This window comes from Molossus molossus, unplaced genomic scaffold, assembly GCF_014108415.1.
Source record: "Molossus molossus isolate mMolMol1 unplaced genomic scaffold, mMolMol1.p scaffold_m16_p_3, whole genome shotgun sequence".
In the NCBI taxonomy this organism is placed as follows: domain Eukaryota; kingdom Metazoa; phylum Chordata; class Mammalia; order Chiroptera; family Molossidae; genus Molossus; species Molossus molossus.
Genome location: NW_023425366.1, coordinates 19,559,639 through 19,631,727, shown reverse-complemented (window position 1 = coordinate 19,631,727; position 72,089 = coordinate 19,559,639). Strand labels below are relative to the sequence as shown.

The 72,089-nt window shown below is 35.6% G+C and overlaps 1 pseudogene; it reads left to right on the top strand.

Annotated features, from left to right (window-relative positions):
* Window positions 1–19,554: 19,554 nt before the first annotated feature.
* Window positions 19,555–67,187, top strand: LOC118641579 (annotated as a pseudogene).
* Window positions 67,188–72,089: the final 4,902 nt, after the last annotated feature.

Genomic DNA, 72,089 nt, shown 5'->3' with positions numbered 1-72,089 from the left:
AATGACATGTAGACAGAGAGACTACACGATATTGTGAAGAAAGCATAACTTTAGAGTCAGACCTCCTGGTCTATTAGATTGTAATAGGAGCTTAATTAGGAAAAAGTAGACATTTGGTAATAAGAATTCATTACACTGTGCATGCACATGTGTATATGTGCAGTCTTCACAGTGTTTGTACAAAGAAAGAATTTTAAAGACATAGGAACATTCAAACAATATTTTTTCATAAAAGAGATTGGGATAAAGAGGAGAAAAAGACTAGTCTGCATCTAATATATAAAAGATACTGTAAGTTTTTCTCAGTGTTGTCACAATGTTTCTATGGCAGTAGATGGACCAGAAATATTAATTAAGACAGAAATTCAAGAATGTCTTATTGAGTCATGAGTCAAATACATACCAAGTGTCTGTTATGCTATTCATTGAGAATACAATTATACGAATGAGTGAATCTCATCTTCAAAGAGTTCACAAATTCCGTTGTTCTGGAGAAGATGCACTTGAAATGAACTTTGAAAAGTTCAGTAGGTTTCCTTAAATGGCAAAATTGAGGAACATCAATTCATACAAGTAAAATAAAGAAAGAAAAACACAAAGCATGGCACATGGTTATGTATGTTTGTAATTCATGTTTTTAAGCCCCTTCTTTCCCATTTGCTCTAAGGGCACTTATATTTCCCCTGGAAATAGAACAATTAGAGCTTTTGCACACCATGTTTCTCCAGATCATCATCTAATATGTAGCTACTTCCAACTAGAGGGTGCGGCAAAAGTAGGTTTACACTTGTGAGTACATGAAACATAGTTTATTCTTGTCTTATTATTTGTGAATTATTATTTTTCCATATGAACAACTGTATACCTACTTTTGTCCCACACTGTATTCATCCATATTATGAATATTGGAGATCACTGTCAGATGGCCACAGACATCTGACAAACTTCCAAGCACTTTTCATCATTCATATCTGAACATAAACTGTATTAGAATGCCCTAGACATTAAAGGAGTGAATGAATGAATAAATGAATTTTAAAGAAATCAGTCCCAAAGTAGTTCAGTGAACACAGGTAGAGGACAGGGCTATGGAAATGTGTATATCTTTTGTGCTTTTAGTGTAGATACCTCTTGTCCTTGCATGACAAGACCTTAGTGTGTAGGCCTTCAGAACATGACCTCCACAGATGCATTCTAAGAGACTTTAAGAGAGATTGTTTTTCAGAAAAGTTACTTTCCTCCTCTTCTTCACTAGATTTTCACACTTCCTGAAATCTTCTGTTTTTCGTTTCTTCCTTGTTACTGCTTCTCCCTCACCACAACACACAAGTACACTCTCAAGGGACCACTTTTGCCATGGTCTAAATAAGTCCAGATTCTCTCTTTTTGTCTTGTAAAATATATAGTGTCCAATATTACTAATTTACAGTTTCTTTTTTTTTTCTCTCTACTCACATTTTGGGGATAATTTAGAGAAGATTTGGAAAAATAAGACAGGAAAAGGGAAATGAAGATGATGATTTCTCTTCTTGGTTTTGCATAGGAGTTTTCATGCTAAGGAATCTAAATTATTTTTAAGTCCAAAGACTGATGATTTTATAAGTACCTCTGTTATTTTATACATGCACTCCTTTTCTCCTATATTTATCTATTCTATTACAAATACTCTAATTCTATTTTTGTAAAATAACTTTTTCTATTTCTTATCACTAAGGCAGGAGTAACATTCTCTGGGTACTCTTGCATGACTCGAAGCCCAAAATTCCTCTAGTGACCATGGAAGTGGAAACATAATTTTTTATAGAACATAATCATAAACATATAATGTATTTTTAAAATTCTAGAAATGAAGAGTGCTTTCGTAGAATAAAGAGCCTTCAAATAAAATAAAAATAGTATATATAAACACATTTTAAAGGCCCCAGTTTTCAGATTTGTAAAGTTGGGGTTTCTTACAGATGAAGAATACAGATTTAATTTTTTTTTTCTTTATTGGTTATAGAAAGAGGAAGGGAGAGAGAGAGAGAGAGAGAGAGAGAGAGAGAGAGAAACATTGATGAGAGAGAACATCAATTGGTTACCTCTTGCACAACCCCCAGTGAAGATTCAAGTCCATGACCTCTTGGTGTTTGAGTTGATGCTCAATCACTGAGCTACACTGGCCAGGCAATATACAGATGGTTTTGATGCATAATTTTCTGAAGTCAAAACTTTGTCCTTTCTCTTTATAGTTATATTATCCAAGAAATTTTCTTACCTACTCGAAATACCAAATATCCAGTATCACATATCCATAAAATATTTAAGTTTCCAGAATACAAACATGTGTTTTTATAATAGGTATGTTAAAAATTAGGTGTTGTACATTTAGATGTCTTCAAAAACTAATTAGATAAAATAATTGCATCTTAAAATGAAGGAAGCACCACCCAGCCAGTGTGACTCAGTGGTTGAGTGTTGACCCATGAAACAAGAAGTTTAATTCCTGGTCAGGGCATGTGCCCAGGTTGCAAGCTCAATCTCAAGTGGGGGGAGTGTACAGGAGGCAGCCAATCAATATGTCTCTTTCATCGATGTTTCTATCTTCCTCCCTAAAAATCAATAAAAACACATTTAAAAAAAACTGAAGAAAGCTCCGGGTTGTAGCAATGGTAAAAGGAACAATGGCAGTCCTAATTTAAAAACATAAAACTATTAAAAAATAAACTACATAAATTCAAACAAAATGTTATTAATTAATTCACTAACTATATATTGAACACGTATTTGTTCTAAGTTATTTTCAGCAGTGCTTGAGGTACAGCAGTGTATCCCATTTTATATACATACTTGGTATACAGACACAGGAAACAAAGAAATCTTCTTCTGTGGAATTTGTATAATAGTGAGGGAGGCGTACAAATAATTACATTAAACCTTAACAGTAAATGATATTTGAATAGAGGATATGTGCCATGGGGAAAAAAAATAAACAAGGTAGTAAAGATCAGGGATGGTTTTTATGGGGTTAAGTCTTCAGTATTATAGAGAGAGATCAATGGTGGCTTTGTTAGAAGATAATATTTGAGCCATAATTTGACAGGAGTGAGTGAGGCATGTGGATGTATTTGGAGAAAAAAGATCAGGGAAGAAAAATAGTGCCAATGCCTAGGTAGAAGCTCGCCCTGGCTCATCCAGGAAGCTGCATGGGCAGAGCTTGGCTGGAGGAGCGCTGGCCAGACAAGCGGGGGTCCAACATATTGCCGACGCAGCAATAACAGAACCACGTCTGCTAGGACATTTGAATTGCTATAAAAATGTTGGTAGAGATCCAGAGCCTGTTGTTTGAAGGGAAGCACTGGTTCCTTGACATAGGATTATCATAAACGTGTATATGTATATATAAAATTCTATGATTCTCCCTCAGGGGAATGCACCAGGGTAACTAACTGCAGAAAAAGAATACCCAAGATTGCAAAAACAATTTTATGTAAAATCTGAAATAATAATAATGCCAGGTGACCAAAATCCCACCAGACCCCTGCAGTTAAAATGGTAACAAGCAGTTCATAGGGGTGCTGCAGTGTTTGAGTCAAGTTTCTCTTACTTGTGTCCAGAGGGTTCATGGACTCATGCTGGGTTATTTTTTATTCTCCAGCTGAATAATCGGCACACGTACTTAACAAGTGGAAGAAACTTCACATTGGTTCCCAGACTTGAGAAGCCATTATGGTAGGAGGAATGTGATTGACCAATCCTTTCTACCTCAACGAAACAGAGACTTATAAAACATGCTAGGGCAAAAAACACAAACCTTAAAGTTTGAACGTGGTGATCCTATTATATCTCATCCCATTCATGTTTTGGGCCCCTACACATGCAAGATGGACTATAGTGTATGTGGGCAGAGTACCATGAACTTAACCAGGTGACAGCTTCAGCTGGACATCCTGTATTGGGAGTGGGATCTTTACTAGACAGATTTACTTAGTATGTGATCAATGATATGACAAAATGTATTCTTTTAAATTTCTATCAATCATGCTGATTAAAAATAGTTCACTTTTATGGACAACGGACAGCAACACAGGACTTTATTAACTCTCCAGTTCTCCCTCACCCATAAAAAATTGGCTTGGAAATCTCAATATCCTGCAAAATATCCACAGTCTCCACTATAATGATGCCATTGTGCTAATTGGAAGTAGCAAACAGAATTTAGCATGTATAAAAATTCCTATTAAGACACAGAGCATTATCCTGGATGAAGTATAAAGCCTTTAAAAGAGTGATAGGTACTCCTGAACAAAGAGCTTCTCTTGCTGGCTCTGAAAACATAAGCTGCCATATTGCAAGAGGACTTGAGTGACAGCCATGTGGCAATGAACTGTGTCAGCCTCTTGGAGCTGAGCAGCCTCTAGCCAGTGACTAGTAAGAAGCCAGGGCCCTCAGCCACCGAGTTGCATGGAAACGAAGGCTGCCAACAACCTTAGTGAACTTGGAGGCACACTGTTTCCTATTCAAGCTTACATAGAATACAGCCCAGCTGACCCCCTGGCTGCAGTCTGACGCGATCCCGAGGACAGTTAAACTGCCAGACTGGGTCCCGAACCATGAGACCTCGGAGATAATAAATGTGTTGTTTTAAGCTGTTGCATTTCTTAAACTTTGTCTTACAAGGGTAACTATGCTTGGAGAAATAAGTCATGGTTCCAAAGTTATCAAGTGCGTAATAATGCATTAATGATACATTGATTTCACTTTTTACATTTGATTTTATTGAACTAACTTGCATTTCACAGCTTTAGTTCACATGTTTTAGTCAGAATCAACTGGGAAAAGAAATCAGGTCTTAGAGATAAACAATCTTTTTTTTTTCCTGCCAGTTGTCCCCAAAATGTTCCCTATGAATATTCCCCCACCTGTTCTTCAGTTCAGTACTCAAATTAGAAACTTAAAAGCTAAACTTACATAGTTTCCTTCTATTTAGAATTTTTATGTAGAACGATTGTTATATCTTTCAGATATTTTCAGTCATATATTTATCTAATCACTTAGGTTTTCTCTTTCAGTAATTGATGTACTGAAATATGTTGATGGATTTTGTAATTATTGAATTATCCTTGGATTTCTAGAATAATCCTTATCACATGTTCTTTTAACATATGGTTAGAATCCATGTGCTTTAATATTTAGATGTAGCTTCTCTAAGTCACATATAATGTTAGTCTGGAGTTTATGTGTTAATGAATGCACACAGCATACAATATCTTTTTTGGGTCTTGTAAGGTTATGCTGACTTTATTTTTCTGTGATTAACATAGGAAAGTTCTGTTGTTTAAATTTAGACAGCTCATCTGCAATATCTATATCTAATATCTAGTTAAATTGATAGGTGCTTAATAACCATTCTTGTCTTATATATTGGTTTCTTTTTATTTGTTTATTTATTTATTTTAACTCGTCTTTCTTGTTGAATGTATTACAGATGTCCTCCTTTTTTTCCCCATTGACCCCTTCCTCCCCAATCCCGCTCCCCTCCTGCCTTCCCCACACTATTGTCAGTGCCCATTGGTTATGCATATGTGCATAGAAGTTCTTCGGTTTATCTCATCCCGCCCTCCCTCCCCTCTTCCCTTTGAGGTTCATCAGTCTGACAACCAACTTATACTTCTTAATTCCTTCATCTTTTTCATCCATCCCTCCAGCCACTGCCCATCTGGCAACCAATAAAAAGTTCTCTGTATCTAGGAGTCAGTTTCTGTTCTGCTTGTTCATTTTTTCTGTAGAATCAATTGTTGATAGATATGTATTAATTGCCATTTTATTGTTCATAGTTTTGTTGTTCTTCTTCAAGAAGACCCTTCAACATTTCATGTAATACTGGTTTGGTGGTGATGAACTCCTTTAACTTTTTCTTGTCTGGAAAATTCTTGATATGTCCATCGATTCTAAATGATAGCTTTGCAGGATAGAGTAATCTTGGTTGTAGGTTGTTGCTTTTCATTACCTTAAATATTTCTTGTCACTCCTTTCTGGCCTGCAAAGTTTCTACATATTGGTTTCTTCAAGTTGTCTTTGATGAACAATCTTAAATGATGATGGACAACCTCTCTCAGATACTGGTCTTAGCAATGTATACAAGGGTAAAACTCGGGGTAAAAAACCATATTTAGAACTTAAACCAGAAAGAAAAATAGTGCACATAATGAAGGTTTGAGGTAAAGTAGAATTGCTTTTGATCATGATTCAAAAAAAAAAAAATTGACTGAAAGAGATTTAAATAAGAGTCTGGCCAGCAAACACCTGACAATGTGACTTGAGTTAAATACCCCACAAAGAAATATTATTAATGTGGGTTTATCACTTGAACTGTGAATGTGGGTTTACCACTTGAAATGTGATGCTTAAAAACAGCAAAAATAAATAAACAAACAAACAAACTTTTACAACTAAATTCTTTTATAAGGTGTTAAAAGATAAATTCTATAAGTTAAGAAAAAAAATATACTCAGTAAACTTAATCTACCTACCAAGTTAAGAACTAAAATTTCCCTTGAATGTTCCCACGTTTTGATGTGTGTGTGTGTGTGTGTGAAGAGAGAGAGAAAGAGGAGAAGAGAAGAGGAAGAAGTAACATAACCAGAAACCAATACATGGCCTTGAGAGATCTGTAATTATTACAAGAAGATGAGTTCGTGGAGAAGGCTTGACTACCAATTGTTCTGGTGTTGAAATCAACATTCCATTATAAGCACTTTTTGAGTATGTCTCTAAAGTTTTAATGATAATCTTATTGGCTGAAAAGAGAATGGCAGAGGTCTTACTGAGTAAGGTTAAAATTTAGTTAGAGAATCAATTCTGCATAGATTATTAAGGCTTTGCTAAAAAAAAAAAAAAAATCTGTGTTAATAATAAGCAGCTCATATCCTGTGTTATATAAAATAATCTTAAAAGGCTACAGAGAGAATAACGTCTCAGAGGAAGATGAGTAAATAAATGTTGGAGTGAATGTGTAGAGGAGAATCTGATGAAGATAAAAAGAAAGAAAAGAGTGAATAGACTTTGAGCTGGAAACAAAACTGAACTATGGTCTAGCTTGCTCAGGAATGACCAACAATCTAGATTCCAGTGGAAACAGAAGCTTTGTTGGAGCCATTTGTTTTTTTGGGTTTTTTTTTCTTTCTATAAGGGGGAGGCAATGATGCCATGTTGTACTCTGTTGAGGGCAGCATAACTCTAACATTTCCTATTAGGGAATGGCTGTGTCATGATTCTTTGATCATTTTATGTTTTAAAGGTAAAGATTTTGATTCTCTAAATCCTACAGGCAAGCTCTGGCAAGGATTAAGCCTAATACAATTTCTGTTTTAGTGTTCAAGTCAAATGGAAACGGTTTAGCCGTCAGAAACCTCAGTTAAGAACCTGGGTGAATGGAGTTGGAGCTAATACAGGCTGTCTTTTTTTTGAGTTTGTGGATCTATAAGCACACTTGATACAAGGATAGAAGAAACAAGAATGTATGGTGTCTAGATAGAAACCTACCTTAAATTTTAACAACTTATAAATGTGGTTCTGATTGCTTTCTATCCTCGTTTCAAACTTTTAATACCTGAGCTACTTAAAATCAAAACTCTGAAGTTTCTCAGAAATTATAGAGCCCCAATTTAATGAATGATATTATATGATATAATTCCTTAGTAACTGGTTATAGGTGAGGAAGTAAGAGCAATTATTCCACTTAAGATTCAGAGACAGTGATCAAGGTTTCGTTACCCTCCCTTGCCAGCCATCTGGTTTGGTTTTATACACTTGAAACATTTTATCTCATAGACACCCATGCCATAGATATTAAATTTGTCAAAACCAAATATATTTTGCAACATACGTTGTTCAGATTCCAATTTTTGATAGTCATGTTCTATTCATTGACGTATAAACCAAAATGAATGGATATAATTTGTTGGTAACAAAACCAGGATAACTTTTTATTATTTTTATTCAAACTATCTGGCCTAATAGTCATTCATAGAGTTTTAAAGAAATAGATTTTGGATAGGTATTTTATGAGCCATGATCTCTATTATGCCGACAATGTTACATTCTTTATTCTTTACTAGCAGAATTTAATTTCAGCATTAATCTAAATTTGGTGTGTAAAATATAATTTTAACCAAATGAAGCTAAACTCAGTTCAGGGATTTATACTTTTGCACTGCCAAACTTGACATTCCAGTTCCTCGGCGTATTAAGATGCTGAGATGGGAGGATAGGATGGAATATGAGATTTCCATCATTGATTGTCTTCTGGCACAATAGCCTCCTACTGGTTACAATCTGTTCCTGTATGTGCTGACTCAAAAGATATGTCCATTCAAATATTGGATTTCCAGTTTATGGTTGAATTTCCAATTTTTCTACTTATTTCAGTAGATGAACATCTGACATACCTAAGTTCAAAGTGGCTATTGTAGTACATCTTGTTAAACACAATTAAAATTAGTAGAGTAATGGACAGGGGTTGGGATTTTTTTCTGCCTGTCATTTACTAGCATGGAGCAGAGAATATCTGTTTTATGTGGTTTTAACAGCAAGTTTCCACTGTGTTATCTTTTATGGAATAAGTTGCTCATGTAAAATTCTTTGATATTAAAAGTTTTAAATTTCTTTCTAAACCTTGCGCAGTATTGCCCATGTAATTCTCAGCTTACTCTTTATTCTTTCACACTATATGCTCTAGTATCCTCCAAGCCAATGTAATCCAATGTTTGCCTTTTGATTAGTAAAATAATCAAAATTGCAGATTGCTACACACTGTATATAGTATTTCCATGTGGCAAATATGTTTCATTAGTCGGTTGGTTAATATAGGTTTTGTATTCTGGACCAACTAGAGAAGTTCCTCTTTTTCTAGATGCCAGTAAGATTTTTCATAGACATGGCAGAGATCTGTATCCCTAATGTTAAGTTTGTACTTTCTGCCGCATGAATGAACTACAAAGACTGCTCAAGTGCCTGCTCTTTCCTTCTTCCCAGTCATATCAGCATGATGTCATCCATAGAAGAAACCAATGAGATCTTATTTACAATGACAGATGGTAAGATTCTCTGTGTATTTCTTCAGGAAAAGAAACAAATAAGTATCTCTGAAATAGGAAACTCAGAGAACACTTTCCTTCCCTCCTGGTGAAAGCAATCTAATCCTATTCATTGTTGCTTGTTGATAAAAACCAGAAATTGACACATGCTTACTCTAAAGGACCAGGGAGTGTTTTAAGCTTTGTGAGCCATGAAGACTCTGTTGCACATGGTTTAGTCTGCCATTGCAATGCAGGAGCAGCCATAGACAATGTACAAATAAATGAGTATCTCAGTGTTCCAATATAACATTTTTTTTTTTACATAAACAGCAGTTCAGATTGCCTCACAGCTGCCGTTTGCAGACCCCTACTATAAAGAAACATGTAGTTACCAAATTAATAGTATTATTCCAGCTGCCAAGGGCTATATCCCTTTGTTCTATTAAAGAGAATGTGTTCACAGCTGCATCTCCAGTGGAAGACATGGCTTGGTTAGGTTAACACTTGCAGTATTCTTCTCAAAGCCCTGTCATGTAATTTTTTTTTAAATTTTTATTTATACTTTTAGTCAAAAAGAATTAAAATGGATGTGTAAGGAATTAAACACCTGCATTTCCCACATATTTTACTGTGGCCAGAGCAATATTAAAAATATTCAACATCAAGGTAAGCATAGGTACTAAACAGTCAGACTGGTGCTGACAACTCAGAATGGACACAGGCAGCGAAGGCCTGTGGAATCTATACCAAGTGATATCAACTCCGCTGGTGAACTACCTCTAAATGTGAATGAGAGTTTTAGGGATGACGTGTGATATTACACCCTCCAACCAAGAGGTGTTTACATGCTTTAAGGTTGCCAATGTGAAGAGTCTGCTGGTGCTGAATAGATGAATTCCAGCTATTGACTGAGGCGCACTCTGCCAGCTGTGGGCCACCACACACTGGTTTTCTGTGGCTGGGCCATGGTGTCCTGTGACGTGGATATCCTGAGTCCAAGGAGTAAGTAACAGGGTCCTTGAAACACCCAGCTTGTTACCTGTAGCTACAAGAACCATCTTTCTTTCATCCTTAAATGCTGTGCCAATGCTGTCATTGTCTGTGGGTATGATAACATGACAAAATTTGGCATTCAGTTGCCCTCAGGGAATGAGTAGATATACATGGTTAATTTAGGGCAACATGGGTTAGATTGGGGAGGTCTTCAATAATAATTCAATTCATCACCTGATAAGGCTTCATTCAGGCTAGTGGACTAATGCCCCATGCTGGAACTGGGGTTAATTTGGAGTCAATTACTTGGTTAGACAGTGAGTGACAGTTTCCTTTGGGGAAGGACCAGATCAATGTTTCCTGTCAATACGTATGAAGTAAAAAAGAATTCCTTAGGAGACTCACTTTTTACCAAAGGGCTTGGATTTTTCGCATTGGTTCAGAAAAGGACAGGGCCATGATATTTAGAGTGCTGTGGTTCATGGGTACCCCAGATGTTTTTAATTATGAAATCTGAATTTTATTTACCAGCTATTTAGTTGCCTGTTGTTTAATTACTTAGCTGTCTGTTGATTTCATTTCTGGGAGCCCTACTTATTTCGTCAGATCTGCATTTTAGACCACTCCCTGGGTTCTGAATAGTCCAGCTGTTCTGCCTTTCATAACGACCATCATATTTTTATTTTTGTGGTTTCTGCTAGAAACTATTAACTCTATGTTTCTACTGTTTTACCCTCTCCCACTAGCACTCCAAGTTTAACAAGCATAACTACAACTGTGTTTTTATTTAAAAGTCAATACTTACCTTAGCAGTTTCTCATGGCAAGAGTGAAACCTGACAGGCAGACAAAAAGCCCTCCCAAAGGTGTACATATCCTAAACTCTTGGACTTGTGACTGTTACCTTACATGGCAAAACAGACTTGCAGATATCTTTATATTATGAATCTTGAACCAGGATCATTATCTTAGATTATCCTTATGTGGATGGGCCGAACCTAACCACTTGGATTCTAAAGGAAGGGACTTTCAGCTGTGTAGGTAGTGACTGCAGAGTGGACAGAGAGATGCTCGCTGCTGACTGAAAACAGATTAACTCGTGAGCATTTGGGCTGCTTCCACATATTGGCTATTGTAAAGAACTTGCAGTGAGCACAGGGGTGCACACATCCTTTCAATTCGGTGTTTTGGGTTTCTTCAGATAAGTTCCCAGAAGTGGAATTACTGGATCATAAGGCAGTTCCATTTTTAACTTTCTGAGGTAACTTCATACTGCTTTCCACTGTGGCTGCCCCAGTCTGCATCCCCAGGAACAGTGCACGAGGGTTCCCTTTGCTCCATATCCTCGCCAACACTTGTTGTTTGTTGACTGATAGTACATAAGTGGATAACAAAGCTGTGGTACATTTACACAGTGAAATGCTCAGCCATATACAAGAAGGAAATCTTACTCTTTGCGACCGCATGGATGGATCCAAAGAGTATTGTGCTAAGTCAAATAAGTGAGTCAGAGAAAGGCAAATACCATCTGTTTTCACTTATATGTGGAATCTAATGAACAAAATAAACTGACTTCTATCCTATAGATCTATTAGATAATAAATTTGGGTTGTTTCAGTCATAAATTTGTACTAATTTGTTATATCATCAATAAAAACTAACATATAAAATAATTATCTGAGACCTTTCAAAAAGTCTTAAAAAAATAAAGGTATCTTTTGTTGAGATAATATTAGTTACGATTCAATGTTTCTGTCTTCCAAAGTTTTTAAATTTTTCCTCCACATTATGAAATAGTTTTCTCTCTTTCCATGACAACCTGCATGATTATTTCATCTTTGTGTCAGGCACATACCAGATAAGGCAGGTGAGACCTGGCTAGTTTGCTCAGTGGTTAGTGCATCAGCCAGCAGACCAGAGAGTCCTGGGTTGGGTTCCCTTTCAGGGCAGGTACCTCGGTTGCAGTTTGTTCCCAGCCCTGGTTGGGGTCATGTCGGTGGCAACCACTCAATGTATCTCTCTCACATCGATGTTTCTCTCTCTCTCTTCCTCCCTTTCTCCCTCCCGCTCTATCTGGGTGAGGATTAAAAAAAAAAAAAAAAAAAAAAAAAAGGCAGATGAGGCCACGACCAGACTGATGGGACCAGTAGAAATACAACAAAACACACATTGTTGCATTAGGCAGTTCATTACTTATGTAGACCATGAAAGGAAGAATAAGCCTAAGATGCCAGCTCCCCAAATTTCTTGTCCCACACATCAAAAAGGATACGTGCAAGGCAACCTGTAGTGGCTGGAGTATTGCTCTTCATTCTAATGATCAGATGCCCAAAACCTTATTTCTTTAAAAATGTAAGCCCTAAGAATGGATCATGTAAGTCTGGAAATGTTGGCTATAATGAATAAGATTTCTGGAGAATATAACCAACAAAATAAAAGTATCAAGGCCAAGAAATAGAGACGTAGAGCTCTATGAAATTTATATAATTAGCCATTCTGATTATAATGCAACCACTAGATCTTCCAGTAGGAGTAGCCATTAATCTTTTATGTATAGATAATTTTAGTTATGTATCTTGCTCTTATATTTGAAAATGATCTTATTAATATGTAAAGGTAACATTATATAAGGCAATTGCACCTAGCTGCTAAAAAGTTAAAACTACATTAAAGATAGGCTAATTGCTAATAACTTTAAAGTTGTATCATTTTTATAGATTATACTTTTAATTAGTGCCATGGACTTAGTTATCAATTAAAAGCCAACTTTGTATTATATTTTGAAATTATAGCCTAAAATTTTAGATATATGGTGGAGTACTCTGCTGTGCCTTGAATTACATCTTTACCTTTGAAATGAGTCTTTAATCACAACCTTACTGGCATGATGACATTATTGAGAACAGTTCAAAACAGAATTGGTGCAGCGCTCTGAAATACCACTAAAATAACAGGAAGATTGACCAAACAGTGTGTATAACTGTTGCCCATGTAGTTTTCATGTGAAGACTACATATAAAATGTTTACGTAACCAAAGATGAGAGTTCCATGTTAAGGTCAAATGCACCCTTGGAAATGATGGTTCAAATTATTTAGGTAATCATTTATGAGACGTTAGCTATATTATTGGCCTCCTGTGCCTGCATAGGCATTAGAACTTTAGCATGTAGCCCTAGAGTTCTCAATCTTACGTTTTCTGTCATGACATCAATCCCGAATACATCTTCTTAATTTTTTTCAATTTATATGTGATGCATTTGTTTTTGTTTTTTTTCTTTTATTCTCTCGGGATGGCATATTTTTCAGGACACGATTTAATCAGGATCTCTATGTATTTGTAGCAAGAGTACTGTCCACCCTCATTACCCCATTCTTCTACGTTACAAGAAGCCAGCCACCAAATTCTGCTATGTACATGCTAAAAAGAATGTTTCCATTGCAACTGGCAGTGTCTAGGCCTCCAAAATGTAATAATAGCAATGTCATTTAGAAGTCAATATGTCAGATTTTATATTCAAAATGTTAATATACATTTAATTTTTGTTGTAAGTATTTTATAAAGTCAATTGTCCACAGTTAAACATATAAAACCAGTTGTTATGTTTTTGAGTTTTTCTCCGTGGCTCTGAAGAAAACAAAGATTACTACACTAAGCACTTTTCACGTAAGTTCATCAAAATGTATAACTTTTAGCTAAAAGTATTCTTATTACATTGTTCTTATTACGTTAAGAATAGTATCTGATTCAGGGGAACAATCTCTCTGAACGTGGTGGGTTCCTGTCCTTCACTTCTCATGTGTGTGTAGGGGTGGGTTCAACATGGAAGTCTGGGGTGCTCCAAGGAGACCGCAGGGGCCGCGCTCGGTGCTGGGGAGCAGTTAGGGATTCAAAGTTAATGCCCTCATTCTGTTGCTTCAGTTTTGTAGATAATTGTCTGCAGAAGCTCATGATCAAGTCAGAGTTATAACTCCTCCCATTTCAGTAAACAAGATATGTGGAAATTTCAACCGCGTTTGATGAATCAGACAGCAGGTGATGTGGGATAAGCCAGGGGATTAATTATCACGTACAGTGATTTATATCATGTGTTATAGGGAGGTAGGATCCAGGATTCTCAAAGAAGAGAGGTGTTTGTTTGTTTTGTTCCAATTCACCACTGTTCTTTATTTTTATTGAGACATTTCTCAAGTTCTCTTGGCCTGAGAACCCTTTCATTCACGGGGGTAGAGACGAGATGCCCTCCGGATCTCTGGACGCAGTGCCCGCTGTTGAACTATTGTTTGATCTACTGGTATGCAATCCACATAGTTTCTCTGAACCTGGATAGGAGGTTGCCAGTCCTTTAAAGCCACAGAATGTAACTGAGCGAATTGTACTTAGGAAGCACCTGAAAATAGTGTGGGGTTGGATTTGTCAAAAATATAATAAACGGCTGAACATGAGACTCTGAGGACTTTTACAGAGGGGTTTGTCATTTACCCATCTTTAACCATGAAACACATTTTAATGATGACAGCATGTATATTTTCGCGCTAAGATTAATGTTAACAATATTTTTTAAAAAGAACAAAAAATAATTGTTCATTTTTTAAATTTATAAACCAGAATCCAACATATGAGAGGAAAATGTAATTCTAAATACAATGACCAAGTATTCTGAGGTACCCATAAGGTATTATTAATTTCCAACAAGGGGGTTTGTTCTATTAATAGATTTGTTTCTTTAAAAATTTATAACATACTTTTCTTTCAAATGTTAACATGTCATTTTTGTTCATAGACATTGAAGAATAGAATTAAAAAGAAAACAAAATGGAAATAAGAAAATAAAAGTATGTGTATCAAATAAGAGTTATGTGAGACAAAATTTACATTAAAAAAACCTTTTGGTAATTTTACTTCCTTATTTAAGAATAATTAGCAATCTGGCTGGTGTGGCTTACTGGTTGATGTCGACCCATGAATCAAGAGGTCACAGGTTCGATTCCCGGTCAGGGCACAAGCCCAGGTTGTGGGCCCAATCCCCAATGGGGGGCATGTGGGAGGTGGCCAGTTGATGTTCTTTCTCATCAATGTTTCAATCTCTCTCTCCTTTCCTCTCTCTCTAAAATCAATAAAGGATAAAAATTTAAAAATGAATAATTAGCATGAATATTAAATAAAACACAGATCCTTCAGAAGATATAAAATATTACTTTTAAAAGTAATTTTTTAATTATTTAAAATTGGGAAAAGATTATAAGCATTATTTGACAAAAATAATTAAAATTAATACACTTTCTGATTTTCTATCACTTGTACCTAAGTTTTAACTGGTACCACATTCCTTGTTACATAATTAAAATTGTAAGTTCTCAAACATTCACTTTATTGCAACAAATTAAAATTAATTTTTGTTCATGATCTAATGCCATAGGTTTTTGTATATATTTTTCAGATTTGTTTTTCTCTCTCTCTCTCTCAGATATGCATGGGGGATTTTTATTCTTTCCTCCTAAAATACCTACAAAGAGTCAATTCCTGTATTTGTGCTATAAGTAAAACTACTTTTGTAAAATTATTGAATGGATAAGTTGTTTTATTTTATTTCACAATAACTATGTAAGGTTTATCTATAGCAGGGAAAGACATAAAAGACTGTTTATTGTAATATAAAGTTTACCAATGTAGAAAAATCCTGAAAAAAACAAAACAGCAAAACATACTGAATTCTTAGGACAACCCAGGATAAGAGGGACACTACTGCCCCCAAGTGGCTGCCTGGAGATGAAGGATGCCAGTGCCTCCTGGGAACAGCAAGTAACTCCACTGCTCACCCTTGTTTACAGTCACACTCTCTATTGATAAGACTATGAGGAAACGGAATTTGTATTCATTTTGAGTCTAAAAAAGTATAACTCTCGTGGAAGGAAAATTGGGAACATCCTAAAAAATTACACAGGCATTTATCCTTTGAACCCACAATTTGTAGATTATCTCCACAAGTAGAAACAACATATACACAAAGTTATTTATTAAAGCATTATTCATAAAATGATTCAATGCCTGCATTATGCCTCAACAATGCTAGCATTATTGAGTAGGTAAGGGTGAGTGGTTAGTGAGGGTACTAAAACCTTTAAATATTTTATTTGTATTTAATTTAACACAAGTATTGTACATATTCAAATATAAAATTACATTAAAGAGGAATTTTAATTTAATTGAATTTAGTTCAATAAAAGTAAAATCCAATAAACTGAAATGTATATCAAACTAAAAAATACAACCATATAGAAAAAAGGATTATTTTAAGTAATTTGGAACATAGTATTCTGATTTGATGTCTTTCATATAATACGTTGTAAGTACAAAAATTTCTAAAACTTGTCAAATTTATTGATAGTGGCAATATTCACATTGCTCTTGTGAAACTATAATAGATATAAAAATATGAATTTCAATATATAAATATATATATGTCATATATATTGTCAGTAGAGGAATCAAAATTTTCATTGTTCTTATAGTGAATAATGAGAACTATAAAAAGAAATTCATTAGAAAATCCTGTGATTTTAACTGCACATTAGCATAAACTTATCATCCCGGCCTGCTCTGCTGGACAGGCTAGGTTGTCTCATTTTATTTCACAATTAGTGGCACTCTGGTAATAACTGTAGAGCTAGCACCCAGATCTTTGTGTTCCAGTGCCATTGTCTTTACACATCATTGACTTTAACATAATTTGTGTTTGATTACCATTACCTATTAAAAATAATATTAGATTCCTGGAGAAATGACTGATGCCCAGTTTGAGCAGTAACAGTACAGGATGGATCCAGATTTCTTGCTTTTCCAGAATGTAAAAAACAAAAACAAAGCAAAACCGAAATGAAAAGTAATAAAATAATACCAAAAGGACACAGAGCATGTTTAAAGACATTTCCACAGTACACATTTGGGATCTTTTGAGCCACAAGAGAATAATAAATGTAATTGATTTTAATACATTGAAGTAAAACAAAACAAAAAAACCCATGCACTCATGGTGATATGACATACAGAGTGACAGCTGCTAATAAATGTAAAAGGAAGAAAAGTCCATTCAATATAAAGAACCATCACCTCTAGGGTTAGAACAATTGGCCTTTAGTGCCTTCTGATATTACATGGTATGAAGTAGAAATGTTCACTTATGAAGAGTTCCTGCCAGCAGTTTATCCTGAGTAGAGGCAAGTCTTGAAACCTAACTGGATTTTACAGGGAATAGAAAGCACATTAAATGATACCATGAAAAGACAAATTCAGAAGTTATTATATTGTACATGAAAACTGGCTTGGTTTCTTCACAAAAAAATAGCATCTTGAGAAAAAACAAACAAACAAAAGGTACATTCCTCAATGTTAAAGGTGATTTGAAAAATAAAAAAATTGTAACAAGGAAAGCTTAATTGGATCTCAGTTTGGAAAAGAAAATAGATATAAAATATTTTGGATAAATGAACTATATATTAGATTATATTTTGGAATTGTTAATAATCTTGAAATGATAATGGCATTGTTGCTTTATAAGAGAATGCTATACGTGTGTATATATTTACATTATATATATGCATATATAGAGAGAAAGCATGTAAGTATGACCCATTATTATTATTAAACTTTTGTATGCTTACGCATTTAAAAATTTTTAAAAATTAAAAATAATTCTATCTCAGAAATTTAATTTGGAATTATGCTTTTATATTTTTGTGTAAATGAAATTTAAAAGGTATCAATTAGACCATCTGTTATGGTTTTGATAGACTGGCTGTATCTAACTACAGTAAAAATAACAGGTTATCCTAATCCTAAAATCTTTTGATGCAGCGAGTATAATCTGTAAAATAACTATATTAGATTTTATTTATTCTTTACAACTCAGTGTCAGAAAAACCAATGTAGACTATAATTCTGTTAACATTGGAGGTACAGATGAAGGGAGGACCTAATGGGCTCGGCAGATTTGTGGGGAAATAATGAAAAGAATGCCAAGGTTTTTTCTCATATTCACATGAATGAAAGGGGAAATACATAAAAAAAAAAAAAAAAAAATGAAGTGAATAAGTTAATAAACTCTACATTGTACAAAACAATTGATTAACTGAATATTTTAACAAGTCAGTTCTTTGTTTTTTAAAAAATCAAATGCAAACTTATTTTCAAATTTTATTGTCAAAAATACTTTAAAATCATTGTACATATATACTCAACTACATCAACAATGCTAACTTGAAATACATATAAGAAAATACATAATATATTTTTTTGAATTTCTTAAGAAGAACCTACATTATTATGATATCACTATATTTTATATTATACTTTGGGTATTGAGTGTATTTTTATAGTACAGATATGGGACTCCTCCAACAAATTACATCAGAGAATGATGTCGCAGGTTAATTTTGAACTATTTTGTCTATATAATTTAATCTTTAAAGGTAATAAGGATAAAGACAACTATAATATGTCTAAACCCAAACTAGATATTTCTGATTTTGTGGTTTAGAATTTTATTCCCCATTCAGAGTCCAAATCAGTTCTGACAGGGAATGTCATCCACTCTGTTTTAAAAGCGCTGTAATAAATCAATGTCAAAACATTGTTTTATTTTTTTTTCAATACTCCACATTAATTAAATATAGTATATAGATTTCATAGTTTCTCTTTCCATAAATACTTTGTCCCTTTCAAATGTAAATAGATTCATTTTTTTTTTTTTTTTTTTTTTGTTAACAATATTTGGCATCAGTAACAGAATGATTTTAACTTGCCCATGTTACAGCAGGCAGCTAGTTAGATATTAACAAAAGAGGAGGGAGCCAGACATCTAATTAAGCAGGATTAACTAGGAGGGGACAGCTTCACAGTCTCTCCAGCTGCCAGGAGGCAGAATAGACCAATTTCCCAGTCTCCCCAGGGAGCAGCCAGCCGGTTTGCCTGGATTAATGGGGAGGGATTAAGAGGAAGGGGGAAATTCCTTTACCAAGTACTGCATGCACACTGGAAACCAACATGGGTCAAGGGGATAAGCCATGCCCAGTAGAAGCCAAAATGATGACCATACAGGGGAGGAGACTGGCCTGAAAAAATCTGGGAAAAAGATCAGATAGAATAAGGGCATGAAACCCAAAAGAGCCAGGAAAGGGATTAGACGTTTTGAAAGAAGGCCTACTCTTACCCAAGCCCAAGGAAATATAACCAAAGTTTAACAAAGGCCTGAGGCATTCTCTCTATGTAGTAGCCACTCCACCCAGAGCACAGTGCCCATCAGGACTGGGGCAACATCAAGTCTTGGCAGCAGACAGTGTGCAGCTACGAAACGAGGCACAGGGAGGGGAACGTGCCCAAGGTCAGCCTCCGGTGCCAGGGTGATGCAGCTCTAGGCCTGTTGACACTCCTGGGCCTGGTGGGCCCAAGTGTGGGCCTAGGGCCCTGGAAGCAGGACTTCTCCTCAGCCAGGTGGAGCTAAACCCCATGCTTGTGGATGAGGCCTCAGGCATGGTGGACCTGGGGCCAGTGAACATGTTCTACCAGCCGAGTGCGGGCAAGTCCCTGCTCAGCTGTGGCAGGGTTTTCAAGGGCACTATTATAAATCTGGCCACTATGGTCAAATCCTTCTGCACTGGATTTGGTCACAGCAATTCCTTTCCTGGGACACAGTGAAAGAACTTATTTCCAGACCAGTCTTCCTCCGGGAACACCTGTATAGAGAAATAAAATATTATCTGGTACACATGAAACAATCCATTTATAAAAACTGAAATGGTTTTAGCAAGTATAGTATATTGTTACTGTCTGCCATTTCAGATTAAAATCCATTTTTAGAGTGTAACTCAATGAACGTTTACTTGTCTAAGTATGATCACTTAAAGGGGTTTAAAATTCCCCACTGTTTTTCACATTTGCTCGATTTACCCTTTCCTTCCAGTGGTGAAGCTAATCCAACTGGGTCACATTCTAAGACTCTAGAAAGAATGTTTTAGCTGTCCTGGCCAGGTGGCTTAGTTAGTTGGAGTGTCATTCTACCCATCAAAAAGGATGTGGATTTGATTCCTAGTCAGGGTACATACCTAGGTGGTGGGCTTGATCCCTGGTCGGGGTGTATACCTGAGGCAACCGATCCATGTTTCTCTCTCTTTCTCTCTCAAATCAATAAAAATAAACCTCTGGGTGAGGATTTAAAAAAATGCTCTACCTAGTAGGCGATACATAATAGATGACATACAAGTGTGTGGTAAACTATCAGGTAATTGTTAGTACATTGAAAACAGTGAAGGTACTGTCTACTTTTGACAATGGTAGAATCTCTTACACCAGCCCAATGTGCCCCATTTCTCAGTAACAATAATTAAAAGGTACATGTAATATTTATAAGATGCACGTACTATAATTGTAAAAGGCATGGGAGAGCTGCCTGAGCAGCCTGCTCTTGGGAAATTTAGACCCCAGGGAGGAAAATAAAAGCACAGAGAAGAGAGGCTGCTACAATGATATAATTATATAATTATTTTCCTCTTGAATTATTTGCCAAATATTAAGCTGTCCAAGAAAATGAGCTAAGAAGTCAGGCTAAAAGGAGCTGAAAATTCAGGGAAGGTGTTTTGTTGCTGTTGTTGCTGTGTGTGTGTGTGTGTGTGTGTGTGTGTGTGTGTGTGTGTTGGGTATGTATGTTTATGGCCAATTTTATAATGTTGAAGCAAATTCTGCTTAGAACATAATAATAATAAAAGAGATCAGTGTGAGCTGAACACAGACGCACATTGCCTGGGTCTCCCCGGGAGGATGCTTTGCAGACAGCGGAGAGCACTGGACAACACTTGAGCTGTCAGTCCGCCGCATGCCTCGGCGGCAGAAAGCCACCTGCAGCCCACGTGCAGACTGATCAAAGCTCCCTGTTTCAGTCTGATGTGAAAGAACTAGGGCACGTCTGCTCCAAAGCTCCTTGTAGAGTTGACTGAGGCAGATGGTCCTCCTCAAAGTTCAGGTTCTCCCTTCATCTCATCCTCCCTGCACACTGCCTTCCATTTGTTGACACTAATCATAATTCCTAATAAGCATCCTATAGACTAAACTTTGTCTCAGCATCTTCTCCCCAGAAAAGCCAACCTGTGGCAGTTGGGTTTGGGAGCTGGTTGGCTGACAATAAGAACCGTAGTGGTTACAAAGCGACAGGCCAGGGTGAGAAGGGCTAAGGGGTTAAGCAGAGAGAATAAAGAAGAAGAAGAAAAGAAAGACCCATGGACACAGATAGCAGTATAGTGATTGCAAGAGGGAAGGGGGTGGGGGGGGAGAAGAAGGCAAAGGGGATAAATGGTGCTGGAAGGAGACTGACTTGGAGTGGTGAACACACAGTACAATATACAGGTGATGCACTGCAGACCTGTATACCTGAAACTGTGTCATTTTATTAAGCAATATTAACCCAAGAAATTCAATAAAAAGAAAGTAAACAAACAAGCAAAGTGACAGGCCAGCACTGCTTTGTTCCCAGCGGTGCACCTGGATGGTTCACCATGGACCGAAAGGCGCTAGCTGGTGAAATGTATCAGAAGTTTGGAATGTAGGTGAGGGACGATAAGTCAAGGGAAATGGAGCAGGATAACCATTGCTAAACTGTTAACTCTCTAGGGAAAGGTAGCAAATGATTCACAGTAAACATGGAAATGGAAGCCAAGTGGAGCGTCCAGACAGCCTCTTTGATAACATACAAATATACTCTCATCTTTTGTAGTAACAGTGGATAAAGAAAGCTAGAATAGGTAGACTAATCATTGGAGAGCAAATCTCAAGTCTCCAAAGGATGTTAAAATGCAGATGAATGATATCCGCAAATGTCACAGACAACATTAATGGAAACTTTTTTTTTAATCCTCACTCGAGGATATTTTTCTATTTATCTTTAGAGGTACATTGGTCTGTGGGCCGACACTCTAACCGCTGGGCCAAATTGGCCAGGGCAGAAACTCTTCCCATTAGCTTGTGCATAGGACATGAATGCCCACAAACAACATTGCTTTGAAAATTTGAATTCAAAATTAGTAAAGCAAAGAAAATATAAAATAAACATTTGAGAAGAATATGTAAAATTTTCAAAATAGACAAAATAATTGCATATATATATTTAAAAATCTACAAAATAAATATGTAAATTTAGAAATTTGCAATGACAAGACTAATATACTAAATTCAGTTTTGTTTTTTATACCAGTGGTTAATAGAAATGTAAATCTAAAAAGAATACTATTATAGTGACATTAAGAACACAAACAAAACAGTAATAATTTTTATGTAAGAATTTAAAAGCTGCACTTCTATACTCAGAATTATAAACTGTTTGAGAACATATGAATGTAAAAAATATATTTTAGAAGGATACCATTTGCAATGGTATAAAAAATAAAAGCCTTATAATAAAAAATAAATGCAACAACTCTAAACTGGAAAATTATACAATATTACTGAGAAAAAGATGTCCACGTAAACATAGAAATGTATATATTCATATGCTGAGAAACTCAATACTATAAAGATACTTATTGTTTTATTTAATTTATTTTTATTTTTTTAAATCCTCACCCAAGGATATTTTTCTATTTATCTTCAGATAGAGTGGGCGGGAGGGAGGGAAACAGTGTAAAAGAGAGAGAGAGAAACATCGATGTGAGAGAGACACATGAATTGGTTGCCTCCCGCACAACCCCAACCAGGACCAAGTACCAAACTGCAACCGAGGTACATGCCCTTGACTGGAATCAAACCCATGACTCTTTGGTCTACAGACCGACACTCTAATTACTGAGCAAAACTGGCCAGGGCTAAAGATACTTATTGTTAATGAAACTGTAGACTCAACATAACCTCATTTATGATCATTGTAGAAATTGCCAAACCAATTCTAAAATTCATATGGCAAAACCCAGGGTCAATAGAAGCCCCCCAAATCTTTAAAAAAAATAAAAACTACTTTTGACCTGTCAAAATCTAGAATAACTGAAACAATGTGTGATAGGTGCAAGGTTAGACCAACAGACCAGGGAAATGGAATAGAGTTCTAGAAACAAAATCCTGAATGTAGTGGAAAGCAATTTGTTACACAGAGAAGATAAAGAATGATATAATAAAGTTGCTGTAAGAATTGAGTATACAAAATCTGAAACATAGGTGAAATTAAATGCACACAGAAGAAAGGACACTTATTAGGGTGCTTCAGGTAAGAACAAGAATTTGATGTGTTTTTTTTAATAGTATAATGATTTCTGATTGCTCTGTTAAATGTGAGCATGGGTGAATCAAACAGGTGTGGCTATTTCCTACTTCAGTGAGGAGCAAAGCACACATCTCATTGTCTATAAACAGCCAAGTTGTACTAATCACGTAATACTACATATTCACTGTTGTTTGGGGGCTATGTGACAGGTCTGTTCATTGGCCACATTTAGGGACCTAGCCTTATAGATCTGTCATCTCTAGAATGCTGTTTATTCCTGTGCAGCAGAAGAGAGATTTGGAGGGTCTCAAACAACCAATAAAACATGCTGACCCAGAAAAGACAGGTGGTTCTTCAATTCACACTTTACTGACCATAGTGGTTCATAGATCCACCCTAGAGTCAGTCCTATCCTGTGCCTATAACAGGGGAGAACGACAGATACTGGAATTTTAGGGATTTATTTTAACTGCTGTTGAGAATGGAAGAACTAACCAGTGTTAGGGTAGGCAATACCCAGTGTCTAGCATGGATCTGTAGGGACAATTAACTTTATATGTGGGTAATATTTTCACCATGGCTTAGCAGCTTGGTGAAAGAATGGAGAAAGGATTCATTTAGAAGAATTTGAAAGGGTTGGAAATTAATAGAAATGATGTCTTTTGTGTGTGTTTTCTGATGTTTTGCAAACAGAAGATTACGGCAGAAGGAAGTGTATTATATTTGTACGAAAGTGTTAAGAGTGTTCAGTTATGCTTGGTAGGGTAGGGAAGAGAGTGGATGTGGAGACGGACAATTGAAAAAATAGAGGGTTCTAAGGACAATGAGGGAATCTGAGGATTTCAGTTGGACCATGTTGCTAATTTTCACACACATTTCCATTTCCCACAAGTATATCTTTTTCTAGTTTGTTTCCTGTGTGCATCTCACTGGAATATTCCAAGGCTTTTCACCATGACATCAAATCATGTCCCCAGTTCTGAACAGATCCCTGAATTACACTTTAGACTTACATCTCACTTGCTATATTTGGTTTGCCTCTTTCTATGGCCAGGCTCTCAAACTGAGCCTTTTCCTCTATTCCCTGCAAAACTCAATTCCAGTTCTTTGTTACACCACACTGACTTCATTTATCAAAGACTCAAATGCTTTTCACATAAAGCCTTTAGAAGAAAGGTAATCATTCAGTATATATATATATATATGTTTGAATAACATTATTTTATATTTACAAAGCCAACCCCAATGTAAATAAGAATGATATTCTTAATATAGCTCAATAATTATAGAAAATAAAAAAAATTATACAAGACTAATTGTCCAATGGGAATGAATGTAAGGTGGGTTAAAAAAAAAAAAAAAAATATATATATATATATATATATATATATATATAAACATCGCATTGTGTTTTTGCCTTAGACAATGTTTTTTGTCTAAGATAAAATTATTAATTTTTTTCAGAATACTTTCTCCTAAATTAACAATATGTGAAATATAAAATATGGAAGTTATTTTTGTATGTGTTTTTGCCCTTCATTATAGTTTTAAAAATTTTAACTTTATTTTCTACATTCTCTAAGGTTTCTCTGTATATACATCTGTGCACATGTTTTAAAAAAAAGAACTAACATACCACTAAATAGAAGCTTGTATGGGGCTGATTGGTCACTAAAATATTTAATTTATTATAATGATGATTTTGGAGATGATACAACATATTCAAATAATTTATATCTGAATTTCTGTTTCTAAAGAACTAGTTCTTAAACTATTTTGATATTGTTTAAAAAAAAACAACGAGCATTTTAAATAAACAAACAGGCACTCCTGTGTGTAAAGAGTTTAAGCACCATTTCTTTAGTCCGTTAGTATTTAATACTGTATTTCTTATCATTTTTAGAATTTTAGAGATTACATTTCAAATGTCATATTACTTTTTATTTTTATTTATTAATTTGTTTTTGTTACAGATGTTTCTCATTTTTCCCTCATTGACACCCTCCTCCCCATCCCCCCCACCTCATCCCCAGCTTTGTTGTCTATGTTCATGTCTATGGTCATGCATACATGCATGTAAGTTCTGTGGTTTATCTCTTCCCCCCAAAACCACCCCTCCTCTGAGGCTTTTCAATCTGTACCCCACCTCCATGTCTCTGGGTCAATTTTGTTCAGCAGTTTGTTTAGTTCATTATATTTCACAAATAAGTGAGATCATGTGATATTTGTCTTTCTCTGTTTGGTTCGTTTTGCTTAACATAATACTCTCCAGGTCCTTCCATGCCATCTCAAAGGATAAGAGATCATTCTTTCTTACAGCTGCATAGTATTCCATTGTGTACTTGTACCACAGCTTTTTTTTTTTTTTATCCTCACCCGAGGATATTATTTCCATTTTTTTGTTCAGGTAGAGTGGGAGGGAGAGAGAGGAAGAGAGAGAGAGAGAAAGAGAAACATCGACGTGAAAGGGACACATCAAGTGGCTGTCACCCACACGACCAACCAGGGCCCGGGACAAACTGCAACCGAGGTACATGCCCTTAGCGGGAACCGAACCTGGGTCTCTCGGGACCGCAGGCTGATGCTCTAACCACTGAGCCAAACCGGCCAGGGCTGTACCACAGCTTTTTAATCCACTCATCTACTGATGGACACTTGGGTTGTTTCCAGATCTTAGCTATTATAAATAATGCTGCTATGAACATAGTGGTACATATATTATTTTGATTAGTGTTTCAGGCTTCTTAGGGTATATTCCTAGAAGTGGGATCACTGGATCAAATGGAAGTTCAATTTTTAACTTTTTGAGGTAACTCCGTAGTGTTTTCCACAGTGGCTGCACCTGTCTGCATTCCCACCAGCAGTGTACTAGAGTCCCCTTTTCGCCACACCTTCGCCAACACTTGTTCTTTGATGATTTAGTGATGGTGGCCATTCTGACAGGTGTGAAGTGATATCTCATAGTTGTTTTAATTTGCATCTCTCTGATGATTAGTGATATTGAGCATTTCTTCATATGTCTCTTGGCTTTTTGTATGTCCTGTTTGGTGAGGTGTCTCTTTAGGTCCTCTGTCCATTTTTAATTGAGTTCTTTGTTTTCCTTTTGTTGAATTGTATGAGCACTCAATATATTTTGGAAATTAATCCTTATCTGATATATCATTGGCAATTACTAGAGACAAAGAAGGTTACTACATAATATTAAAAAGATCAATTCAACAAGAGGATATAACCCTTGTAAACATATACGCACCAAATACGGGAGTACCAAAATATATTTAAAAACTTCTGGAGGACTTCAAAGGAGAGATCAATAGCAACACGATCATAGAGGGTGACTTTAACATGCCACTGACACCACTGAATAAATCTTCTAGACAGAAAATTAACAAAAACATAGAGTCCTTGTAAGACAAACTAGATCAGTTGGACTTCATTGATATTTACAGAACATTTCACCCCAAAGCTGCAGAATATACATTCTTCTCAAGTGCACATAGGTCATTCTCAAAGATAGACCACATGTTAGGACACAAAGGAAGTCTCTACAAAATCAAGAAAATTGAAACCATATCAAGCATCTTCTCAGATCACAGTGGCATGAAACTAGCACTCAATTAAAATAAAAACACACAAAATCATTCAAACACTTGGAAGCTAAATAGCATGTTATTAAACAATGAATGGGTTACTAATGCGATCAAGGGAGAAATTAAAAACTTCCTGGAAACCAGTGAAAACAAATACACAACAACACAAAATCTATGGGACACAGCGAAAGCACTCCTGAGAGGGAAGTTTATAGAACTACAGTCCTACCTCAAGAAACAAAAAAAAATTTCTAATAGAATTTCTAACCCTACAACTTAAAGAACTAGAAAGTAAACAAAAAGAAAAACCCAGACCTAGTAGGAGGAAGGAAATAGTAAAGGTCAGAGCAGAAATAAATGACATAGAGACTAAAAAAACAATTCCAAAGATCAATGAAACAAAAAGCTGGTTCTTTGAAAAGATAAAAAAGATCGATGGACCTTTAGCCAGATTCACCAAGAAACAAAAAGAGAGAAACCAAATCAACAAAATCAGAAATGAAAGAAAAGTAACAACTGACACCACAAAAATACAAAGCATTATTGAAACATATTATGAACAATTGTACGCCAACAAATTGGCATATAGGAGGATTGTGCATGATATTGTACATTGACAATGTAGGAGAAATGACAAATTTCTAGAAACACACAGCCTCCCAAAACTGAACTAGAAAGAGATAGAAAACTTGAACAGACTGATAACAACAAAGGAAATTGAAGATGTAATTAAGAAACTCCTGCCCTGGCCAGTTTGGCTCAGTGGTTGGAGCATTGGCCTGAGGTCTGGAGAGACCCAGGTTCAGTTGTCGCTAAGGGCACGTACCTCAGTTGCAGTTTGTCCCCGGCCCTGGTTGGTCATGCGGGTGGCAACCACTCGATGTGTCCCTTTCATGTCGTTTCTCTCTCTCTCTGTTCCTCTCTCTCCCTCCCACTCTATCTGAACAAAAGAAAAAAGAAAGAAAAAAAAAAGAAACTCCCAGTAAAAAAAAGAACAGGCCCAGATCTGGCTTCACGGGGGATTTTTATGAACATTCAAAGAAGATCTAATACACATTCTCCTCAAACTATTCCAAAAAATTCAAGAAGACGGACCATTCCCAAACTCATTTTATGAGGCCAGCATAATCCTAATTCCAAAACCGAATAAAGACACTACAAAGAAAATAAAACTACAGGCCAATATCCCTGATGAACACAGATGCCAAAATCCTTAACAAAATACTAGCAAATTGTATCCAGCAATCCATCAAAAAAATTATTCATCATGACCAAATGGGTTTCATCCCAGGCATGCAAGGATGGTACAATATTCACAAATTAATAAATGTGATACACCATATAAACAAAAAGAAAGATAAAAACCGTATGATCTTATCAATGGATGCTGAAAAAGCATTTGACAAAATCCAGCACCCATTTCTGATAAAAACGCTCAGCAAGGTGGGAATAGAGGGATCATATCTCAACATAATAAAGGCCATATATGAAAAACCCACAACCAACATCATACTCAGTGGGCAAAACTAAAAGCATTCCCCTTAAGAACAGGAACAATTTAGGAATGCCTACTTTCACCACTCCTATTTAATATAGTACTGACGTGTTAGCCACAGTGTTTAGACATGAAGAAAAAATAAAGGGGATCCAAATTGGAAAGGCAGAAATGACACTGTCATTATTTGCAGATGACATGATATTGTACATAGAAAACCCTAAAGACTCCACCAAAATTCTACTAGACATAATAAATGAATTTGGCAAAGTAGCAGGATACAAAATTAACGTCAAGAAATCAATGGCATTTTTATACACCAATGATGAACTCACAGAAAGAGAAACTAAAAAAAAAAAAAAAAAAAAATTCCATTTACCATCGTAGCAAAAAAATTAAGATATAAAAAAGTGGAAGCACATACCTTGTTCATGGATTGGAAGAATTAACATCATTATAATGTCCATACTACCCAAAGCAATCTATAGATTCAATGCAATTCCCATCAAAATACCAATGACATATTTCATAGAACCGGAACAAACACTCCAAAAGTTCAGATGGAACCAAAAAAGACACTGAATAGCCACGGCAATCTTGAAAAAGAAGAACAATGTAGGAGGGATCATATCAGATTTCAGGCTATACTACAAAGCCACTGTAATTAGAACAGCCTGGTATGGGCACAAGAACAGACAGATAGATCAATGGAACAGAATAGAGAACCCAGAAATTGACCCAAGACAATATGCTCAATTAATAGTTGACAAAGGTGGCAAAAGCATATGGTGGAGTCAAGACAGTCTCTTCAATAAAAGGTGTTGAGAAAATTGGACAGCTACATGCAAAAAAAAAAAAAAAGCTAGACCACCAACTTACACCATACACAAGAATAAACTCAAAATGAATAAAAGACATAAATGTAACTCATGAATCCATAAAAATTCTAGAAGAAATTACAGGCAACACAATTTCAGACATCATACGCAGCAGAAAGTTCACTGATACAACAGCTAAGGCAAGAGAAACAAAGGAAAAAATGAACACATGGGACTACATCAAACTAAAAAGCTTCTGCAAAGCAAAAGAAACAACCATCAAAACAAAAAGAGATCCCACTATGTGGGAGACCATAATGGTCAATGATGCATCAGATAAGGGGTTAATTTCCAAAACATTAGGTGCTCATACAACTTAACAAAAGAAAGACACAAAAAAAAAAAAAATTAAAAAATTGGCAGAGGGTCTGGCTGGTGTGACTCAGTGGTTGAGCATCGACCCATGCACCAAGATGTCGTTGGTTCGATTCCTGGTAAGGACACATGCCCAGGTTGTGGGCCCAATTCTCAATGAGGGGCATGAAGAAGGCGGCCAATTGATGTTCTCTCTCATCGATGTTTCTATCTCTCTCTTCCTCTCATCTACTCTCTCTCTAAAATCAATAAAGGAAAAAAATTATTTTAAAATAGAAATAAAAATAAAAAATGGGCAGATGACCTAAATAGACAACTCTCCAAAAAGGACACACAAATGGCCAAGAGACATATGAAGAAATGCTCAACATCACTAATCATTAGAGAGATGCAATTTAAAACAACTATGAGGTATCACCTCACACCTGTCAGAATGGCCACCATCAACAAATCATCAAACAAGTGTTGGCGAGGGTGTGGAGAAAAGGGGACTCTAGTACACTTCTGGTGGGAATGCAGACTGGTGCAGCCACTGTGGAAAACACTGAGGTGTATACCTCAAAAAGTTAAAAATGGTTGAACTGTCATCTTACTTTGATTTCTAAATTACATAATTCATATAAAATGCTGTTTCAGGGCATCATAACAAAAGATAATGTTCACGAGATTATCAAATACACCAAAACCACTGATACTTTCTAAGTCAGAGATAAAATAATACAAAATATATAAACAGTTCTCTAAATCATCACTGTTCATCAACTAATTATAATAACAAATATTCACAAATAATTTGTTGTTGTTGTGTTTATTACATATTTTACTATCACCAAGCATATTAATGTCATATTAGGAAGCTCTAGTCTATGTAAATAATTTATTTCAAATCATACCACAATGCATGTGTGTGTGTAGAGAAAATCTTCTTTTTCAATATGTTGAATGGAAATGTGTTACTTCTTAGTATAGCTAAGTGTGTTCTGCTACCGTTATAAAATTAGTCTTGTTACTATTTATAGGTGGGTTTATATGTGCCATATAATTCTGCTATTTTTATCAGGAGATGAAATCATTAGTGTGGATCTATAGGTACTAACAAAATAACTTCAAGGTCTATTGTTATGTTTTGAAAAACATTGAGATACTAATGAATTTGATTCAGAAAGCAATAATTATTGAGCAGAGAAACACCAGAAAACTACATATCTATCTATGCATTAATGGTTCTGAAAGTTCATAGACATAGGGGTTAAAAGTTACCACCTAACTGATATCAATGATATTCTTGAGTTGAATAATTGTTCTTGACTTGTAGAAGTAAATTAAGAGGCGTTAAAGGAGCTATTACAAATCTTATTATCTGTGTTTGTACAATTAGAATCAATGGTGGATTTATTAAGCATAACTCTCAATATTTTATAGTATTTTAATTCCTAGTTTAGAAACATGAAATATAATTTCTAAATTTTTCTTAAATAAATTGTATATAAATAATTTCAAAGAAAAACATAAAAGTTTTTAATAATGACATTTAGAACCGAACAAAATGATTTTCTTCTTCAAAAATTATTTTTAATGAGAAATGCTTTTCTGAATACTATGATAGAATAACTCCAGTAGTCGAGTCCACTGCTTTGCCAATTATTCTTCCACTTGATCCTCTTGAAAAGCATTTTTTGTCGTTAGTAATCTGAGTGAAGATAACTCTATTATTCCTCTTAACTGAATAACCTCTTTGATCCCATTTTTCTTCTTGACTTCAGAATACATAAAGAAAAATTGAACATGCAGAAAATACAATTTGTGTTACGGGGTTTTGTAGATAAACACCTATGGGACGTTATTAAGTATTTATTATTGAATGATTTCTCTCTACCCACAAATATTTGCTACTTTGTATTGCATCACAGTATATGAACTTTTTGATCAAGAGTTATTATGCTTTTTGCATCCTTTAAGTTATTAAGATAGCTTTCCTTTAGGTACATATAACTATTATACTTTGTACTTTACAAATAAATATTTAGATAGGAAACTTGTCAAAGCATCTCAAACTACACCTGCAAATACTTTTTAAGTATAAAACTAACTGTTCTCCTATTGCATAAGCATCTGATTACTGAAATATGCACAAACAATAAGAAACTCGGGAGCATTACAATATGTTTGGCAATGTGTTTGATATGGAGATCTGAAAATAGTAAACCCTCTAACCTGCATTGTTAGATGTATTTAAATATATTGAATAATTTAATATTATATATAGGATCTAACATAAAAAATAGAAACCAAAATGTGCCTGCCTTAAGTTTATTGTCCTAAAAATATTCTAAGATGTGAAATTAATTTAATCCTAATACCAAAAAACTACCTATACTGTCCACGACAAATGTGATAGTAATGGAAGAGAGGGAACTCTTACTTGCAACTTAAGAAAATTAGAGAACATTTAACCTTTGGGTACATGCTTTTAAGTGTAGCAAGATTTTGTATTATATTTACCTCTCATGCTTAAAATGTCTAATGCTTTTGATAATGTTGGTAAATATATTGATAACAAGGAAGTATTTACAGCTTTATCTAGTATATACAGTGCACAAAAACACCTATGAAAGACAAACAAAAAGAACAAAAAATATTTGGGGAGAAAGAAGTGAATGAAGGACTGCTGCTCACATCAGATATCTTCTATTCTGAAGTTCATTTCTTTGACATTAGATCTGTCAGGTATAATATTTTTACTGCAGACAGTCATCAGCTGGGAGCAAGGCTGCCTGGCCCCTTAGGAGGGATAGGCCATAAGCGGGGTGCGAGCCTGCTGAGATCCAGGGATGCCCAGTGGACTCCAACCAACTCCCCTGAAAGTGCTGGCGTGGTGTCCCGCATGGGAGGAAGGCTGTGGCATCTCCAGGCCTCCTGCTGGAACGTCCTGCAGTGCACCCCCTACCCACTGTTGTAAACAGAGAGCACTGGGGAGTTCCCCCACTGGCCGAGATGACCTAAGAGGAGGTTCTTACCCTGAGAGCACCAAAAGCTAGAAAGATAAATGGATAGGGCTCTACCTTGGCCAAAAGGGAGCAAGATAATCAGATTGAAAGGGAAAAAAGCTGTCCCCTTTCTATTCCTGTAAGAATTTGGGCTTGAGCAGGAAGAAGAGATGGTCTTTCACAGGGGACTCCATCATTCTCCCAGATCAGAGCATCTGAATTCAACCTCTTTCCTTTTGCTCAAGCACCTGTCTCACTAATTTATTTTTTGTTGTAATAGGCAGCCTAAACTTCGTTTTTAGTTACAATGTCAGTTAAAGCATTATTTCTAATAGTTGCAACTGCTCCTTCAGAATTTCAGTGACCCTAGAAATATGTCTTTTAATTTTCCAAATATTGTAGAGAATTAATATTTTATTTTTACATGTTTGGTAGAATCCACTAATGAACTGCTTTGGGCCTGGTTGCTTTTTATTTTGAAATGATATCAATTATGGATTCACATTCTTTAATGGCCTATTCAGATTTTTCTTTTTGTGTGAGTTTCAGTAGATTGTGTCTTTCAAGGAATTGGTCCATTTTGTCTAGATTATCAAATTTTTAGGCAGAGAATAGGTCACAGTATTTCTTTATTATCATTTTAATGGCTGTAGAATATGTCATTATGTTCCCTCTTTTATTTGTGATAATAATTTTGGTCTCACTCTTTTTTCTTAGTTAACCTGGCAAAAGACATCAATTTTACTGCTTTTGTTAAATACTTTGTTAAAGGACCAACTTTTGATTACAGTTTTCTCTATCAACTTTATGTTTTTTATTTCATTGACTTCTGCTCTGTTATTTTATTTATGTTTTGAATTTATTTAATCTTCTTTTTCTAGATTTGTAAGGTAAAACTTATATGATTAATTTTAGGTATCTTTTTCTAATATGTGCACCCAATGCTGTAAATTTTCTTCTAAGTGCTTTCTCTACATCAAAAGTTGTGAAAAGTGTGTTTCTAATTGCATTTATAATGCTACTTAATATCTGTTAAGATTTCTTCTTTGACTCATGAGTTATTTAAAAGTGTATTATATAATCTATGTATTTTGAGATTTTTCAGTTGTCTTTTTGTTGATTTCTACCTTAATTTCACTGTTATCTGAGCATCCACTGTATAATTTATTTTCTTTAAAATTTCATAATTATGTTTTATGGCCCATAATGTGGTCTATTTTGATTAATGTTCCATGTGAGTGCTAAAAGATTATGTCTCCTGCTGTTGGATAAAGCAGTCTACAGATGTCAACTAATTCCAGTTGATTGATGGTGTTTTTTAGTTCAACTGTATCCTTACTGAGTTTTCTGTCTGGTACATTTCTACATTTCTGGTAGAATAGATGTAAAAATCTCTGCCTATGATAGTGGATTCAATTATTTCTCTTTGCAAACCTGTTAATTATAACCTCACATAGTTTGATGTTCTGTTGTTAGGCGCATACATGTTAAGGATAGATATATATTCTTGGAGAAGTGGCCCTTTATGATTATGTAATGCCCTTCTTTATCCCTGATAACTCTCTACTTTGAAGTTGGCTCTGTCTGAAATTAATATATCTACTCTTGCTTTCTTTTATTATTGTTAGTATGATCTAATTTTCACCATCATTTACGTTGAATCTATATGATTTTTTTTATATTTAAAGTACTCAATTTTTTAAAATAAATTCTGTATACTAATTTTCCTTAAGTTGTGGCAGGTCAATGACTTGCATGTGATTCATTGTGGTGCTGGTTTGAAATGCAAATTCATAGAGGAAGAAAGGGAAGCATCTACAGAATATTGCCATTAAGGACCAATGACCTACATTACAAATAAGAACTCTAACTAATTATGATACATAATAAAATTTCCTAAGTATATATGTAAGAAAGGTTATTTACATATTTATTTATATAGACTTTTACTCATAGTATTTTAGAAAATTTTATTACTTTCTTAACCAGATTCTTCATCAGTTTATAGTCATTTAAAGAAATAAACATGCGCTGCAGCTTTAGCATTGAAGTGATATCCCTACTTTTTTTTCTTTTTAATTAATTTATTTTTGTTACAGATGTTTCTCCTGTTTGCCCCACTGATTCTCCCCTCCCCCGCCCTCCCCGCCCTGTCCCCAGCTTTGTTGTTCATGTCCACTGTTCCTGCATACATGCATATAAGTTCTGTGGTTTATCTCTTCCCCACCACCCGCTCTGCAGGGGATTGTTAGTCTGTACCTCACTTCTATGTCTCTGGGACTACCCCATTACTCAGACTGTTATGTTCATTATATTCCACAAATAAGTGAGATCATATGATACTTGTCTTTCTCTGTTTGGCTTGTTTCGCTTAGGATAATACTTTCCAGGTCCCTCCATGTTGTCTCAAAGGATAAGAAATCTTTCTTTCTTACAGCTGCATAGTACTCCATTGTGTATATGTACCACTGCTTTTTTGTCCATTCGTCTACTGATGGACACGTGGGCTGTTTCCAGATCTTAGCTATTGTAAATAGTGCTGCTACAAACATGGGGGTACATATATTCTTTCTGATTGGTGTTTCAGGCTTCTTAGGGTATATTCCTAGAAGTGGGATCACTGGGTCAAATGGAAGTTCAATTTTTAATGTTTTGAGGTAACACCATATAGTTTTCCATAGTGGCTGCACCAGTCTGCATTCCCACCAGCAGTGTATTAGAGTCCCCTTTTCTTCACACCCTCGCCAACACTTGTTCTTTAATGATTTGTTGATGGTGGCCATTCTGACAGGTGTGAGGTGATACCTCATAGTTGTTTTAATTTGCATCTCTCTGATGATTAGTGATGTTGAGCATTTCTTCATATGTCTCTTAGCCATTTGTTTGTCCTGTTTGGAGAGGTGTCTATGTAGTTCCTCTGCCCATTTTTTAATTGCGTTCTTTGTCTTCCTTTTTTTGAGTTGTATGAGCACTCTATATATATTGGAAATCAACCGCTTATCTGATACATCATTGGCAATTATGCTCTCCCATACAGTGGGTTGTCTTTCTGTTTTGATGATTATATCTTTCGCTCTGCAGAAGCGTTTGAGTTTCATGTAGTCCCATGTGTTCATATTCTCCTGTGTTTCTATTGCCTTAGGTGATGTATCAGTGAAAATTCTGCTGCATATGATGTGTGAAATTTTGTTGCCTACAGTTTCTTCTAGGATTTTTATGGATTCATGAGTCACATTTAAGTCTTTTATCCATTTTGAGTTTATTCTTGTGTAGGGTGTAAGTTGATGGTCCGGTTTCATTTTTTTGCATGTAGCTGTCCAATTTTCCCAACACCATTTATTAAAGAGGCTGTCCTTACTCCACTGTATGCTCTTGCCACCTTTGTAAAATATTAATTGAGCATATTGCCTTGGATCCATTTGTGGGTTCTCTGTTCTGTTCCACTGGTCTAATATGCAGACTGTTTTGATTACAGTGGCTTTGTAGTATAACCTGAAATCTGGTAATGTGATCCCTCCACCTTTGTTCTTCTTTTTCAAGATTGCTGTGGCTATTTGAGGTTTTTTTTTGGTTTCCTGTGAACTTTTGAAGTACTTGTTCTAATTCTGTGAAGTATGTCATTGGTATTTTGATGGGGATTGCATTGAATCTATAGATTGCTTTGGTTAGTATGGACATTTAAATAATGTTAATTCTTCCAATCCATGAACAGGGTATGTGCTTCCACTTTTTTATATCTTCCTCTATTTCTTTTTTCAATGACCTATAGTTTTCTTCGAATAGGTCCTTTATTTCTTTGGTTAAGTTTATTCCTAGGTATCTTAATTTTTTTGCCGCAATGGTAAATGGGATTGTTTTCTTAGTTTCTCTTTCTGTGAGTTCATCATTGATGTATAAGAATGCCATCGATTGCTTGAAGTTAATTTTGTATCCTGCTACTTTTCCAAATTTATTTATTAAGTCTCGTAAATTTTTGATGGAGTCTTTGGGGTTTTCTACGTATAGTATTATGTCATCTGTGGACAATGACAGTTTCACTTACTCCTTTCCAATATGGATCCCTTTTATTTTTTCTTCCTGTCTGATTGCTGTGGCTAAGACTTCCAGTACTATGTTAAATAAGAATGGTGAAAGTGGGCAACCTTACCTTGTTCCTGTTCTTAAGGAAAATGCTTTTAGTTTTTTACCATTAAGTATGATGTTGGCTGTAGGTCTTTCAGATATGGCCTTTACTATGTTGAGATTTGATCCCTCTATTCCCACATTGCTGAGTGTTTTTTTCAGAAATGGGTGCTGCTGGATTTTGTCGAATACTTTTTCAGCATCTATTGATATGATCATGTGGTTTTTATCTTTCATTTTGTTTATGTGGTGTATCACATTCATTGATTTGTGAATATTGTACCAGCCTTGCATCCCCTGGATGAATCCCAATTGGTCATGGTGAATAATTTTTTTGATGTATTGATGAATCCGATTTGCTAGTATTTTGTTAAGGATTGTGGCATCTATGTTCATCAGGGATATTGGCCTGTAGATTTCTTTCTTTGTAGTGTCTTTTTCTGGTTTTGGAATTAGAATTATGCTGGCTTCATAAAATGAGTTTGTAAGTCTTCCTTCTTCTTGAATGTTTTGAAATAGTTTGAGGAGAATGGGTGTTAGTTTTTCTTTGATGTTCGGTAAAACTCCCCCGTGAAGCCATCTGGTCCTGGGCTTTTGTTTGCTGAGAGAGTCTTGATTACATCCTCAGTTTATTCTGTTGTTATTGGTCTGTGGAAGTTTTCTATCTAATCCTAGTCCAGTTTTGGGAGACTATGTGTTTCTAGAAATTTGTCTATTTCACTTAGATTGTCAAATTTGTTGCCATATAATTATTCATAGTAGTTGTTAACGATCTTTTGTATTTTTGTGGTGTCAGTTGTTACTTCTCCTCTTTTGTTTCTGATTTTGTGCATTTGGGTTCTCTCTGTTTCTTGCTAGCTAAGGGTCCATCAATCTTGTTTATCTTTTCGAAAAACCAGCTCTTTGTTTCATTGATTCTTTGAAATGTTTTTTTAGACTCTGTCATTTATTTCTGCTCTGATATTTACTATTTCCTTCCTTCTACTTGCTCTGGGTTTTTTTGTTTGTTTGTTTGTTTGCTCTCTAGTATTCTAAGTTGTGAGGTTAGATAGTCTATTAGAGATTTTTCTTGTTTTTTGAGGTAGGCCTATAGTGCTATGAACTTCCCTCTCAGAGCTGCTTTTGCTGCATCCCATAGATTTTGTCTTGTTGTGTCTTCATTTTCATTGGCTTCTAGGAAGTTTTTAATTTCTTCCTTGATCTCCTCAGTAACCCATTCATTGTTTAATAGCATGCTATTTAGCTTCCATGTGTTCAAATGTCTTTGCATGTTCTTGTTGCAGTTGATTTCAAGTTTCATGCCCCTGTGATCTGAGAAGATGCTTGATATGATTTCAATCTTCTCGAACTTGTAGGTACTTAGTTTGTGTCCTAACATGTGATCTATCTTTGAGAATGTCCCATGTGCACTTGAGAATAATTCTTTTGGGGTGTAATTCTCTGTAGATATCTATAAAATCCATTTGGTCTAGTGCTTCATTTAGAGTCTCTGTTTCTTTCTAATTTTTTGTCTAGAGAATTTATCCAGTGATGTCAGTGGGGTGTTGAAGTCCCCTGCTATGATTGTATTGCTATTTATTTCTCCTTTGAAATCCTCCAGAAGGTTTTAAAAATATTTTGGTGTTCCTATATTGGTTGCATATATATGTTTATAAAGGTTATATCTTCCTATTGGATACATCCTTTCAATATTATGTAGTGGCCTTCTTTGTCTCTAGTTATGGCCTTCATTTTGAAATCAATTCTATCAGATATGAGTATTGCTACCCCAGCTTTTTTTTTCCTTTCTGTTTGCTTGGAAGATTTTGTTCCATCCCTTCACTTTCAACCGATGTGAGTCTTTTGTTGTGAGGTGGATCTCTTGTAAACAACATATAGATGAGTCATGCTTTCTTTTCCAATCAGCAGCTCTGTGTCTTTTTATGGGAGCATTCAATCCATTTACATTTAAGGAGATTAGTGATATGTACTTATTTGTTGCCATTTTTGTTTACTGTGGTTCTATTTTTCTTCCTATTTCTCCTCCTAATTACAGCAGTCCTTTTAACATTTATTGCAGTGCTGGTTTGGTGCTAATGTATTCCTTTAGCCTTTATTTTGTCTGGGAAGCTCTGTATTTGACCTTCCATTTTGAATGATAGCCTTGCTGGGTAGAGTAGTCTTGGATTCAGATCCTTGTTTTTCATGACCTTGATTACCTCATGCCATTCCCTTCTGGCCTGTAGTGTTTCTGTTGAAAAGTCAGCTGAGAGCCTTATGGGGTTTCCTTTGTAGGTAACCTATTGCTTCTCTCTTGCTGCTTTTATGATTCTCTCTTTGTCTTGAATTTTTGGCACTTTGATTACTATGTGCCTTGGTGTGGGCCTGTTTGGGTTCTTCTTACTTGGGGCTCTCTGTGCTTCTTGAACTTGAATGCCTTCTTCCTTCACCAAATTAGGGAAGTTTTCTGTCACTATTTCTTCAAATATATTATCTAACCCTTGCTTATTTTCTTCTTCTTCGGGGACTCCTATGATGCAAATTTTACTACGTTTCCAGTTGTCCCACAGTTCTCTTAAGCTGTTTTCCTGTTGTTTAATTATTTTTTCCTTTTGGTTTTCTGATTGGTTGACTTTTTCTACCCCATCTTGTAATTCATTGATCCGGTCCTCAGCTTTTTCTTCTCTGCTATTTAGACTTTCCAGTGTGTTCTTTATTTCTGATATGTCATTCTTCATTTCTTCTTGGTGGTTTTTAATTTCCAATTTGTTGATTTTCAACATTTATATGTCTTTACTCATGGTGCTCATGTCCTTACACATGCTGTTGAGCTTCCTCAAGATCATGGCTCTGAATTCTAATTCTGTTAACTTGTTTAACTGCACCTCATCTATCTCATCTTCGGTAGAGGTCTCTTGTCCTTTCATTTGGTTTTTGTTTCTGTGTTTCATCGTTTTGGTTATCACAGTGGGCTTTGGAGCCTGCCAAATTTTCCCTGTGGGTGATGGTGTTCTGCTGTTTGTGGCTTCCTCTCCTGGGTTTGGAGGAGGCAGGGAGGACCCACTTTAAACACCACTGTTAAGTCTTACTTTCCTGGATTGAGTTGCTAGCCCAGGGAATGGTAGTTATCCTCTAGTTTTTTATTGCCTGGAGGCTACTAGTAGGGGTCATCTGAAGAACCTTGGTTTCTGAGTTGAATGAAAAACTCCCTCAGGTGCTCAGTGTAAGAGGATTTCCTGAGGGTGGGGCAGACGCTGGTTGGTAATGGGCCTCAATTAGCATTTCGATGGCCGCCACGGGGGTTTGAATCTCCGAGGGATGGGCCACTCCCTCTCCCCAGGTCCCCGGGAAGGAGTAAGATGACCACAGTCCTGTGTGGCTGCAACTCAGCAAAAGCTCTGAGCACCCTCCAAATCCCGAGTTACCCCAAACAGTTCCAGTCCAGTCTGCCCTCCCTCTGCTGGAGCCCAAGGTGAGTGGCTGCTGGTATTTTAGCTGCTGTCCTGGCTCTGTGCTGTGGAGCCGCTTGGGAGTGTAACCCATGGGCGCTGCTCCCAGCTAAGGGCGCTGCTCTTGGCCAAGGCCGTCGCTCCTGGCTGAGGCCACCGCAGCTGCCAGCCGAGGGCACAGCTCCCAGCTCAGGGTGCAGATGCAAGCAGAGGTCGCAGCTCCCAGCCGAGGCCGCAGCTCCCAGCCGAGGCCGCTGCAGGTCCCAGCCGAAACCACAGGTCACAGCCGAGGCTGCTGCAGCTCCCAGTAGAGGTCGCTGGTCCCAGCCAAGGCCGCCGCAGGTCCCAGCCGAGGCTGCAGGTCCCAGCCCAGGCCGCTGCAGACATGGGCTCCCGGCCCCCTCTCGCGTCTTCACAAGCCTACCAGGATTGAGTCAGTGTCCCTGGTTATGTGGTTCTCCAAGCTGCTTTTCGGTTGCCTTTTCCTGACGATTTGTCTTTATTTTCGTTGTAATTCCAGTTTGGTCCTGGGAGATGGTCTGTGTAGCTTCCATTCACTCCGCCACCATATTCAGTCTTGCGATATCCCTACTTTTAAGATGTCTTGACAAAAACGGTTACATTTTAATTAATAAATTATTTTAGATGTCAGTGACCTCAAGTTTGTTTTACCTACACTCTCCCTTCTGAAGAAAAGCATTTACTGACAAGGTTTCTTTCAGCTGTTGGGAAATAAAATTTTCAAATCTTTAAGTGTTAATTCTCTTCTTGCATTCTAATTCATTTTGATTTCCAATTCTACAATAATGTGCTTAGCTCATATTATGTGAGACTTATATATGGCTATAATTTCTGAATATATATATATATATATTCAATAGACTCACTGTGTTGTAATATATTTAAATGTGATTTCCACCATATAAGCTATATTTTCCTCCTATTAATTTTGTACCAGTAGGGATACTGCAAAATTCCAATTTTGTTTTTAATTTTTAGCACATAATCTAAGTATGTTTGTTTGTGTGTGTGTGTGTGTACATGAATGTGTGTTTATGTCCCTCAGGAAGGTTATCATAAGTGGTTTACTGTTTCCTTTGTGCTTAGATGTCTTGGCAGCATTGCTTTGTTCCACGGTGGAGTCTCTGTTTGAGCTTCCTTCTGGAATCATATGTTATCTGAATTTATATCCTGAGGCCTTTTTGATATCAACTTCATTATTGATATCAGCTCCCAGACATGTGCTATTGCAGAATTATGGTAATCATCTTTTAACAACTGAAAGTTCACACTTATATACAGTGTCTTAGGCAGCAGTTGTATTGAATTCCCACTACTGATGCTTTTTTACCAACTCTTTTAAGAGAAGGCTGTCAGCTTAATGTGGCTCATGTGATGAAACTTCATGGATATGTGTCAGATGTTTGAAATCTAGAATTCATTTAATATTTTTCAATATTGTGAAAAGTCTATCCTCGCATGCCTGTGACGTATTTAATGAACCCGTCAAATCGCAGGCATTATTTTATTATAACTTGTGCAGAATTGACAGGTGCCAGGGGCTATATTAGCACATACAAAATGTATTTTTTACGAAATATTAAATTGCTTATATATGATTTATAGAATCTATGTTTATTTTTATATTATACTCCACTGAGTGTTTTAGGTAATACCATATATAACTTGGGTAAGAATCTCAAAATGTCAGCAAAAGTTGTTATTGTTAAAGGCAATCATATGAGCTCTTTATAGCTATATATAATAGCATATCTCTGTGAGTAGGAAAAGATAACAAGTACCAGTCAAAAGATTAACAAATAGAAATAAAACAAAATTTAACAATGCAGAAGCCTGGATTTCTCTTTTTATGTTGGGAGTGTTTCTCAGACTTGTAGCAGACAGTTGAGTTGATGAGCCAAAATTCTGATATCAGTATCTTCTCAATTTTCCATTCTGTATACAATAGAACATGGTAAAAAAACATGGCATGACTTCAGGGCTTGGCCAGATAAGTTCATGCAGCTTCTGCTTGGATCTCTTTGGATGCTATTTAGGAGTAAGAAATCACCAAATAAAAGTCTGACTATTGTGGGACTGTCATGAATGAGTGTTCATGTCTAAGCTGTCAGCTTAATGGTCCTAGCTGAGAACAAAATTGCAGCCATTTGAGCCCAGTGCCAGGCAGGTTAATGAAGCCAACTTTGACTCTCTGGACTAGCCTATTGACTAGCTGAGATCTACTCAGTGACCACATTCAATGTCATATATAGCAATCTAACTTATATAGTTTAGATGTATGTTGTTCAGACATAGCCAATCTAATTTACATAGTTCAAACATTCAGAATCATGATGCAGAATAAAATGTTTCTTGTTTTAAGCCATTGTATTTGGGGCTAGATTGTTATGCAACAGTCGTAACTAGAACACAATTCCCTCTCATTTTGAATACATTTGTCTTGTTTAATTCATGTATCATTAGCAGACAAAATACAAGAAGATATTTGATAAGAACTTAACATATTGTTGCTTTTTATTCTTGTTCTTCTGTCATCACCGTTAAAAGGACATGCCTGGGCTAGCCACTATCTTCAGCAGGATAATTAGAAACACAGACAGCATGGTTGGTCTAACAAAGTTTTAACAGATGAACCAGACGAGAGTATAGCCCTAGTCAGTGAGCAGACGCATGCATGAGCCCACCATCCCACAGACCCTTGAGCATGCCTAGCCAGAATCAGCAGACAATCAAAATCACCTCAACTCCAGCCAATGCTCAGAGGTGCTTTCGTTGTTGTTGCTGTTGTTGTTTTGTTTGCTTTTCCAGTGATACCTGGCTGATACATCCTCTAGTAAGATTTCTCACGAAACAAATTGAAATATTTGAAGTCAGACAGTTAGCTATCTCATTTTTTATGCTGCCCATATTCTTTTGTACATCATAAAGGTCATTAAAACATGTGTAGCTAAATTTACAGTGTCTTAGATAGCCATGCATTTACTATTTTTTCAATTTTTATTAATTTATTTTTGTTACAGATGTTTCTCCTTTCCCCCCTGCCAGACACCCTCCTCCCTATCCTGCCCCACCCCACCCCTAGTATTGTTGTCTATGTCCATTGGTTATGCATACATTCATATAAGCTCTTTGGTTCATTTCATCTATCCCCCCCAACCCCCTACTCTGAGGTTGTCAATTTGAACCATACTTCTTTCTATGTCTCTCAGTCTATTTTGTTCATCAGCCCACCTTGTTCATTATATTCCAAAAATAAGTGAGATCATGTGGTATGTCTTTCTCTAATCGGCTTATTTCGTTTAGCATAATACTGTCGAGGTCCCTCCATATTGTCTCAAAGGATAAGAGATCTTTCTTTCTTTTTTTACAGCTGCATAGTATTCCATTGTATATATGTACTACAGCTTTTTTTTTTTTTTTTTTTTTTTATCCTCACCAGAGGACATTTTTCCATTTTTTGTTCAGATAGAGTGAGAGGGAGAGAGAGAGAGAGAGAAACATCGACATGTGAAAGAGACACATCAAGTGGCTGCCTCTTGCACGACCCAAGCAGGGCCGGGAACAAACTGCAACTGAGGTATGTGCCCTTAGTGGGAACCTGGGTTTCTCTGGACCGCAGGCTGATGCTCTAGCTGCTGAGCCAAACCAGCCAGGGCTGCACCACAGCTTTTTTTTTTTTTTTTTTTTTAATCCTCATCCAAGGACATTTTTTCATTTTCTTGTTCAGATAGAGTGGGAGGGAGAGAGGGGAAGAGAGAGAGAGAAACATCGATGTGAAAGGGACACATCGAGCGGCTGCCACCCACACGACCAACCAGGGCCGGGGACAAACTGCAACCGAGGCACATGCCCTCAGCGGGAACCGAACCGGGGTCTCTCTGGACTGCAGGCGGACGCTCCAACCGCTGAGCCAAACCGGCCAGGGCTGCACCACAGCTTTTTTATCCACTCATCTATTGATGGACACTTGGGCTATTTCCAGAGCTTGGCAATTGTAAATATTGCTACTATCTACATCAAACTAAAAAGCTTCTGCACAGCAAAAGAAACAACCACCAAAATGGAAAGGGAACCCACTGTATGGGAGAGCGTAATTGCCAATGATACATCAGATAAGAGGTTAATTTCTAAAATACATAGAGTGCTCATACAACTCAACAAAAGAAAGACAAAGAACCCAATTAAAAGTGGACAGAGGACCTAAAGAGACACCTCTCCAAACAGGACATACAAATGGCCAAGAGACAGATAAAGAAATGCTCAACATCAGAGAGATGCAAATTAAAACAACAATGAGGTATCACCTCACACCAGCCAGGAAGGCTGCCATCAACAAATCATCAGACAACAAATGCTGGCGAGAGTGTGGAGAAAAGGGGACTCTAGTACATTGCTGGTGGGAATGCAGATTGGTGCAGCCACTATGGAAAACACTATGGTGTTTCTTCAAAAGATTAAAAATTGAATTGTCATTTGACCCAGTGATCCAACTTCTAAGAACATATCTTAAGAAGCCTGAAACACCAAATCAGAAAGAATATATGTACCCCTATGTTCATGTATTTACTTTTAAACACCTATATTTTTTTTCTCTGGTTTTAATAGCAAATAAATGCATATGTTTAGTTATGGCCTAGGTTTTACTCAAATAATAGCAATACATGTTTAGAAATATAGTTAAATAACATTTAGGGTGTACAGAGTTGGCAAATTATTCTTGATAATGTAGTGCAACTAAAGTCAGTGAAAATTGCAATCTAATCAATGTACTATGTAAAGGAATGTTAAGATTCACTAAAATTTGCAAAAGATTGTCGTGATAAATAGAATAATACTTACAGCTTGTGTGAAACATAGTCTCTGTAGAAGGAGAGAGAGAAGCCAGAACTAAAATATTTTAGATTTTATTATAGAGAACATAGGGGCAATTTTGGCAAGGTATATAGTATTCTTTTATTTTGTATTACCTTCTAATAATACCTTCTTTCCCTTTACCATGCATACTGGGGTGTGTGTGTGTGTGTGTGATGAAAATGAGTAAATATTGTAAAGTAGGAACAATTCCTCCTTTGGAGGTAAAAGAGACATTATCGAGGAAAGAGGTGATTTGGTTGAGAAGCTGGCTCTCCTCAGTGATGAAGGTCTTGCAAGTCATTTGTCTTTTAAGATTGCTATTTTATACAGTTATTGAAAATAGTCACAGGATCTGTCACTCTGTATTGACATTCTAGAATTACAGGGCAAATCTTGACTCAAAGTGAGAGCTAGCTGTTGAAGTCACCTTTGCACACGTATTATGTAGGGTGGGCATCTCCCTCGTCCATTTTTTTCTGGCTCCCTCCGCAGCAGTCTGAGCGTTCTTAAAAGCTACCTGAGTGAACATTTTTTCCTTCTTCATCAGATATATTTTGTGAAGACATTCAGAGTTAGTAGTGTAGCAACTTCAGATTTAGCAAAATGAATTTATATTTCCACTAAGCCTATATTCTTGTTGATGCAATTTTTCAAACTTACAAGCATTCAACAGGATTTGGTGTGGCTATTTAGCATCAACTACAAACCCAGTAGCATGAATCAATATATCTATATTGCGATCTAGAATCAAGTTTTCTTACCAGACTACAGACCACAGGATAATATGAATATGTACTGTGTAAGATGCTAGTCTAGAAACTAATGTTTATGATTAAACGTCAAAAACTAAGGCCCAGTACTTTCCACTTTGCCATGATTCCAAACAATTTTTGTCACTGTCTAAACATCTGTTTGGGATCATTAAAAATCAGTTTTTCGATTACCTTACCACATTTTGGCTGTCATAACAAAATACCAATTTATTTTTTAAAAATATTTTTTTCACTGCTTTAGAGGCTTAGAAATCCGAGATCAAGGTGTCTGGTGAGGGATCAGTCCTGGTTCATAGAAGGCATTTTAACTTCACGTGGTGATCGCTTCTCAGCCTTTTAGCTAAAATCAAGTGTGTAACCTCATATGGTGAAAGAGGCGAGGGATCTCTCTGGGGCCCCTTTGGTAAGGGTACTAATCCCATTCATGAGCCCCTAGACTCATGACCCATCACATCTGAAGGCCCCATTTTCTTCAGTGTGCAGCGCATGCACTATTTATCATAGCCACAATCTATGTTAATTTCTTTGCAGTCCTTGATTTAAAATTTTCTACCCTTATCTATGTATTTATAAACCATTAAACTGATTATAATGTCTTTCTTAGAGTTTTACTGTTGTTCTAAAGTGAATTCTATGTGTGACTTCTGCTTCCCTGGAGAAGCTACCTAACGGAACCTGAACTGCAGCTGCCTTTTCCCAAAGTTGTTTTCTTGATTTATTAACACTAATCACATCTTTAGCAATATGTATTTCCATATATATGTATATATACATGTACATATACATATACATATATATATTTTTTAATCTTCACCCGAGGACATATTTTCATCTTTTGTTCAGATAGAGCGGGAGAAAGAGAGAGGAAGAGAGGGAAGGAGAGAAACATCAACGTGAAAGGGACACATTGAGTGGCTGCCACCCCCACGACCCAACCAGAGCCGGGGACAAACTGCAACCGAGGTACGTGCCCTTAGCGGGAACCGAACCTGGGTCTCTCTGGAATGAAGGCCGACGCTCTAACTGCTGAGCAAAACAGGCCAGGGCAATTTCCATACATTTTTAAATAATATATTTGCACCCTGGCAGGTTTGGCTCAGCGATTAGAGCGTCAGCCCATGGACCAATGAGTCGCGGGTTTGATTCCAGTCAAGGGCACGTACCTCTATTGCGATTTGTCCCCAACTCTGGTTGAGGTTGTGTGGGAGGCAGCCACTCAATGTGTCCCTTTCACATTGATGTTTCTGTCTCTCTCCCTCCCACTCTATCTGAACCAAAATGGAGAAATATCCTCGGGTGAGGATAATAATAATATCAACTACAACAACAACATATTTTCTAGAGTATTCTAAATATACAGTCATTTTGGGGGAACCAGTGTCTTAAGGCCATCATTTCTGGTGAGGAGGCAATCCATGATATATATATATAAACAAACACAAAAAATCTAAAAAAAAATTATACCCAAATTATTCAGATGGTTAACAGATAGATATTTGTTCTACTTCACTGTGATGCTTCTCACCTGAGAAAAGAGAAAGTAGAAAGAGAAACTCGATGAGAAAAAAAAAAAAAAAGGAATGAAAGCTCATGTTCGTTGTCAGAGCACACTGACCTACTTCTACCTACTTTCTTTCAAGTTTTCATTATATAATGTATATTAACCACTTAATATGTGTTGGTCTTCATTACTTTTCATTACCATCTTTATTTAGTAGCATGTCTTTGGGGACTAGCCTGATTTTCCTCCCCTTCCTCAAACTACTACATACCATAATAGTAGTATTTGTCCTAAACACAGTATGCTATAGCTCAAAATAATTGATTTTTTGCTTTTAACAGGCAGTGCTGAGCCCAGGTATTTAAACTTATACTACTAAAATGACAACACAGTTAACTGATTGATTTAAAAGCATTAGGCATCATTGAAAAAACAATATTTGATTGTTCTGTGGCTAAATTATTTTTATTTCTATATTTGATACAATCTCAAATTCATTTAATGTTTTTCCATTGTTTGCCAATTATGTACTGTATACTGAAATATTTATTTTAAATGTAGAAGTCAAAATCTCTTTCTACATCATTTCCTCATTTAGGAATTGAAACTTGACTCATTCCCTTTGAGTGAGATAAATCGTTGAACACAGATCCATGAAACATGTAATTTATTGATTCCAGAGTGTAACTAAATGACAGAAACTATTTTGCCACCAAATATACAAAATAATGATTGCTTAACTTTTACTGGCAGATGTTTATTATTAGAAGGCAAACATCTATTTCTCCATTTTTACCCTACTATTTTCTTCACTAAATCGTAATAAAATAAAGAGCTATAAGAATTCTGTGTATAATTATAGTTTCTTTAAAGATTAAGTAGTTATATCTGAAGAAGAAAATAATCTGACTATTTTTAATATATGCTTTGACTTAATCTTCACTAGCCTGCATTGAGCATTGTACAACTGTGGGAACATCTGCATTCAGAAAATTTATTATTTTTTCACAAGTCAACAATATTCAAAACAGCAATATTTTGCATATTGTGTATTTAACTAAACAAGCTATTATTCTGTGCTTCCTTGACACCCATTGCCAAATGAAATCATTTTGTTTTCTTAAAATCAAACAATCGTCGTAATTGCAGACTAGTTTATGACTGTCTTCATCAAAACTGTGAGTATATTAATTGTGGAGCATATAAGCAACTTTTCACAAAGTGATTACATTGTTTAAAATATAATGAGCAGAAATGGCATTTCAACAGATTATAAACCTTGTGGGTTGTTTTTCTCTCAAAACAAAAATAATAATTTCTGATTCTCATTATAGATATGGAATTGTCTGTACAAGAGATGCGGGATCCTTTCTCTCTTTACATGCATGCCTCATCATTGTCAAGTTCCATCAACTTCTGAGTTCACTTTTGAGGCTATTTGTATTTGCATACATTGTAGAACTTAAACTTTATAACTGCATGCTTTTCTCCGTTACTTCAGCCTAGTTTATATCAATGGTTTTTAGCCCTATCAATGGTTACATAAGCTGTTATAAATGATCAACTCCTATTATATATATATATATATTAGTGTATATATGTATGTGTGTGTGTGTGTGTGTGTGTGTGTATATATATATATATATATATATATATATATATATATATATGGCACAGCACTTCTATAACACTATTTTAGATATTTTTTAAAAAGCAAAAGTTAAGGAACTCAATGAATAAATATGAGAGTCACAATTTGACCATACACCAGCTGCATAATAATCTGATGTTTGTTCTACTAGGCAACACTGCTTTTACCATCTGTATCAGCAAAGGTTATGGAATGAAAGGATACTGTAGAATGGCAGCATAACAACCACTACAGCTACACTCATTTATTCACTACTGTTGTGTGTCCAGCATCTTAAGTCAGCAGTTTACATGTCAATATTACAATTGTAAAAATAAAAAATCAACATAGCAAAAGTGAAGTAAACCTGCCCAAGGCATTTTTAAATAAAAGAACATTGGGTTCCACTACCCACAGAGCTCAAATTAATTCTCCATACAGTAAATTTAATTACCAAGAATGCTATAGGGGGTATGAGAAACCTTGGTTAATTATTATATTTTTTTAGAGAATATGAGGATTAGCCATTTGAAAAGTCTTGGAGCAGAATAAAATCAGCTCAGTGCTAAACATACAATTATTCCTTCAAAGAGTCAGAAACTACTCTGGAGTCTTGCAGTCTGTCGGAGTTATCATTATGAACATGAATTATCACTATTCAGCATGCATGGGTTTGAGAAGACTAAGAGAATTGAGGGAGGTAGAATTCTAAATGACTTTTACTGAAGATGGTTGAGTGTTAATCACTAGGTCTCTAGGGTACTATTTAACACATTTCTGCAGCAGTGCTAAAGAAGACCTCAGCTACCCATTCAAGACAGTGTAGCTTTCTTAGTATAAAATTATTGCCAAGATCAACTTGGAATCTGAAGTAGTACAATAGTCCTTATTATTACATCCATTCTCATTTGGTCAAAATAAATAACTACCAATATTATTTACTATTCATATAACCCTTCCTAAAATGATACACTGAAAAAAATAGGTCCATTTACCTCTTACACTTGAAGCCTATTATACTTAGGATATAGCTCTCTTTGTCTCTCTCTTTTTATCTCTGTTTTTGCCTATCTATATCTCTATATCTATAGATAGACCAATATTATCAATTTATAACTTATCTACTATGTATATTGACATATATAAAATAAAGATTTATAGATAGAGATATACAGATATAACTATAGATGTAAGTATAAATATAGACATAGATAATATAAATTTCCTTTGTGGAAGTAGTTGTCATTTAGTAAAACATCATTCTAGGTTGTAGGTACAAAACTGGAAATTAAAAGCCAGTCTTTTTAGACTGTTTGATACATATCTAAACATTTTTTATTATATTAATCTATTTTTATGTAAGACAATCTAATCTTTTGCATTTGTTAGTTAAAAGAATCAACTCATAATACGAAAGAAAGAATAAAAGTAATGACTAATATTTATTGTTTTCCAGGTGTATACTTTATATGAATTAAACTAATTTAAGTTTAATAACATATTTTTGGGCTGGCAAAATCACTCCTAACATGTTTTCCTAAGGGAAGTAACTGAGATACAGAGCTTCCAGTAGCTCACTAATGGGTGTGTATTTTCCATGATTAGAGGAGGAAAACATTTAAGATCAAAACAGTCACACTAATGGAAGGCAGAAAATTATGGAGACAGAAACTAGTGAAAAAAGCAGATCTAGCCCAGCCAGTGTGGCTCACTGATTGAGTGTTGACTCATGCACCAACAGGTCACCAGTTCAAATCCCAGTCAGAGCACATGCCCAGGTTGTGGGCCCGATCCTCAGTGGGGGGCATGCAGGAGGAGACCAATCGATGTTCTCTCTCATCAATGTTTCTCTCTCTCCCTCTCCCTTTAAAATCGATAAAGAAAAAATAGATAGATAGATAGATAGATAGATAGATAGATAGATAGAGCAGATCTAATAAAAATTAAAATCTATTGCTTGTCTGGGTCAGACTCACTTTACTTCTGCACTTCTTGATGAACAAAAGACAGCACAGATTTCTTTCCCATCAGAGGGTGCCCATTCCTTGCCTACTTGGCTCTCTTGCCTTCTTATTTTTCTTTTTGCTGGCTCTTGTTACATTCTAGCCCAGGTACAGCGAAGCCTGCTGTGGAGACTGGAACTTGAGTCTGCAAATTCATGAACCATTTTCTGCTTTGATGTTTGTTGGAACGGGAAAAAATTGCCCTTGTCAAAGAGCTGATGGGGAAAAAATGTTTTAGAATCTCACAGATGAACAGTATGAGATATGACCTGAGCATATCAGGCACTCTAATTTTCCCTTCTGTATTATTAGCCATAATGCTTACATTTCTCATCAATTTCATCTTCATACTTTTTTTCTACATTAGGAAAACATCACAAATGCAAATTTACCTGGTGTCAATTCTACTCTCTAATATGCTAAAAGCTATTTAAGTCCTTTTGCATTTACAGTTTATTTTAAATCATTTTTTATCTTACTCATCTTCCTTTCACTTGATCTTTTTTTTTTTTTTAAATAGCTCAACCATTTGTCTTTTGATTTTTAGCTGCTATTATATAGATACAGGTTCTGATCTGTTGGTAATGCTAAAAAATAATGATGAACGTTTATCTAGAAGAAACCATTTACTAGACACTATGCTGAGCAAGGGTTAATTTAATCTGCACAACCACATGAAGTACAACAACATGTTTATTTCATAGATGGCGCCAGGAGATTTTGTAAATTGCCTAAGGTCATACCCTGATTTGTTGAACTGATTCAACTTAGGCCATCTGCATAGACTCCATGATTTCAACCACTGTGGGCAAATGCACAATGATTACTTTCAAATATACTGCTTCTTGTAATAATTCATTTCCAAATGTCTGTATCCCTGTGATAAATCCTTTTTCTACTATTGTTTTTGTCCAAGTTTCTAAATCTTCTTTATCTATCTCTGAAGAAATATGTATTTTATCAAAAGTGTTTTAGCTTCTCTTTATCCTATAGTTTGTTCCTATTTGTTCTTTGCAGTCTTCATGTATAGCACACAGTGTATTCCTTATCTGTGATGAAATGTTTTCTTGCATTTGTTGATTGCTTCACATTAATGCTGCAAAAGTAAACTTGTCATTGTGCACTGTTATTGGGAATATGTCTGCTTTAGCCTGAGCTAATGCATCCAGGAGGCAATGTAGTTCTGTTATTGGTGGAAGTGGAGTATCACTTTCCCCACTGAGTGCTGGGGGAGGGGCCTTATGATATCTTAAGAAAAAGAATTTTCTGAGACTCACACAGGAGGATGAGTGATTTTTATTTGCATGGAATTACATTCCTGGGTTTCCAAAGTTCCATTTCCCTTAATCCAGTCCTGGAAGAAGTACAGCTGGGGATTCAGCAGAGCTAGAAGTAAAGCCAGTGTGCAAAATTTCTATCATATGCTGGAATTGGGTCCTATTTAGCATTATGCCAGTCACAGTCCATTAGTCCAGTGTGTGGGGGGTCCACATGGCTGTGGGCCATGTGGGTGAGTGTAGGGGAGCCAAGAGAGAACAAACCAGGAACACCAGGTGCAAAGAGTGCAAACGAGTGAGTTCCTTTGTTTAGAGGATTAAATAGTTCAAATTTACCCTGGCTGGTTTGGCTCAGTGGTAAGAGCGTTGGCCTGGGGACCAAAGCGTTGTGGGTTTGATTCCTATCAAGAGCATGTACCTCGGTTGTGGTTCAGTCCCTAGTTGTGCAGGAGGCAACTAGTCGATGTGTCACTCTTGCAATGATGTTTCTCTCTCTCTCTCCCTTCCACTCTATTTGAAGATTTATTAAAATAAATACATAGCTTAAATTTTGTACTCTTGATGTGACCACACCTACTCTGGCCAATGACCTATTCCCAGGTGTGACTGACAGGCAAGTACCTTCCCTATGTCACCTAGACTTTACTGGGCATGTGTCTATTCTCCCCTTGTCCAGTCCCTTCCCCCAGTGATCTTCTGGGGACTAGACCAGTGGCTCCCTGGGGAGTCTTAAACTGCAGCTTCCTGGCAAAGCTGCACAAATGACATGCCTATAATATTGACTTTCCCTTTGTTCCTTTCCTGCTATTAATAACTAGGTTAATTACAATAGTCTCAGTTTCACAATATATGAAAGTGAAAATAATGTATATGAGTTGATATATGTATATTTTAGTACATAAAATAAACACCAATATTTGTTAAGCAATTTCTAATGACTCCAACCATAATATGTGCAACACTGTATTCTGCACTTATTTCTACATATAATTATTGAGTTGTCAGTGTTTTATTTCTTGAGATAAATTTATTGCTTATTCTCTAAAGATGTTCATGAGTTTTATATAACTTGATGCATTTAAACTTCAATGAGTATTTGTTGAATCAATGCTGCTTTTAATGCATGTGCTTTGAATTTAGTTTATTAAAATTTTTTGACATTATGTTCATTGCTTTATGTCAAACATTAACCCATACTTGTATTTTTGTTTTGGAAAGAAAATTTTGCTCTTTTGTTTGAAAATAGTATGCACATTTTATTTGGAAATTTTTATTTGTAAAGTTATTTGAAACAATATAGATACAACAGACTAGTAAATAAGAAACGCTACTTAACTTTAAATATTTTCATCTTTCTGTGGAATAGGTGAGTTTATTTTCAAAAGATTATTACAGGTGGTATTACTTTGATGAGCATTAACCAGATGTGTTTAAATCAAGTTTCATTTATGTTGTAATATATGTTATAATTGAATTTCTTTTTGCATTTATCTTCAGGTAGAGTAGGAGGGAGAGAGGAGGGAAGAAAGAGAGAGAGAGAAACATCGATGTAAGATAGACACATCGAGTGGTTGCCACCCACACAACCCCAACCGGGTTGGGGACAAACTGCAACCGAGGCACGTGCCCTTAGCAGGAACTGAACCCGGGACTCTCTGGTCTGCAGGTCAATGCTCTAACTGCTGAGCCAAACCAGCCAGGGAAGAATTGAATTCCTTTTTAAGGATGAATAATATTCCACTGCTTGTTAATACCACAGTTTGCTTACCCTTTTATCTGTTGATTCACACTTGGGTTGCTTCTATACTTTAGCTATTATGAATAATACTGTAATGAGCATGACTATAAAAGTATCTCTTGATACCATACTAAATTATTTGGAATATATACCCAGAAATGGAATTGCTAATCATTTGGTACTTTTAATTTTTTGAGGAACTGCCATGCTGTGTTTCATAGCAACTTAGCATTTTACATTTCCATCAACAGTGCCCAAAGACTCTAATTTCTCCAAATCCTTGCCATTTTCTGTTTTCTTTGTTTTGATAGTAATCTTAATAATGGATATGAAATGATATGTTACTACAGTTTTGATTTGCATTTTCCTAATCAATAGTGATGTTGAGTATCTATTAACCTACATTTTGGCTATTCTTATAAGTTTCTTTGGAGAAATTTCTGTTCAATCCCTTTGCTCATTTTTGAATAAGTTTTCTATTTTCTGGAATTTTAAGAATTCTCTATACGCTCTAAATATTAAATCTGTTTGATATATGATTACAAAATCCTTCTATTTCATTATTCTATTGATAGTATCTTTTGATGCACACATTTTAAAATGTTTTCATTAGCTTCAATTTTTCTATTTGTTGCGTGTGCTGTTAATATCATATCCAAGAGATCATTGCCAAATCCAATATCATAACACTTTTGTCCTGTATTTTCTTCCAAAAGTTTTAGAGTTTTAGGTTTTGCATATAGGTAATAACTTTATTGTTAGTACATTTTTGTATATGGTATAGATAAGGGCCCAACTTCACGCATGTAGAAATCCGGTTTTACCATTTGTTGAAAAGACTGTTGTGACTCCATTTAATTATTTGGTATCCTTGCCAAAATCATTTGACCATACATGCAAGAAGGATTTATTTCTGGACTCTATATCCTATTGTGTGTACATCTGTCATTATCCAGTTCCACACTGTTTTGGTTTCTGTAACTTTGTAGTAAGTTTTCAAATCAGAAAGTATGATCTTTAGTTTTTTCTTTTATCTTTCTTTTTTTACGACCATTATATATGTGGGGTCCCTAGAGATTCAATATGAATTTCAGGGTAGCTTTTGCAGTTTTTCAAAAATGGCATTTGAAAAAAATGTCACTGAGAATTTGATAAAAATTGCATTAAATCTATACATCACTTTTGGTAGTATTTATTAAACCTTACCAATGTCAAATTTTCTAATCTATGAACATGAGATGTCTTTCCATTTGTTTGTCTTTCATTTCCTTCAGGAATATTTTGTGGTTTTTGTTGTGCAAGTCTTTCTCCTCCTTGTTTAAGTTCTAAGTATTTTATTTTATTTAATGTAAATTGGAATTGTAAATAAAATTTATAATTATAATCGACTTTTTATTCTATTCTATCATTATTTTTTTATCCTCACTCAAGGACATTTTTCCATTTTTTGTTCAGGTAGAGTGGGAGGAAAAGAGAGGAACAGAGAAAGAGTGAGAAACATCGACATGAAAAGGACACATCGAGTAACTGCCACCCACACGACCAACCAGGGCCTGGAACAAACTGCAACCGAGGTACGCGCCCTTAGAGGGAACCGAACCCGGGTCTCTCAGGACTGTAGGCCGATGCTCCAACCACTGAGCAAAACCGGCCAGGGTTTTTTATTCCATTCTAAATGGAATTGTTTTGTATGTGACCACTTTGTTCAATTCATTTACCCAAACTGATATAATATGGCAGGGAGCAAGATTTTAAATGCTTTGGAGAACAACAGTCTTGCAGCTTCTTTTATTTTTTCTTTTATTTATTTCAATTTTTTTTTCCTTTATTGATTTCAGAGAGAGAGAAAGGAAGTGGAAAAGAGAGATAGAAACATCAATGAGCGAGAACATCAATTGGCTGCCTGCTGCATGATCCCCGCTGAGGATGAGGCCCACAACCTGGGAATGTGTTCTGACTTGGAATTGAACCAGTGATATCTTGGTGCTTGGGTCAAGGCTCAACCACTGAGCCACACTGGCCAGACTCTTTTATACATTTCAAATGAAGGAAGGAAGTAAGGAAGATTACATGGTGGTGGGGAAAGCAAGACATGGATTGGATTTCAGGAGAGTTAATAAGATCATTTTCTTTCTTGAAGGTAGTTATTTCAAAGGTGTGTTAATAGATGCACTGAAACAACGGACAAGGCCTGCTCAAGGCAAAGATAAACTTACTGCCAAAAGTTACCTGCATGGGGCATGGCTATCCACCCTGATCTACCCAGTTAGGGATTGATTTATGATTAGATCACTCTGTGAGATTACTTTAGCTAGAACCTCAGATGTTGCCCACATTTCAATAAAACTGTTTCTCTCCTTGTTGTGCTTGTCAAAAGCACAGTCTTGGTCCTTTCTCTAACCTACCAAATCAAAATATATATTTTTAGTAGATTCCACTATGAAATTTTTAACGTAAGATTAACTAACTCTAGCAACTGTTTTTATCTTGTCAGCCAAATTTGGACACAAAATTGTTGAGAACTTTAGATACTAGAACTTTAGCCAATCTGTACAAACATTCATCTATAATGTTACCTAATCTTTATCAATGAGAAATACTAAAAACATTTAAAAAACTTGGTTGAGTTTTTCAGAACCGAGAATATTGATAACTATGAGTAAAGACACCTGATAGATAAACTCAATTATATATGCTTTAGTTCTTTTATGAAGTCAATTTATAATGAAAAAATTAATGGTTTACCTGAAAATAGTTTTGAATGTATTACTCATGAAAATTATTTTTTTATTCTAACATGTGACATAAATTGTATTTTTGCTAACCATAGGACACCATAATCATATATATCACATAGCTACATGTACACAACTCATAGATAGAAGCAGATATGTGTATTTTTTTTTATCCTCACCCAAGGATGTTTTTGCATTTGTCTTCAGACAGGGCGGGAAGGAGAGAGGAAGGAAGAGAGAGAGAGAAAAACATTGATGTGAGAGAGACACATCGACTGGTTGCCACCTACACGACCTCAGTCAGGGCTGGGGACCAACTGCAACCAATGTAGGTACATGCCCTTAGCGGGAACCAAACCCGGGACTCTCTGGTCTGCAGGCCAATGCTCTAACTGCTGAGCCAAACCAGCCAGGGCAATATGTGCATATTTTATTAGACCGATAATAACTTTGTTATTAAATGTGTTTTTAAAAGACCTACTGCATGCATTCATTGATTTATTTGGGGATTGGAATTTTAGGGAGAATTTGCACATGAAGGTATAAGCTTATGGGTATGGGTATGCCCCATATATCTTAATAGACAAATGCTATAGTTAAATATAAAAGTAAAAATTGGATGTTGTAAAACAGAAAGCTAAACAGATGTTCCAAAATATCCAGATGCTTGGTGTAATTAAAATGAAACATCTGGATTACTAACACTGAATTTTTTAAATTAAAATGGCTGGAGGTTTTAAGTAACAACATTATATTCTAAAATGACGTGATTTGCTGTTAGCGACATGAAAGCCTCTTTTGCAGTTGTGATTTAAAATGTGTTACAATATCAATTATATTCTGTGTATCTAATACTACCAAATTAACTATTATTACACTAGTTGACAAATTGCTGCCTTTTTGAATTTTCTTTAATGTAAGATACCTTCAATTTAGTCCTTAGATATGATTACATTTAAGAATCTGTATTTTTTAATTAAGTGTGCCAGTTTTTCAAGCCATTTTAAATGATAATTACCCCTTGTGATCACATATGCATATAAATCATTATTTATAATTACTGAATAAAAACTAAATAAGAATAGATGCAATTTATTCTGATACTTTAGCAAATTGATTTATTTTGACTTCTTAATTAAAATAAACAACTACACAAAAGTAAGGGTTTTTTGGGTTGCCTCAACAAATTAAACTTTGACATTTAAAAAATAATATTTACATATAAAATGTCTTCAAAAGTTTCCTTCTATTTAATTTTTAAATAAAAATTATATTCAAATTTATTAAACACTAAACTTTGTATTTTTATATTTGACTATCTCTCTGTGGTCATTAATAAAATACCTAAATTCATAGAGGAGGGTCACAAAAATAAGGAAATGTAGGCTTTTAATGTAGAAAATTGCACATATGTATGTCAAAAGAAGAAAATGTATAAACATATCAAAAGAAGACAATCCTATGTACTGTGCCCAAAACCAGTATGTATCTTAACACATCTAAAACAATTTAAATTAAATTCTGAGTTTAGATTACTCTTCATCAGAATTCACTCCTACTTCCTATCTCCTTGGGAATATAATGTCAGTTCCATCTGAGTTGGGCTTGTTGCCAGGTGGGCAAATCATTTATCCTCATAGCTTGACTATGGTCTCAGCCATATGACTCACTTGGACAAATGAGATATTATTCGATGTAATATGTGCAGATGTTTCTGTTGTGCTTCCATGGCACATCTCAGCCACTTATGCGTCTATGATCACCAAGAAGAATGTTCCTTGGGTAGCTGCTGTACCTGCAGCCAGAGCCCCAGAATAAACACAGTTTTAACCCACTATTACCAGCCTGCCCTAGAAGCAGAGTCTCCAAGCTGAGCTTTGTTTGGATGAGCTCATCCGAAGTAGATTTATAGACTCATGAGTATAGTTACTCATGAGTATAAAATAGTTACTATTAAATGTCATTTAGTTTGGGAGATCTCTTGTTTCCCAACTTTTTTTTTTTTACATTACCTAATGAATACAGGGTGCTTTGACTTTTTGTTCATTTTTGTAATCTGTGATCTCAGTATTATCTTTAGTGGTTTTAGATATAGACAGCAATAGCAAGGTAGTTTCAGCTATTAATATGAACTGTGTATTCACCTCCATATGGCCTGTCCTCTAAATCAGTATAGAAGAAATTGAGGAATACATAACACAGAACAAGAAGGATTTTGTCAGCTATTTTAGCCAGATGTCCACATAAAGAGAGACCACGGAGACCATTCTGCATGTCAACATTTTATTACTTGATCTTTATAATAAAATATGTAATTTATTAAATCCAAGCTGCCAATATTACTTCTTCTTTAAGCTTTAACTAGACTCAAGGGTAGTAAGAACCTTGGTTGACAATTTGATCTGACCTATGTTAAAGATCTGGCAAAGATAACCAAGGAAACACATAATAGGCAGGTACTATTAAATCAGCTATAGTGTAACTTGAAAACTTCTGGTAAATTTTCCAGTGAGTATATTAGTTCAAAATCACTTATGTAGTATCCTGAGGACTCTGTTTGCCCATATTGAGATTGTGATAGAACAAATTAAAATATTTAACAAATTTACTGACCATAAGAAATGTAGGTGGAAAGCATGCATTTCTGTCCTCATCTAATTAAATAACTAAATGTTTTACTAAAAAGCAATACCCCAAACAATGCAAAAAGCTTTCTCTCAACTAATGAGTAGCAGGATGTAGAGAAGCAGACAGAGGAATTAGAGGAAGAGGATGGAATTGCTTAAACCTGGAAGGTGTCAAAGCTTCTAATCTCCTCTCACTTCTATCTACATAAGTTCCTCTCTGAATTTATATATATAAACATTGTTTGTAAATGTAGCCAGTGCATGAACATTCACTCATTAACCAGCAAAATAGAGGCAATAGAACAAGAGAGAATGGTAATGAAAGTAAGGTCGAGATATATGAACAGTTTTAAATATGACAGAAAAGGGATTTTTTTAATCCTCACCCAAGGATATTTTTCCATTGCTTTTTAGAGAGAATGAAAGAGCAGGAGGGGGAGAGAGAGAAACATCAGTGTGAGAGAGACCCATCGGTTGGTTGCCACCTGCTCGACCCCAACCAGGTGGGATAGAACCTGCAACCCAGGTACATGTTCTTGACCAGAATTGAACCCATGACACTTTGGTCCATGTGTTGATGCTCTAACCGCTGAGCCAAGTTGGCTAGGGCAAAACGGACTTTTTTATTTTAGCATATTATAAACTTCAAATCATTAAAAATAAAACATCTTTTGAAGGATTTGTGGTAGCTTGTTCCTTATATAATGTTTTTAACACAAAGAAGCCCTACAACTTAAAACAAGATAGAGGAATAAGAAACCATACTTTTAGAAAATGAATGATTATGTGAGAGAACATTGTCCTTCTCCGAGTGTATGGCTGTGTTTCTGTATGTGTGCAAATGTGTATATGTGTGATGATGCTCATGAGGCACTGTCATAATTTCAAAACAGGTTGCTAAGCCTGCTAAACACAAAAAATCTGAATTAGAAATTGATGATTTAGGAAAAAATAAGACAGTACCAGTTTAAAGTCTTGAGTAAATACAAGCTATTAAAATGCACACATGTATATACATATAAGTACATAGTTTTTAATAAAAACTTTATAATAAAAGCTATTCACAGAAGGTAATAAAGGTATAAAAGAGTGAGACTATGATAGATTTTATAATATTCCATTATTGTTTATTATTATTATTCAGAAACATTGCTATGGGGTCTAGAATTATTTACTATCATAGCACTAATATTAATTTCAGTGTCCTAGCGGGGTTTTTTTTTTTTTGAGGGTTTTGTTTGTTTGTTTCATGTTAATCCTAAAATACTGCATACTGATAAAATTAAGAATTGGTAAGAGGTTTGCCTTTATTTTTAAAAACAGGAATATGATGGAGGGAATGGGGATTCTACGTCTTCTTAAAAGAGCAATATCATGCAGACTGATCTTCAGAGGAGAAACATTATGCAAAGGTTAAGTTATTAAAACTGGGAAGACCCAGGTTCCCCTTGAAAGGTTTTTATATAACCCACAAGTAATTTCTCTGTTTCAAAACCACTTTCTCCAAAAGATCTAGGCAGAAGGCCATCATGAAGAACATTCAACGCACTGCAGCCGCACTAGAATGCCTGATAGCCCAGGCTGTCTGAGCTTCTACTGTGCACACTTACTAATCTATTCTGATTCTCTACCTTTTGCCCCCCTTCCGTCGGGTACTTCTCTACCTGAGAAGTGGTCATGAGCAAGTGCCTCCATATGTCCTCAGCTGTCCTCTGAACATTCCCCTTACTACCTCTCCTAACTGAAATCTGAGGTTCCATGAGGGCATGGACTTCAAGTCAGTCTTTCCAACTGGAAGCTATTGTATAACCTCTCACACTTCATCTTTTGTTATAGGTTATGTTCAAGTATAGAGAGAAAGGGAGAGGGAGAGAGGTAGAAACATGAATGAGAGCAGCATCAACATCGAACGGCTGCCTCCTGCACACCCCTCCTGGGGATCAAGCCTGCAACCCAGACATGTGCCCTGACTAGAAATCAAACCAGTGACTTCTTAGTGTATAGGTTGATGCTCAACCACCGAACCACACCAGCCAGGCTTACTCTTTATATCTTATAACGATTGTTTATATTTATGTCAATCTGCATTTTATTGCCTCCCTTCATGGTTTTGTATTTAGTATGTGGCATGCATCAGGAAAATCGCCTCTGGAGTGAAAATACTGGCTGGTTTATGCTTAATTAGGAACTATGCCATAGACTTTGCTTAAAGGCTGCAGGAGTTACTGGCAGGCCCCACAACTCCAACCTCCAGCATCATCTCTTCTCTACTGAAATTGGGAGCCAATCTCTGGCCTTGCCTCTCTGACTTGGAGTGGAAATAGGTACTAGTCATGCAATTTTCACAAAACGAGCTCCACTAATGGCTTCCTGGAGCTAACAGGCTGACCTTGGCTTTCACGTCACTAGCAGCGGTCCTCCTTGGACTTGCATATGAAGACCCATCTCTGAAGCCAAAACATGATATATCCAAATATATCTCAAGCCACTTTTGGCCTAGTTGCCTCAGAATTTTGCTTTCTCCTCTTAAAGTTAATTTTTTCAAATATTTATCGTCTGATGTGAGTTACAAACTCCTGGTTATGAATATCCTGCCTTTTGTTTTCCTGTCCAGAATCCCTATACCACTCAATAGCTCATACTAAATGCTAGTCTGTCATTCCATAAATTTATATATAGGGTGTATCTGTATTTGTTTATAAAATATTTAGTAATAGAAAGAAATATTAGATGACAGGTAGGTAGGTAGGTAGATAGATAGATAGATAGATAGATAGATAGATAGATAGAGATGTAACAGCAAATTTTCCAACTTCTGGAATGTAGATAAATATCCCACATAAAGAAGATTGCAGCCCTCTGGGAAGTACTTAAAATTTAGACATAATTGCAGATATTATATGCTCTACTTACTACAGAGAAAGTACAGAGAGTTATGGAAACAATGTCAAGGGAACATACCTAAAGAATCCAGGATTATTCAGTGATTTACATACTTAGGTCTGAAATATTAGTGAGAGAAAGATCGGAGGACGGAGGAAAGTGGTTCTAAGCAATGAACAGTATACAAAACCTTTCTGAGCTGACAGCCTTGTAGTTCACCGATCTATAAAGAATTCTGTATTCTGGAAAACTAGTGGGAGAAATTTGTTTGGGAGATTTTATATTAAACACCTAGCATATATAACTCATAAAATGATTTCATGCTGTTCTTAAGAAAAAAATTAGCCCCGGCCAGTTTGGCTCAGCAGTTGGAGCATCAGCCTGTGGACCAGAGAGTCCCAGATTCGGTTCCTGCTAGGGGCACGTACCAAGAAAAGAAAAAAAAAATTAATTGAGGTAGATATCACAGTCATGTTCAAATGATAATAATAATCATTCCTTTCAATGCTCTTAATATATAATTAATTTCATACATATTCTTATCGCTTCTAACTTTTTTTTGGATCACAGGAAAAAAATAATCTCATATTTAAAAACCACAGTTAAAAATAGGAGAATTGGATGAACTACATTGGAAGCTGTTCATATTCTTTTAATGGGAGATCTATTTTAATCATTAACAATGAAGTATTCTTTTTTAAAAAATTACTTTTATTAATTTGTCTTTGTTACAGATCTTTCTCCTTTTCCCCCCATAGACACCCTCCTCCCCAATCCCCCCCATCCCCAGCTTTGTTGGTTATGCATACATGCATATAAGTTTTGTGGTTTCTCTCCTGCCCCCCAACACCTCCTCTTCTGAGTTTTGTCAGTCTGTACCCTACCTCTATGTCTCTGGGTCAATTTTGTTCATCAGTTTGTTTAGTTCATTATAGTCCACAAATAAATGAGATCATATAAAATTTGTCTTTCTCTGATCAGCTTGTTTTGCTTAGCATAATACTCTCCAGGTCCCGCCATGTCATCTCAAATAATAAGAGATCTTTCTTTCTTATAACTGCATAGTATTCCATTGTGTACATGTACCAAAGCTTTTATATCCACTCATCCACTGATGGACACTTGGGTTGTTTCCTGATCTTAGCTATTATAAATGGTGCTGCTATGAACATAGGGGTACATATATTCTTTCTGATTGGTGTTTTTGGCTTCTTAGGGTATATTCGTAGAAGTTGGATCACTGGGTCAAATGGCAGTTCAATTTTTAACTTTTTGAGGTAACACCATAGTGGTTTCCATAATGGCTGCACCGGTCTACATTCCCACCAGCAGTGTACTAGTGTCCCCTTTCTCCACACCTTCGCCAACACTTGTTTGATGATTTGTTGATGGTGGCCATTCTGGCAGGTATGAAGTGATACCTCATAGTTGTTTTAATTTGCATCTCTCTGATGATTAGTGATGTTGAGCATTTTTTCATGTCTCTTGGCCTTTTGTATGTCCTGTTTGGTGAGGTGTCTCTTTAGGTCCTCTGCCCATTTTTCAATTGAGTTCTTTGTTTTTCTTTTGTTGAATTGTATGAGTACTCTACATATTTTGGAAATTAATCCCTTATCTGATGTATCATCAGCAATTATGGTCTCCCATATTGTGGGTTCACTTTCCATTTTGATGACTGTTTCTTTTGCTGTGCAGAAGCTTTTTAGTTTGATGTAGTCCCGTGTGTTCATTTTTTCCTTTATTTCTGTTGCCTTAGGTGTTGTATCAGTGAAAATTCTGCTGCGTGCGATGTCTGAAATTTTGTTGCCTACATTTTCTTCTGAAATTTTTATGGATTCACAAGTTACATTTAAGTCTTTTTTCATTTTGAGTTTATTCTTGTGTGTGGTTTAAGTTGGTGGTCTAGTTTCATTTTTTTGTATGTAGCTGTCCAATCTTCCCAACACCATTTATTGAAGAGACTGCCTTGACTTCACTGTATGCTCTTGCCACGTTTGTCAAATATTAATGGAGCATATTGTCTTGGGTCAATTTCTGGGTTCTCTATTCTGTTCCATTGGTCTATCTGCCTGTTCTTGTGCCAGTACCAGGCTGTTTTGATTACAGTGGCTTTGCAGTATAACCTGAAATCTGGTAATGTGATCCCTTCTACTTTGTTCTTTTTTGTTTTGTTTTTCCCCCCAAGATTTATGTGGCTCTTCAGGGTCTTTTTTGATTCCATGTAAACTTTTGGATTTTTTGCTCTAGTTCTGTGAAATATGTCGTTGATATTTTGATGGGGATCACATTGAATCTATAGATTGCTTTGGGTAGTATGGACATTTTAATGATGTTAATTCTTTCAATCCATGAGCAAGGAATGTGCTTCCACATTTTTATATATCCTCTTTCTTTTTTCAATGACCTGTAGTTTTCTGTGAAGGGGACCTTTACTTCTTGGGTTAAGTTTATTCCTAGGTATCTTAATTTTTTTTGCTGCAATGGTAAACGGGATTGTTTTTCTTTTTAGTTTCTCTTTCTGAGTTTATCATTGGTGTGTAAGAATGCTGTTGATTTCTTGACATTAATTTTATATCCTGCATTTTTTTTTTTTTTTAAATTGATTTTATTTTTTTATGAATTTTTATTTATTTTTTTGTTACAGATATTTTACCTTTTTACCCCATTGGCACCCCCCACCCCACCCCCTCCACCCTGTCCCCGGCTTAGTTGTCCATGTCCATTGGTCATGCATACATGCATATAAGTTCTGTGGTTTATCTCTTCCCACCCCCCCACCCCCCATCCCCTCTTCTGAGGGATGTCAGTCTGTGCCCTACTTCCATGTGTCTGGGTCTACTGTATTCCTCAGACTGTTATGTTCATTATATTCCGTATATAAGTGAGATCATGTGGTATTTGTCTTTTTCTGCTTGGCTTCTTTCACTTAGGTATATCCTGCATTTTTAAAGATGACATTTATCTCAAAATTAAGCAACATTGGAATCCAGTGGTGTGTGTAAATAACACAGAAGGCTACAACAACATACAGGCAAGCAACTGGAAGCATAAATTCTATTAAATACATTGTTGAAGTCATTTGCTTTAATCATGATTTTTAAGAATCTTTCTCAATTGCTACTTGAAGATGAACACATAAGCATAATATTGTGAAGATAAATTACAAAGTTTGAAAATGACTACAGTTCTAACTCTAGAATAAAAAGGCAGAAAATGCATTTAGTGAAAAGAAAATTAAACAAAAAAAAACTTGTCTTCCAAAACATAGGCAAAATTCAAATGCACAAGTGCAAAAAAAATTGTCCTGAGTTATCAGAAACAAGATGAATAGAGAGGAAAAAGTTCCATCAAAACACATTTTGAAGTGATATTCCTTTTTTTGTAAGAAATTCTACAAAATTGGCAATTAGCAACTCTTGTTTATTGTGCAACTGCAATTCTATTTTAGTTCTGTTTGGAAGAAAGCCCAAAACTGGAATTTCATAGTTAAGATCCTTTAAAAGAAGAGTAAGATATTTTGATAACCCTGAAAAACCATATGTTATGCTTCAGATGACTGAATTAAATTGCTTTTTCTTTAAAGGGTTTATGGAACCAAAAATAAATGTTCCACAAAGTAACAGCCAAAGGGCAGATGGGAGAGATTGGCATCTAGAGAAAGGGAAATGATAGACTGAATTATGGAACACAGTTTATGTCTTACAACTGGCATAAAACATTTTCTTAATAGTTCACATGTAAACACACGTTGACAAAAGACTACAAGTGCACATTTAAATAAAGACAAGTGAATTAATGTTTCTTAATTACCTAGAAGTGTTTTATCTCAAATGGATGCTTAGGCTGAAGAACACCAGGTTCAGGCCTGTTTTTGCGTCTTTTTGTCTTCCAAGGTTATTCTTTCAAAAATTTCCTATCTTGAAAATCTACTAGATTCAGAAAAGAAGCCAATATCAAAATGTATGTGCATTTAATTTTTGGCTTGAAAAAATCGCTTTGTAGCTTTTATGCATTTAAATAACTAATCACATTTATTCCTAACCTCATCAGATTTGCAGTCTTTAAAAGCTTTTATTTTTATTCAAACAAAAAATAATTAACTTGGATCCATAGATTATGTACATGACATTTTCTGGCACTTTTAGTTTTCTCTGGATTATACTAATCAATTATCTCATACCTCAAGTGAAAATTGAGTATTGTGCTGATGACAATAGTACAAAATAGTAGTAGATTACACATTGCTTAAACACAAGAGCAAGGAGAAAATAATTTTAAAAGCAACTACATATATATGTGTGTGTGTGTGTTTATCTAATATTACTTTGGAATAAATCAGCTTCATTTTACATGTGGGAATACCCACTTACCATCATTGGTTCATAGCCCAGCCAGTGTTGCTCAGTGGATTGAGCATTGTCCCATAGACTTGAGAGGTCCCAGTTGGATACCTGGTCAGGGCACGTGCCCGGGGTTGTGGACTCCATCCCCAGTAGGGGGCGTGCAGGAGGCAGCCGATGGATGTATCTCTCTCACATCGATGTTTCTAGTTCTCTCTCCCTTTATAAATTCAATAAAAACATATTTAAAACATAATAACATCATAAGAATACACGCCCGGAAGGTTTGTGCTGGGAGTTGGTGGGCGCTGCAGGGCTCCTAGGAACAGAAGGCTCAGGCACGGACTGGCAGCCGGGGACTGACTTGCAGGGTCCACCTTGGAGCCAGAACAGCTGCTGGAGGGACAGACACAGGTTGCAGAAAATCCTCACTCAGAGTAGGTCTCACGGATAATATGGAGAGGGTAGTAGAAAATGAGAGGATTAACGCAGAAAAGTCATCAGAACTGACAGTGGATCTACAGTGGTTGCCAACTCGTGCCTACCTGGACAGACAGTTGTGCCTGTCTCATTACAGGGCCTTGCTGTGCTTGCAAAGGAAACAGCACCAAATCCCACTGAATTTCTAGCATTGTATCCGTTACAAAACAAGGCACAGCTTGATGATCGAAACGAATTTATTGGGAAGAACAGACAAATTTGATTTCTACTATAGATATACATAATTAAGAAGCAGCTTTAATTGTCATGATTTCCCCCCTTTATGGAAGTATAAGAACCTTCAGGACAACTTGTTATTGGAGTTGCAGAAGAGAACATATTTCCTTATTTTGATGTAATCACTAAACTTATTTAATGAGTGCATTATATGCAGTTTTTTTTCTGAGATTTTCGTTAACTTCGTTTTTAAAATGACCTTAAAAATAAACTGTTAAATGTCAAAAATAAATAAAACACATCTCCTTCACAATATCTATGCCATTCTTCATTTCCTCTTCCTACCCATCTGTTTCTAATGCTGCAGTTTATTTTTTTCTTTAGAGTTCTAGTTTCAGATTAATTGTAATTCATTTTTTAGTTGACCATTTATATAATTCTGAGGCATATCAAAAGGAAAAGAGAATGAATGAAAACTAAAAGGTACCTCTAAGAATCACTAGATACTTGCTATCACTAGAAGATAAATACTTCTAATTTGGGTAGATTATTTCCCATTTTAAAAATACTTTGAACAGACCTTAAATGTACAGCTCCATGAATTTTTTCAACATGAAGTCACCTTTGAAACCATGTCTTAACCAAGGCATACATATCGCTATTCAAATCCTCCCTTGAACCTCATTCTGATCATTACTACAATTATGCTCTGACATCTAAATCGAAATGTTCCTCTTTGGATCTTTATGTGAATGGGATTATACTCCATGTCCATGTCTGTGCCTGGTCCAAGGCCTCTTTCAGCATTATTCATTTGATGCAATTGTGTGTGTAGTTTCAGTTTGTGATTTGATTCCTTAATATAAATGCACCACAATCAATTAATATTTAAGTTGTTTTAACATGTGTCCCTTATAAATTGTGCTGCTATTAACATGCTTGTACATGTCTTGCTGGTAAACATGGACCCATTCCTTTTAGAGAAAACCTTAGATGAATCATGATGTATATCTTTTCAGTTTTTTAAGGTATTGTCAAATTGTTTTCCAAAACAGTTTTGCCAACTTAAACTCTCAGCAACTAATGCAAGAAGGTTTCAGTTGCTTTATACCTTTACCAACACTCAGTATTGTCTATTATTTTTATCTTTCAATTAGCCATTTGGCAGGTATGGGAAGAATCTATTTACGTTTTCCATCTAGGTATTTTTATTCTTCTTAAAGACTAATTGGACACTATTATTTCATGTGGTTATTGACCCAGTATTATTTATTAAAAATGTTTTTATAGTCCTATTGTCCTATAAAGTCATTTTGTCATATGAAATGTCTTTATATATGTAGGTTTATCTTGAATTTAATATATCATTCTGTTGGACTATCTTCTTATCTTTTACCAGCACTACAGTGTCCTAATTATTGGAGCTTTACCATAATTCTTGTCATCTTGTCGTTTAGGTTCTGCTATAAAAATTTTCAACTACATTTTGGTCCATTGCATTTCTATGAATTTTTAATAAGTTGCTCAATTAACATTAGACTAAAATCCTGTTAGTTTGTTTTTATTGAATGTTGGACATTTTATATGAAAAATTGAGGAAGCTCTAAATAATGTTATCCCCCTAGAAAAATTATTCATCTTCTGGCAATCATCCTGGACACAGTTCATTTCAAATTAATGTAGATCTGCACCTAACACAGCAGATTTGTAGATCAGGTTCACCTCAGTTATCTTCTGTAGACCATGCTTGTCACTGGTGGATGTAGGACTCAGCATTTGTATTGCCCAGTGCTACCAAGATACCAAACTGCCTTCAGGATACACTGTAGGGATACTAAAAACACCTTCCTAATAGCTACAACTCATAAGTAGAAAACCAGATCAGACTATGGAGTTCACATTTCTATCTTTCCTTTCTCTCTAGAATTTTGGTCTTTAATATCTTGAATGCTTTTGCAATGCTAATATTCCATTTTTGTGTCTCCCTGTCTGTGAGATTGTCTGAAACATTGTTTTAACCTCTTTTATTAACACCCTTAAGCTAACTTCTTAGACATTTTCCTGAAGTCAACATCCACAAATATATAGGTAGAAAAAGGAGGTGTAACAATTGAGTTTAATATAAATGAACCATCCTCTTCACGTCTGATCCTTCAAGTCCTGACTGCCTCAGCAGATTTTATATGTCTTCAAACAGAAGAATTTTGTTTATTGTTGTTCATGTTTAATCTGCTTTATTAATTTTCACTGGCATTATTATTTGGTTTTGTTTATGAAATTCACATAAACTTTAACAAGGCAATTTCACTAGTAAAATGTAGCCTATGTGAATACAGGTATAAACATCTCTTTTTATTCATGCAAATATATAGATAATATTCTGAGTAGATACTAAATGTGTCATAATGTATGATAAGTTCTAATAGCCTAAATTATTTAATTAATTGTATCTCCAAATATTGGAATACATTGTAGCTGGGAGCACAAATTGGAAAACCATGTGCCTACTTAGGTATGTGTATATGTGTATATGCATATATAAGAGAAAACATTGTGGGAGTATATAAGAACATCATTGGATGCTTATTTTGGGAGCAATACTTTTTCTGGAGAATTTCACTTTATATTATAGATTTTTATATTTAATTTTCTTTTTAATTTTTTTAAATGTTATGTTAATTGTGGTTTGTATTTTACATTAATGAGAATATGGACATTTAGGATGCAATGTTTAGTTAAAAGATGGCCTTTATATTGCCATCAGAGGTTAATAAATGATGATATTAATAGTGTGTATGTGTAAAATAATGACTCGAACTATATACATTTCCCCAGTTCCATAGATCACTAAAGCAGATCCTTCCAACATATAGAAGTATCTACTTCTAAAAATAGCAGTTTGTCCTGACTCCATTCATATGTACAGTATCCTTTCCTTCCCTCAGTCTATTCAATTGCTCTGGACCCGGTTGAATTTCCAAAATCTCTATGTCAACATACCTTTATTTATCACCACATCTTTGATTTAACATTACCAGATGTGCCAGAGGCCCTATTATATAAGCAGTACTTACCTAATATCTGTTTAAAACAATTTTTATGTTCTAGTAACTTAATCACTGCTTTCTTAGAAGACCTACTGATGATTCTCTAACTATGTATTAAGAATAAAATATATTTGGTTATGACACATGAATTATTGAAGAAAATGATCAAATTTCAGAGTTATAAATATAAATAAAATATTAAAGTCTTCTCTGTACTTTTAACTATCACTAATAAGTGAAACAGGAAAATAAAATCAGATTTTTTTTTTTCAGAACAATTTGCAGGAATGTAAATACATATGCAATAATGTTAGATCAAAAATTATTTATAGAAGAGGGTAAAAATAAATTTACATGGTGATTTCTATCACAGACCCTTCCCTTGAGTTAGTTTATCAACCAGGACAAAGAAGTATTAGTAAACAAGTTTATAAATCAGTGGCTTTGGGTTTGCATGGTTTAATTCCTAAATTGCTCATTTTTTTAGTTTTGAAATACCTTCGTTCCTCTCTTTTCCATCTATTTCCTATATTCTCTTATACCAACTATTATAAATAAATGATAGGAGACTCAAAGAATTATGTACTTTATCCAATGTAACAGACTTTAATATGTGCCCAAAATAAAAATCTAAATCAAGCATGGATAATTATAAACTGGCAATCTACCTGATATTTCAGGAAGGCTTAATTATGGTCAATATTCCACTACACATTTGAGAAATAATAGGCTATATTTTCTTAAAGTATGCTGACATCATACACAAAATGTTTGAAGTGCTACTTGGAATATAGCAGTGGCTATAAAGAACCAAAAATGCATTTTTGTTTAATATGCTTTAGTTCTCATATTTGGGAAGATTATGTCACATTTTGTTTAACATGTCAGAAGCACTGTCACTAAACCCTCTGCATAGAAATCTAAAAAGTTATAGTGCCCAGAGTATCTAAGACACTTGCTAGTAACACTTTGTAAATAATTACATTTGTTCATCAAATCATTTAAGAGCGCTTCTCCTTTTATTGTTATAAAACCCACTTAAAACTTTGTTTTCTTAAGAAACATTTTATAACGATTGCATCAGTTTACCCATAATAAAAAATGTAAAGGCAAGTCAGTGGAGGCATTCCTTCCCAATAAGGAAATCAAGATTCAGAGCTCCTAAGTCTCCATTGGTAGTCCCCGCGGTGCTGCACGGGATCCATCACGGACGCCCCAGCAGCCCCATCTCCGTCTGCAGGCTTCTCCTGAGTCGTATCTACAGCTGTTCGTCAATCAGAACATAAGACTACCCAAGACAAAGGAGAGAAACAGAAAACCTCTGCATCTGACAAAACATAATTCACTTCTTTATTTTATAGTTTTAATAGTTCATGATTTATTTTTAACTTCAAAATGACCCCAAGGCAATATTGTAGATAGATACTTCTTGCACAATCTATGACCTTTTTATTCTCCTAGTTTTGCCTTGTTGATGATTTGCATTATTGATTTATGTAGCACATTTTTAAAATAAGTAAGTAAGGTTTAACTCAGTGGTTGGAGCATTGGGAACCAAAAAGTTGTGGGTTTGATTCCAGTCAGGGGCATTAACCTCGATTGTGATTTGGTCCCTGGTCCGGGTCAGGGTCAAGCGGAAAAGTCAACCAATCGATGTGTCTCTCTTACATTGATGTCTCCCTCCCTCCCTCCCTCCCTCTCTGAAGATAAATGAAAAAATGTTCTCGAGTGAGGATTTAAAAGTCAGTAAATAAATAAAGAATAAATAAAAGATACCATGTTGTATGAAGGGTTGAAAACATGAAAGTAGAGAAAAATTGCATTATATCTTCATATATGAATGCATCTGCTTGGAGTGATTTTTAATTTTCTTCTTCAAGCAGGAAAGATCTCTTTTCCAA